The sequence below is a fragment of the Protomyctophum bolini genome, assembly GCF_963924005.1.
Source record: "Protomyctophum bolini genome assembly, chromosome: 6".
Taxonomy (NCBI): Eukaryota; Metazoa; Chordata; class Actinopteri; order Myctophiformes; family Myctophidae; genus Protomyctophum; species Protomyctophum bolini.
Genome location: NC_137867.1, coordinates 38676263 through 38748351, shown reverse-complemented (window position 1 = coordinate 38748351; position 72089 = coordinate 38676263). Strand labels below are relative to the sequence as shown.

Genomic DNA, 72089 nt, shown 5'->3' with positions numbered 1-72089 from the left:
AATTTTTTTTAAATCCTCAAAAATGATGAAAAACGGCGCGCTATAGTATGCCGTACGATATGGGCTATAGCCCAAGGTCCAAAATGATGAGAAACGAGGCTAACTTTTTTTTTCAAAATTTCTAAAAACATGGGCTATAACCCATCGTTTTTGTCATTTCGTCATTTTTTTCAAATCCTCAAAAATGATGAAAGATGGCGCGCTATAGTATGCCGTACGATATGGGCTATAGCCCATGGTCCAAAATGATGAGAAACGAGGCTAACTTTTTTTTTCAAAATTTCAAAAAACATGGGCTATAACCCATCGTTTTTGTCATTTCGTCATTTTTTTCAAATCCTCAAAAATGATGAAAAATGGCGCGCTATAGTATGCCGTACGATATGGGCTATAGCCCATTGTCCAAAATGATGAGAAACGAGGCTAACTTTTTTTTTCAAAATTTCAAAAAACATGGGCTATAACCCATCGTTTTTGTCATTTCGTCATTTTTTTCAAATCCTCAAAAATGATGAAAAATGGCGCGCTATAGTATGCCGTACGATATGGGCTATAGCCCATGGTCCAAAATGATGAGAAACGAGGCTAACTTTTTTTTTCAAAATTTCTAAAAACATGGGCTATAACCCATCGTTTTTGTCATTTCGTCATTTTTTTCAAATCCTCAAAAATGATGAAAAATGGCGCGCTATAGTATGCCGTACGATATGGGCTATAGCCCATGGTCCAAAATGATGAGAAACGAGGCTAACTTTTTTTTTCAAAATTTCAAAAAACATGGGCTATAACCCATCGTTTTTGTCATTTCGTCATTTTTTTCAAATCCTCAAAAATGATGAAAAACGGCGCGCTATAGTATGCCATACGATAATGGGCTATAGCCCATGGTCCAAAATGATGAGAAACGAGGCTAACTTTTTTTTTCAAAATTTCAAAAAACATGGGCTATAACCCATCGTTTTTGTCATTTCGTCATTTTTTTTAAATCCTCAAAAATGATGAAAAACGGCGCGCTATAGTATGCCGTACGATATGGGCTATAGCCCATGGTCCAAAATGATGAGAAACGAGGCTAACTTTTTTTTTCAAAATTTCTAAAAACATGGGCTATAACCCATCGTTTTTGTCATTTCGTCATTTTTTTCAAATCCTCAAAAATGATGAAAGATGGCGCGCTATAGTATGCCGTACGATATGGGCTATAGCCCATGGTCCAAAATGATGAGAAACGAGGCTAACTTTTTTTTTCAAAATTTCAAAAAACATGGGCTATAACCCATCGTTTTTGTCATTTCGTCATTTTTTTCAAATCCTCAAAAATGATGAAAAACGGCGCGCTATAGTATGCCGTACGATATGGGCTATAGCCCATGGTCCAAAATGATGAGAAACGAGGCTAACTTTTTTTTTCAAAATTTCAAAAAACATGGGCTATAACCCATCGTTTTTGTCATTTTGTCATTTTTTTCAAATCCTCAAAAATGATGAAAAACGGCGCGCTATAGTATGCCGTACGATATGGGCTATAGCCCATGGTCCAAAATGATGAGAAACGAGGCTAACTTTTTTTTTCAAAATTTCAAAAAACATGGGCTATAACCCATCGTTTTTGTCATTTCGTCATTTTTTTCAAATCCTCAAAAATGATGAAAAACGGCTCGCTGTAGTATGCCGTACGATATGGGCTATAGTCCATGGTCCAAAATGATGAGAAACGAGGCTAACTTCTTTTTTCAAAATTTCTAAAAACATGGGCTATAACCCATCGTTTTTGTCATTTCGTCATTTTTTTCAAATCCTCAAAAATGATGAAAAATGGCGCGCTATAGTATGCCGTACGATATGGGCTATAGCCCATGGTCCAAAATGATGAGAAACGAGGCTAACTTTTTTTTTCAAAATTTCAAAAAACATGGGCTATAACCCATCGTTTTTGTCATTTCGTCATTTTTTTCAAATCCTCAAAAATGATGAAAAACGGCGCGCTATAGTATGCCATACGATAATGGGCTATAGCCCATGGTCCAAAATGATGAGAAACGAGGCTAACTTTTTTTTTCAAAATTTCAAAAAACATGGGCTATAACCCATCGTTTTTGTCATTTCGTCATTTTTTTTTAATCCTCAAAAATGATGAAAAACGGCGCGCTATAGTATGCCGTACGATATGGGCTATAGCCCATGGTCCAAAATGATGAGAAACGAGGCTAACTTTTTTTTTCAAAATTTCTAAAAACATGGGCTATAACCCATCGTTTTTGTCATTTCGTCATTTTTTTCAAATCCTCAAAAATGATGAAAAATGGCGCGCTATAGTATGCCGTACGATATGGGCTATAGCCCATGGTCCAAAATGATGAGAAACGAGGCTAACTTTTTTTTTCAAAATTTCAAAAAACATGGGCTATAACCCATCGTTTTTGTCATTTCGTCATTTTTTTCAAATCCTCAAAAATGATGAAAAATGGCGCGCTATAGTATGCCGTACGATATGGGCTATAGCCCATGGTCCAAAATTATGAGAAACGAGGCTAACTTTTTTTTTCAAAATTTCAAAAAACATGGGCTATAACCCATCGTTTTTGTCATTTCGTCATTTTTTTCAAATCCTCAAAAATGATGAAAAACGGCTTGCTATAGTATGCCGTACGATATGGGCTATAGTCCATGGTCCAAAATGATGAGAAACGAGGCTAACTTCTTTTTTCAAATTTCAAAAAACATGGGCTATAACCCATCGTTTTTGTCATTTCGTCATTTTTTTCAAATCCTCAAAAATGATGAAAAACGGCGCGCTATAGTATGCCGTACGATAATGGGCTATAGCCCATGGTCCAAAATTATGAGAAACGAGGCTAACTTTTTTTTTTTTAATTTCAAAAAACATGGGCTATAACCCATCGTTTTTGTCATTTTGTCATTTTTTTCAAATCCTCAAAAATGATGAAAAACGGCGCGCTATAGTATGCCGTACGATATGGGCTATAGCCCATGGTCCAAAATGATGAGAAACGAGGCTAACTTTTTTTTTCAAAATTTCAAAAAACATGGGCTATAACCCATCGTTTTTGTCAATTCGTCATTTTTTTCAAATCCTCAAAAATGATGAAAAATGGCGCGCTATAGTATGCCGTACGATATGGGCTATAGCCCATGGTCCAAAATGATGAGAAACGAGGCTAACTTTTTTTTTCAAAATTTCTAAAAACATGGGCTATAACCCATCGTTTTTGTCATTTCGTCATTTTTTTCAAATCCTCAAAAATGATGAAAAATGGCGCGCTATAGTATGCCGTACGATATGGGCTATAGCCCATGGTCCAAAATGATGAGAAACGAGGCTAACTTTTTTTTTCAAAATTTCAAAAAACATGGGCTATAACCCATCGTTTTTGTCATTTCGTCATTTTTTTCAAATCCTCAAAAATGATGAAAAACGGCGCGCTATAGTATGCCATACGATAATGGGCTATAGCCCATGGTCCAAAATGATGAGAAACGAGGCTAACTTTTTTTTTCAAAATTTCAAAAAACATGGGCTATAACCCATCGTTTTTGTCATTTCGTCATTTTTTTTTAATCCTCAAAAATGATGAAAAACGGCGCGCTATAGTATGCCGTACGATATGGGCTATAGCCCATGGTCCAAAATGATGAGAAACGAGGCTAACTTTTTTTTTCAAAATTTCTAAAAACATGGGCTATAACCCATCGTTTTTGTCATTTCGTCATTTTTTTCAAATCCTCAAAAATGATGAAAAATGGCGCGCTATAGTATGCCGTACGATATGGGCTATAGCCCATGGTCCAAAATGATGAGAAACGAGGCTAACTTTTTTTTTCAAAATTTCAAAAAACATGGGCTATAACCCACCGTTTTTGTCATTTCGTAATTTTTTTCAAATCCTCAAAAATGATGAAAAACGGCGCGCTATAGTATGCCATACGATAATGGGCTATAGCCCATGGTCCAAAATGATGAGAAACGAGGCTAACTTCTTTTTTCAAATTACAAAAAACATGGGCTATAACCCATCGTTTTTGTCATTTCGTCATTTTTTTCAAATCCTCAAAAATGATGAAAAACGGCGCGCTATAGTATGCCGTACGATATGGGCTATAGCCCATGGTCCAAAATGATGAGAAACGAGGCTAACTTCTTTTTTCAAATTAAAAAAAACATGGGCTATAACCCATCGTTTTTGTCATTTCGTCATTTTTTTCAAATCCTCAAAAATGATGAAAAACGGCGCGCTATAGTATGCCGTACGATATGGGCTATAGCCCATGGTCCAAAATGATGAGAAACGAGGCTAACTTTTTTTTTCAAAATTTCAAAAAACATGGGCTATAACCCATCGTTTTTGTCATTTTGTCATTTTTTTCAAATCCTCAAAAATGATGAGAAATTGCGCGCTATAGTATGCCGTACGATATGGGCTATAGCCCATGGTCCAAAATGATGAGAAACGAGGCTAACTTTTTTTTTCAAAATTTCAAAAAACATGGGCTATAACCCATCGTTTTTGTCATTTTGTCATTTTTTTCAAATCCTCAAAAATGATGAAAAACGGCGCGCTATAGTATGCCGTACGATATGGGCTATAGCCCATGGTCCAAAATGATGAGAAACGAGGCTAACTTTTTTTTCCAAAATTTCAAAAAACATGGGCTATAACCCATCGTTTTTGTCATTTCGTCATTTTTTCAAATCCTCAAAAATGATGAAAAACGGCGCGCTATAGTATGCCATACGATATGGGGTATAGCCCATGGTCCAAAATGATGAGAAACGAGGCTAACTTTTTTTTTCAACATTTCAAAAAACATGGGCTATAAACCATCGTTTTTGTCATTTTGTCATTTTTTTCAAATCCTCAAAAATGATGAAAAACGGCGCGCTATAGTATGCCGTACGATATGGGCTATAGCCCATGGTCCAAAATGATGAGAAACGAGGCTAACTTCTTTTTTCAAATTTCAAAAAACATGGGCTATAACCCATCGTTTTTGTCATTTCGTCATTTTTTTCAAATCCTCAAAAATGATGAAAAACGGCGCGCTATAGTATGCCGTACGATATGGGCTATAGCCCATGGTCCAAAATGATGAGAAACGAGGCTAACTTTTTTTTTCAAAATTTCAAAAAACATGGGCTATAACCCATCGTTTTTGTCATTTCGTCATTTTTTTCAAATCCTCAAAAATGATGAAAAATGGCGCGCTATAGTATGCCGTACGATATGGGCTATAGTCCATGGTCCAAAATTATGAGAAACGAGGCTAACTTTTTTTTTCAAAATTTCAAAAAACATGGGCTATAACCCATCGTTTTTGTCATTTCGTCATTTTTTTTAAATCCTCAAAAATGATGAAAAACGGCTCGCTATAGTATGCCGTACGATATGGGCTATAGTCCATGGTCCAAAATGATGAGAAACGAGGCTAACTTCTTTTTTCAAATTTCAAAAAACATGGGCTATAACCCATCGTTTTTGTCATTTCGTCATTTTTTTCAAATCCTCAAAAATGATGAAAAACGGCGCGCTATATATGCCGTACGATATGGGCTATAGTCCATGGTCCAAAATGATGAGAAACGAGGCTAACTTTTTTTTTCAAAATTTCAAAAAACATGGGCTATAACCCATCGTTTTTGTCATTTCGTCATTTTTTTCAAATCCTCAAAAATGATGAAAAACGGCGCGCTATAGTATGCCGTACGATATGGGCTATAGCCCATGGTCCAAAATGATGAGAAACGAGGCTAACTTTTTTTTTCAAAATTTCAAAAAACATGGGCTATAACCCATCGTTTTTGTCATTTCGTAATTTTTTTCAAATCCTCAAAAATGATGAAAAATGGCGCGCTATAGTATGCCGTACGATATGGGCTATAGCCCATGGTCCAAAATGATGAGAAACGAGGCTAACTTTTTTTTTCAAAATTTCAAAAAACATGGGCTATAACCCATCGTTTTTGTTATTTCGTCATTTTTTTCAAATCCTCAAAAATGATGAAAAACGGCGCGCTATAGTATGCCGTACGATATGGGCTATAGCCCATGGTCCAAAATGATGAGAAACGAGGCTAACCTTTTTTTTCAAAATTTCAAAAAACATGGGCTATAACCCATCGTTTTTGTCATTTCGTCATTTTTTTCAAATCCTCAAAAATGATGAAAAATGGCGCGCTATAGTATGCCGTACGATATGGGCTATAGCCCATGGTCCAAAATGATGAGAAACGAGGCTAACTTTTTTTTTCAAAATTTCAAAAAACATGGGCTATAACCCATCGTTTTTGTCATTTCGTCATTTTTTTCAAATCCTCAAAAATGATGAAAAACGGTGCGCTATAGTATGCCGTACGATATGGGCTATAGCCCATGGTCCAAAATGATGAGAAACGAGGCTAACTTCTTTTTTCAAATTTCAAAAAACATGGGCTATAACCCATCGTTTTTGTCATTTCGTCATTTTTTTCAAATCCTCAAAAATGATGAAAAACGGCGCGCTATAGTATGCCGTACGATATGGGCTATAGCCCATGGTCCAAAATGATGAGAAACGAGGCTAACTTTTTTTTCCAAAATTTCAAAAAACATGGGCTATAACCCATCGTTTTTGTCATTTTGTCATTTTTTTCAAATCCTCAAAAATGATGAAAAACGGCGCGCTATAGTATGCCGTACGATATGGGCTATAGCCCATGGTCCAAAATGATGAGAAACGAGGCTAACTTCTTTTTTCAAAATTTCAAAAAACATGGGCTATAACCCATCGTTTTTGTCATTTCGTCATTTTTTTCAAATCCTCAAAAATGATGAAAAATGGCGCGCTATAGTATGCTGTACGATATGGGCTATAGCCCATGGTCCAAAATGATGAGAAACGAGGCTAACTTTTTTTCAAAATTTCAAAAAACATGGGCTATAACCCATCGTTTTTGTCATTTCTTCATTTTTTTCAAATCCTCAAAAATGATGGAAAACGGCTCGCTATAGTATGCCGTACGATATGGGCTATAGTCCATGGTCCAAAATGATGAGAAACGAGGCTAACTTCTTTTTTCAAATTTCAAAAAACATGGGCTATAACCCATCGTTTTTGTCATTTCGTCATTTTTTTCAAATCCTCAAAAATGATGAAAAAAGGCGCGCTATAGTATGCCGTACGATATGGGCTATAGCCCATGGTCCAAAATGATGAGAAACGAGGCTAACTTTTTTTTTCAAAATTTCAAAAAACATGGGCTATAACCCATCGTTTTTGTCATTTCGTCATTTTTTTCAAATCCTCAAAAATGATGAAAAACGGCTCGTTATAGTATGCCGTACGATATGGGCTATAGTCCATGGTCCAAAATGATGAGAAACGAGGCTAACTTCTTTTTTCAAATTTCAAAAAACATGGGCTATAACCCATCGTTTTTGTCATTTCGTCATTTTTTTCAAATCCTCAAAAATGATGAAAAACGGCGCGCTATATTATGCCGTACGATAATGGGCTATAGCCCATGGTCCAAAATGATGAGAAACGAGGCTAACTTTTTTTTTCAAAATTTCAAAAAACATGGGTTATAACCCATCGTTTTTGTCATTTTGTCATTTTTTTCAAATCCTCAAAAATGATGGAAAACGGCTCGCTATAGTATGCCTTACGATATGGGCTATAGTCCATGGTCCAAAATGATGAGAAACGAGGCTAACTTCTTTTTTCAAATTTCAAAAAACATGGGCTATAACCCATCGTTTTTGTCATTTCGTCATTTTTTTCAAATCCTCAAAAATGATGAAAAAAGGCGCGCTATAGTATGCCGTACGATATGGGCTATAGCCCATGGTCCAAAATGATGAGAAACGAGGCTAACTTTTTTTTTCAAAATTTCAAAAAACATGGGCTATAACCCATCGTTTTTGTCATTTCGTCATTTTTTTCAAATCCTCAAAAATGATGAAAAACGGCGCGCTATAGTATGCCGTACGATATGGGCTATAGCCCATGGTCCAAAATGATGAGAAACGAGGCTAACTTTTTTTTTCAAAATTTAAAAAAACATGGGCTATAACCCATCGTTTTTGTCATTTCGTCATTTTTTAAAATCCTCAAAAATGATGAAAAACGGCTCGCTATAGTATGCCGTACGATATGGGGTATAGCCCATGGTCCAAAATGATGAGAAACGAGGATAACTTTTTCTTTCAAAATTTCAAAAACATGGGCTATAACCCATCGTTTTTGTCATTTCGTCATTTTTTTCAAATCCTCAAAAATGATGAAAAACGGCGCGCTATAGTATGCCGTACGATATGGCCTATAGCCCATGGTCCAAAATGATGAGAAACGAGGCTAACTTTTTTTTTCAAAATTTCAAAAAACATGGGCTATAACCCATCGTTTTTGTCATTTCGTCATTTTTTTCAAATCCTCAAAAATGATGAAAAACGGCGCGCTATAGTATGCCGTACGATATGGGCTATAGCCCATGGTCCAAAATGATGAGAAACGAGGCTAACTTTTTTTTTCAAAATTTCAAAAAACATGGGCTATAACCCATCGTTTTTGTCATTTCGTCATTTTTTTAAATCCTCAAAAATGATGAAAAACGGCTCGCTATAGTATGCCGTACGATATGGGGTATAGCCCATGGTCCAAAATGATGAGAAACGAGGCTAACTTTTTTTTTCAACATTTCAAAAAACATGGGCTATAACCCATCGTTTTTGTCATTTCGTCATTTTTTTCAAATCCTCAAAAATGATGAAAAACGGTGCGCTATAGTATGCCGTACGATATGGGCTATAGCCCATGGTCCAAAATGATGAGAAACGAGGCTAACTTCTTTTTTCAAATTTCAAAAAACATGGGCTATAACCCATCGTTTTTGTCATTTCGTCATTTTTTTCAAATCCTCAAAAATGATGAAAAACGGCGCGCTATAGTATGCCGTACGATAATGGGCTATAGCCCATGGTCCAAAAGTATGAGAAACGAGGCTAACTTTTTTTTCCAAAATTTCAAAAAACATGGGCTATAACCCATCGTTTTTGTCATTTCGTCATTTTTTTCAAATCCTCAAAAATGATGAAAAATGGCGTGCTATAGTATGCCGTACGATATGGGCTATAGCCCATGGTCCAAAATGATGAGAAACGAGGCTAACTTTTTTTTTCAAAATTTCAAAAAACATGGGCTATAACCCATCGTTTTTGTCATTTCGTCATTTTTTTCAAATCCTCAAAAATGATGAAAAACGGTGCGCTATAGTATGCCGTACGATATGGGCTATAGCCCATGGTCCAAAATGATGAGAAACGAGGCTAACTTCTTTTTTCAAATTTCAAAAAACATGGGCTATAACCCATCGTTTTTGTCATTTCGTCATTTTTTTCAAATCCTCAAAAATGATGAAAAACGGCGCGCTATAGTATGCCGTACGATAATGGGCTATAGCCCATGGTCCAAAATTATGAGAAACGAGGCTAACTTTTTTTTCCAAAATTTCAAAAAACATGGGCTATAACCCATCGTTTTTGTCATTTCGTCATTTTTTTCAAATCCTCAAAAATGATGAAAAACGGCGCGCTATAGTATGCCGTACGATATGGGCTATAGCCCATGGTCCAAAATGATGAGAAACGAGGCTAACTTTTTTTTTCAAAATTTCAAAAAACATGGGCTATAACCCATCGTTTTTGTCATTTCGTCATTTTTTAAAATCCTCAAAAATGATGAAAAACGGCTCGCTATAGTATGCCGTACGATATGGGGTATAGCCCATGGTCCAAAATGATGAGAAACGAGGCTAACTTTTTTTTTCAAAATTTCAAAAACATGGGCTATAACCCATCGTTTTTGTCATTTCGTCATTTTTTTCAAATCCTCAAAAATGATGAAAAACGGCGCGCTATAGTATGCCGTACGATATGGCCTATAGCCCATGGTCCAAAATGATGAGAAACGAGGCTAACTTTTTTTTTCAAAATTTCAAAAAACATGGGCTATAACCCATCGTTTTTGTCATTTCGTCATTTTTTTCAAATCCTCAAAAATGATGAGAAACGGCGCGCTATAGTATGCCGTACGATATGGGCTATAGCCCATGGTCCAAAATGATGAGAAACGAGGCTAACTTTTTTTTTCAAAATTTCAAAAAACATGGGCTATAACCCATCGTTTTTGTCATTTCGTCATTTTTTAAAATCCTCAAAAATGATGAAAAACGGCTCGCTATAGTATGCCGTACGATATGGGGTATAGCCCATGGTCCAAAATGATGAGAAACGAGGCTAACCTTTTTTTTCAAAATTTCAAAAAACATGGGCTATAACCCATCGTTTTTGTCATTTCGTCATTTTTTTCAAATCCTCAAAAATGATGAAAAATGGCGCGCTATAGTATGCCGTACGATATGGGCTATAGCCCATGGTCCAAAATGATGAGAAACGAGGCTAACTTTTTTTTTCAAAATTTCAAAAAACATGGGCTATAACCCATCGTTTTTGTCATTTCGTCATTTTTTTCAAATCCTCAAAAATGATGAAAAACGGTGCGCTATAGTATGCCGTACGATATGGGCTATAGCCCATGGTCCAAAATGATGAGAAACGAGGCTAACTTCTTTTTTCAAATTTCAAAAAACATGGGCTATAACCCATCGTTTTTGTCATTTCGTCATTTTTTTCAAATCCTCAAAAATGATGAAAAACGGCGCGCTATAGTATGCCGTACGATAATGGGCTATAGCCCATGGTCCAAAATTATGAGAAACGAGGCTAACTTTTTTTTCCAAAATTTCAAAAAACATGGGCTATAACCCATCGTTTTTGTCATTTCGTCATTTTTTTCAAATCCTCAAAAATGATGAAAAACGGCGCGCTATAGTATGCCGTACGATATGGGCTATAGCCCATGGTCCAAAATGATGAGAAACGAGGCTAACTTTTTTTTTCAAAATTTCAAAAAACATGGGCTATAACCCATCGTTTTTGTCATTTCGTCATTTTTTTCAAATCCTCAAAAATGATGAAAAATGGCGCGCTATAGTATGCTGTACGATATGGGCTATAGCCCATGGTCCAAAATGATGAGAAACAAGGCTAACCTTTTTTTTCAAAATTTCAAAAAACATGGGCTATAACCCATCAATTTTGTCATTTCGTCATTTTTTTCAAATCCTCAAAAATGATGAAAAACGGCGCGCTATAGTATGCCGTACGATATGGGCTATAGCCCATGGTCCAAAATGATGAGAAACGAGGCTAACTTTTTTTTTCAAAATTTCAAAAAACATGGGCTATAACCCATCGTTTTTGTCATTTTGTCATTTTTTTCAAATCCTCAAAAATGATGAAAAACGGCTCGCTATAGTATGCCGTACGATATGGGCTATAGTCCATGGTCCAAAATGATGAGAAACGAGGCTAACTTCTTTTTTCAAATTTCAAAAAACATGGGCTATAACCCATCGTTTTTGTCATTTCGTCATTTTTTTCAAATCCTCAAAAATGATGAAAAATGGCGCGCTATAGTATGCCGTACGATATGGGCTATAGCCCATGGTCCAAAATGATGAGAAACGAGGCTAACTTTTTTTTTCAAAATTTCAAAAAACATGGGCTATAACCCATCGTTTTTGTCATTTCGTCATTTTTTTCAAATCCTCAAAAATGATGAAAAACGGTGCGCTATAGTATGCCGTACGATATGGGCTATAGCCCATGGTCCAAAATGATGAGAAACGAGGCTAACTTATTTTTTCAAATTTCAAAAAACATGGGCTATAACCCATCGTTTTTGTCATTTCGTCATTTTTTTCAAATCCTCAAAAATGATGAAAAACGGCGCGCTATAGTATGCCGTACGATAATGGACTATAGCCCATGGTCCAAAATTATGAGAAACGAGGCTAACTTTTTTTTCCAAAATTTCAAAAAACATGGGCTATAACCCATCGTTTTTGTCATTTCGTCATTTTTTTCAAATCCTCAAAAATGATGAAAAATGGCGCGCTATAGTATGCCGTACGATATGGGCTATAGCCCATGGTCCAAAATGATGAGAAACGAGGCTAACTTTTTTTTTCAAAATTTCAAAAAACATGGGCTATAACCCATCGTTTTTGTCATTTCGTCATTTTTTTCAAATCCTCAAAAATGATGAAAAATGGCGCGCTATAGTATGCTGTACGATATGGGCTATAGCCCATGGTCCAAAATGATGAGAAACAAGGCTAACCTTTTTTTTCAAAATTTCAAAAAACATGGGCTATAACCCATCAATTTTGTCATTTCGTAATTTTTTTCAAATCCTCAAAAATGATGAAAAACGGCGCGCTATAGTATGCCGTACGATATGGGCTATAGCCCATGGTCCAAAATGATGAGAAACGAGGCTAACTTTTTTTTTCAAAATTTCAAAAAACATGGGCTATAACCCATCGTTTTTGTCATTTTGTCATTTTTTTCAAATCCTCAAAAATGATGAAAAACGGCTCGCTATAGTATGCCGTACGATATGGGCTATAGTCCATGGTCCAAAATGATGAGAAACGAGGCTAACTTCTTTTTTCAAATTTCAAAAAACATGGGCTATAACCCATCGTTTTTGTCATTTCGTCATTTTTTTCAAATCCTCAAAAATGATGAAAAATGGCGCGCTATAGTATGCCGTACGATATGGGCTATAGCCCATGGTCCAAAATTATGAGAAACGAGGCTAACTTTTTTTTCCAAAATTTCAAAAAACATGGGCTATAACCCATCGTTTTTGTCATTTCGTCATTTTTTTCAAATCCTCAAAAATGATGAAAAATGGCGCGCTATAGTATGCCGTACGATATGGGCTATAGCCCATGGTCCAAAATGATGAGAAACAAGGCTAACCTTTTTTTTCAAAATTTCAAAAAACATGGGCTATAACCCATCAATTTTGTCATTTCGTCATTTTTTTCAAATCCTCAAAAATGATGAACAACGGCGCGCTATAGTATGCCGTACGATATGGGCTATAGCCCATGGTCCAAAATGATGAGAAACGAGGCTAACTTTTTTTTTCAAAATTTCAAAAAACATGGGCTATAACCCATCGTTTTTGTCATTTTGTCATTTTTTTCAAATCCTCAAAAATGATGAAAAACGGCGCGCTATAGTATGCCGTACGATATGGGCTATAGTCCATGGTCCAAAATGATGAGAAACGAGGCTAACTTCTTTTTTCAAATTTCAAAAAACATGGGCTATAACCCATCGTTTTTGTCATTTCGTCATTTTTTTCAAATCCTCAAAAATGATGAAAAACGGCGCGCTATAGTATGCCGTACGATATGGGCTATAGCCCATGGTCCAAAATGATGAGAAACGAGGCTAACTTTTTTTTTCAATATTTCAAAAAACATGGGCTATAACCCATCGTTTTTGTAATTTCGTCATTTTTTTCAAATCCTCAAAAATGATGAAAAACGGCTCGCTATAGTATGCCGTACGATATGGGCTATAGTCCATGGTCCAAAATGATGAGAAACGAGGCTAACTTCTTTTTTCAAAATTTCAAAAAACATGGGCTATAACCCATCGTTTTTGTCATTTCGTCATTTTTTAAAATCCTCAAAAATGATGAAAAACGGCTCGCTATAGTATGCCGTACGATATGGCCTATAGCCCATGGTCCAAAATGATGAGAAACGAGGCTAACTTTTTTTTTCAAAATTTCAAAAAACATGGGCTATAACCCATCGTTTTTGTCATTTCGTCATTTTTTTTCAAATCCTCAAAAATGATGAAAAACGGCGCGCTATAGTATGCCGTACGATATGGGCTATAGCCCATGGTCCAAAATGATGAGAAACGAGGCTAACTTTTTTTTTCAAAATTTCAAAAAACATGGGCTATAACCCATCGTTTTTGTCATTTCGTCATTTTTTAAAATCCTCAACAATGATGAAAAACGGCTCGCTATAGTATGCCGTACGATATGGGGTATAGCCCATGGTCCAAAATGATAAGAAACGAGGCTAACTTTTTTTTTCAAAATTTCAAAAAACATGGGCTATAACCCATCGTTTTTGTCATTTCGTCATTTTTTTCAAATCCTCAAAAATGATGAAAAACGGTGCGCTATAGTATGCCGTACGATATGGGCTATAGCCCATGGTCCAAAATGATGAGAAACGAGGCTAACTTCTTTTTTCAAATTTCAAAAAACATGGGCTATAACCCATCGTTTTTGTCATTTCGTCATTTTTTTCAAATCCTCAAAAATGATGAAAAACGGCGCGCTATAGTATGCCGTACGATAATGGGCTATAGCCCATGGTCCAAAATTATGAGAAACGAGGCTAACTTTTTTTTTCAAAATTTCAAAAAACATGGGCTATAACCCATCGTTTTTGTCATTTCGTCATTTTTTTCAAATCCTCAAAAATGATGAAAAACGGCGCGCTATAGTATGCCGTACGATATGGGCTATAGCCCATGGTCCAAAATGATGAGAAACGAGGCTAACTTTTTTTTTCAAAATTTCAAAAAACATGGGCTATAACCCATCGTTTTTGTCATTTCGTCATTTTTTTCAAATCCTCAAAAATGATGAAAAATGGCGCGCTATAGTATGCTGTACGATATGGGCTATATAGCCCATGGTCCAAAATGATGAGAAACAAGGCTAACTTTTTTTTTCAAAATTTCAAAAAACATGGGCTATAACCCATCAATTTTGTCATTTCGTCATTTTTTTCAAATCCTCAAAAATGATGAAAAACGGCGCGCTATAGTATGCCGTACGATATGGGCTATAGCCCATGGTCCAAAATGATGAGAAACGAGGCTAACTTTTTTTTTCAAAATTTCAAAAAACATGGGCTATAACCCATCGTTTTTGTCATTTTGTCATTTTTTTCAAATCCTCAAAAATGATGAAAAATGGCGCGCTATAGTATGCTGTACGATATGGGCTATAGCCCATGGTCCAAAATGATGAGAAACAAGGCTAACTTTTTTTTTCAAAATTTCAAAAAACATGGGCTATAACCCATCAATTTTGTCATTTCGTCATTTTTTTCAAATCCTCAAAAATGATGAAAAACGGCGCGCTATAGTATGCCGTACGATATGGGCTATAGCCCATGGTCCAAAATGATGAGAAACGAGGCTAACTTTTTTTTTCAAAATTTCAAAAAACATGGGCTATAACCCATCGTTTTTGTCATTTTGTCATTTTTTTCAAATCCTCAAAAATGATGAAAAACGGCTCGCTATAGTATGCCGTACGATATGGGCTATAGTCCATGGTCCAAAATGATGAGAAACGAGGCTAACTTCTTTTTTCAAATTTCAAAAAACATGGGCTATAACCCATCGTTTTTGTCATTTCGTCATTTTTTTCAAATCCTCAAAAATGATGAAAAACGGCGCGCTATAGTCTGCCGTACGATATGGGCTATAGCCCATGGTCCAAAATGATGAGAAACGAGGCTAACTTTTTTTTTCAAAATTTCAAAAAACATGGGCTATAACCCATCGTTTTTGTCATTTCGTCATTTTTTTCAAATCCTCAAAAATGATGAAAAACGGCGCGCTATAGTATGCCGTACGATATGGGCTATAGCCCATGGTCCAAAATGATGAGAAACGAGGCTAACTTTTTTTTCCAAAATTTCAAAAAACATGGGCTATAACCCATCGTTTTTGTCATTTCGTCATTTTTTTAAATCCTCAAAAATGATGAAAAACGGCTCGCTATAGTATGCCGTACGATATGGGGTATAGCCCATGGTCCAAAATGATAAGAAACGAGGCTAACTTTTTTTTTCAAAATTTCAAAAAACATGGGCTATAACCCATCGTTTTTGTCATTTCGTCATTTTTTTCAAATCCTCAAAAATGATGAAAAATGGCGCGCTATAGTATGCCGTACGATATGGGCTATAGCCCATGGTCCAAAATGATGAGAAACGAGGCTAACTTTTTTTTTCAAAATTTCAAAAAACATGGGCTATAACCCATCGTTTTTGTCATTTCGTCATTTTTTTCAAATCCTCAAAAATGATGAAAAACGGCGCGCTATAGTATGCCGTACGATATGGGCTATAGCCCATGGTCCAAAATGATGAGAAACGAGGCTAACTTTTTTTTTCAAAATTTCAAAAAACATGGGCTATAACCCATCGTTTTTGTCATTTCGTCATTTTTTTCAAATCCTCAAAAATGATGAAAAACGGCTCGCTATAGTATGCCGTACGATATGGGCTATAGTCCATGGTCCAAAATGATGAGAAACGAGGCTAACTTCTTTTTTCAAATTTCAAAAAACATGGGCTATAACCCATCGTTTTTGTCATTTCGTCATTTTTTTCAAATCCTCAAAAATGATGAAAAATGGCGCGCTATAGTATGCCGTACGATATGGGCTATAGTCCATGGTCCAAAATGATGAGAAACGAGGCTAACTTCTTTTTTCAAATTTCAAAAAACATGGGCTATAACCCATCGTTTTTGTCATTTCGTCATTTTTTTCAAATCCTCAAAAATGATGAAAAACGGCGCGCTATAGTATGCCGTACGATAATGGGCTATAGCCCATGGTCCAAAATTATGAGAAACGAGGCTAACTTTTTTTTTCAAAATTTCAAAAAACATGGGCTATAACCCATCGTTTTTGTCATTTCGTCATTTTTTTCAAATCCTCAAAAATGATGAAAAACGGCGCGCTATAGTATGCCGTACGATATGGGCTATAGCCCATGGTCCAAAATGATGAGAAACGAGGCTAACTTTTTTTTTTCAAAATTTAAAAAAACATGGGCTATAACCCATCGTTTTTGTCATTTCGTCATTTTTTTCAAATCTTCAAAAATGATGAAAAATGGCGCGCTATAGTATGCCGTACGATATGGGCTATAGCCCATGGTCCAAAATGATGAGAAACGAGGCTAACTTTTTTTTTCAAAATTTCAAAAAACATGGGCTATAACCCATTGTTTTTGTCATTTCGTCATTTTTTCAAATCCTCAAAAATGATGAAAAACGGCGCGCTATAGTATGCCGTACGATATGGGGTATAGCCCATGGTCCAAAATGATGAGAAACGAGGCTAACTTTTTTTTTCAAAATTTCAAAAAACATGGGCTATAACCCATCGTTTTTGTCATTTTGTCATTTTTTTCAAATCCTCAAAAATGATGAAAAACGGCTCGCTATAGTATGCCGTACGATATGGGCTATAGCCCATGGTCCAAAATGATGAGAAATGAGGCTAACTTCTTTTTTCAAATTTCAAAAAACATGGGCTATAACCCATCGTTTTTGTCATTTTGTCATTTTTTTCAAATCCTCAAAAATGATGAAAAACGGCGCGCTATAGTATGCCGTACGATATGGGCTATAGCCCATGGTCCAAAATGATGAGAAACGAGGCTAACTTTTTTTTTCAAAATTTCAAAAAACATGGGCTATATTCCATCGTTTTTGTCATTTTGTCATTTTTTTCAAATCCTCAAAAATGCTACTCATGTTATGTGCAATAATTTGTGCAGTTATGGAAACAGCTCTTTGTGTTTATGCAAGAAAATGTAACACATTTATTTATTTACATATTGTGTGCATGCACATTGTACTTTGATACATTTTGCGAAAATAAAGCAATTGAAAGAGAGAAGTTATCAAGTATCATTAATGTCGTAATTTTATCTACTGGCCCCTGGCCCCTTGCCATTTTTGTAATGTGGCCCACAGGTAAATCTATTTGAGTATCCCTGTTGTATAGCTCTATTGCGGGGAAAGCTTTTGCTGAAAATTCCCAATCGGCAAGAGCGGTGATGCAACTTTGTTCCATCAGTATTGGATGTGTCCAAAATTACAACCATTTTGGGGGAATGTGTTCAAGACTCACATTTTGCATCAAAATCTAGACCCAGATCCCTTAATGGCTCTCCTTGGCACTGCTGGAAGGGATGACCTTCCTCTAACACGCATAGAGTGTCGTATGGTCGACTTTGCCTTATTGCTCGCTAGGCGTGCCATTCTGCTCAAATGGAAGGATGCTGCCCCGCCTGTGCTCCGTCAGTGGCTTCGTGATATAATGTCCTGTCTCGAGCTGGAGATGTTAAGGTTTTCAATTGCCGGCTCTGGAAAAAAGTTTTACAAAACCTGGGGTCCGTTTATGACATTCTACCACGACACACAAACGGTATAGTGTGCCGTGCCTTTTACAAAACCTGGGGTCCGTTTATGACATGTACGACACACAAACGGTATAGTGTGCCGGGCCTATGCCTCGGCCACGCCAGCCACAACTGAAACAAATTCTGCTCTGCTATTAAAATCTGCTCTATTATTATCTACTTTTTATTTATTTTATTCTTTTTTGTAACTATATGCATGTATTCTGTGTATGTGTATATAGATTTATGTATTTTCCGACTATCCTTGGGATTGTGGGTGGGGGGTGGGTGGGCTAGGGGATGGAGTTTTATTTATTTTTATTTTCATATTTGATATGTCTCTGTTTAATGCTTGCCCCTGGGTCTGTCACAAAAACTCAAATAAAAAGATTTTGAAAAGAAAATTCCCAATCGATAAGGTCATCGATCGTCTATATTTCAGTGGAAAGTTCCCCTAATAAAAGATAATAACCGACCACAGTGACATCATGGTATCTTCCTTGGTGGGACCCGACAGTGGGCTGTTCCATTGGAAACGGCACAAGGTCAGGGTTACAGAGTACCGGATTTATATAGGACTTGAGGCCCCTAGGCTAGAGTAATGGCTGCCCCCGGGCCCTTATGGCCTCACAGCTTTTCTTAGCAGGCTTTCATTTTTTTGGGGGGGGGGGGGGAGCGGCAGAATTACCCTAATAAAACAAAATATACAATAACTAAACACAAATCTCACTTGAATGAATTGGATTTTAATACTTAATTTCATCGTTACATAAAGTAAAGGCCCCTATACGATGGGCTGCATCCCACCTTATAGCGCAGTGGTAAATCCAGCCCTGCAGACACCTTCAAGGTCCAGAGATCGCCTCCGTTTCCATCTCTTGCACAGCAGGCACACTTTAGCGTCACCAAGATGCCAAAAGCCACTTCTTGGAAATGAAGCTCCAGTACGCGGCAGAATGTGCGCAGCTGAAGACGTGCGTGACCACACGCAAAGGTCTGCCTAGACCCTCTGTCTGCCTTCTGTGTGGGTCCAGGGTCCCTGACTCACCACTTTCCACATACAGTAACTCATCTTATTTGATAAACTCATGGTAATTTGGTCCTTCAAATTCTCTGTGTCATATGAAACAAACACATTAGTTAATCTTGACTTGAGGTGTATAAAAAGGTATACCGGTATATATATATATATATATATATATATATATATATATATATATATATATATTTTTTTTTAAAATATATATATAGGCCCTATATATATATTTATTTTAGCCACCAAAACAAGTTTATTTTATGCCTGCTCACAGTATATGGAGTGATATATAGACTATTCCATCGTCTAAACTAAAGCCTTTGACTTTTGACAAAATGAAATAAGGTCGCTTCTGTTTTTTTTTTTTCCTGAAATGTTATGCAAATTCCTATAATAATTGTCATATTTAAATGTAGATTTCAGAAAACTTGTAATACAATAAATCATTGTCTTCGTATAAGAAATCACCTGGGGAGGTTTCATGGTGATATTAAACTACCGGTATTTCTTAAAATATTTCATCATATTAAATAGGTGAAAATAAATTTACTGATGATAAATAAGCCTATGAAAAGGCTACTCCATGTGGAATGGTAATATCATATATAGCCTATTCATTTTGTCAAAAGGCTCATGGAGAGTCACTGACACTCAATCAAGCCTGAGTGAGTGGCAGCTTGTCCATTATTTGGCACCGATTGGCACAGGTGCAGTGTAGCGCTAGCTGCACTCATTCCTTAATTCATGCATGCTCAGAGTCAGATCATATATCACCACAACCCTCAAACTGTGCGAATCCAAGGACTAATGTGAGTCTGAAAAGCCTCACGCTCATGCTATTCATGATTTGTTTCAAATTTACTCATATTGACCCTAATAAACAATGTAGCCTAGGTATGAGCTTGGCACACTCATTTCGTAATTAAATCTTGTCTGTACGGGGGGGGGGGGGGGTGTCAGTCACACCATAGATTAATAAAAGGAGGGTTTACAGTACCGCGGACTTGTATCCATGACAACCACCCGGAAGTGACTGTTGAACAAACCACTTCCTATTAAATGGAACAGTCCAACTTACTCATGTAAACAGGGGTTCCATAATTATTTTCGGAGTTGATGAACACAAAACACGCTCAAATCATTCAACAATGTCTATCTATGCGTATATTCTTCTATTATTGAAACTTTATACTCGGTGTACTGTTGTCAGACCTTGATTAAAGGTTATTATTGAATGTATAATGTGAACAAACACCACCCGCCCCATGGCTGCGTCTGCCTTTACCACACGTGACACTGCACAGACAGCTGATGTTTTGGTGGCCTTGAATGAATTTCGCGCGGCGGCACCGCAACATATAGAAGGTATTTGGTAGCTTATTTATTTACATACGTGGACAACCAATACGAACGTAAAGAGTCAGACTTGCGCAAATACATCTATGATGATAGTCAAGCCAGGGCTATATATTATTATTCTACGCCCGCCGCCTCTGCTTTATTTATAGCCCCTTGTTTACCTGTTTCTGTATTTGGTACGTCGGTAACAACAATACGTCCCAAAGTACAGAAAAGGTAAACAAAGAATCCCAAAAATGAGCTTTCGGCTTTATTGTTTTTTAATCCACGGTGCAATCTGGATACCCATTGGCAAAACGCAAACACTGCCTCTTTTCAGTCAACAGCAGTCTGTCTAGAGACCTGTTTAGTTACAAAAAGGCACTCATGGTGCCTTTTTGTTGCACTCATGGTGCCTTTTTGTTGTCTTATATCTGTACTTATCCACGAGTTTGACGCTGTGGATAAGTATTTCCTCCATAGACAGCTGCGTTGTTTGTTTTGGGTGCATGGGTTCATAGGTTCAATTTAATGACGCCAGTGCCTGTGTTACAATTAGAAGGAGCTTATACTTTGCCAAAGCAATTGTCAAAAAACAATGTTACAATGTCCATGCAGACATGTGACTTCATGCACCTATTGATATATTTTCACAGCATATTGGCACTATTGTATTTTAAATGCAGTGAATCAGTGATGATTTGATTAATACATTCTGACAGAACATTTTATAATTATTTTGTATATGTGCCATTTTCATGTCAAGGACCACTGAGTTTTGTACAGAGATATAATTAAGTGTTCATCCCCCCTCAAGTGACCCAGGATTACCCTGGCCTGTACCTCACTTTGAGAACCAGTACAATAAATGTATGTAATACTATACATGCATTTGTGTTCATCAACAAATTATAATGAAGCCCAACACACTGCAAGATGCAATGTTGTGTGCTGAATCTTTTTCCTCCCCCACAGCATCAATCCTTGTCAGTTACAATTTAGTTACTTTTCGTGGTTGGATAATTACAATTGTCACTTGTTGGGAACAACAACATGAGGCCAGTCCACATCAATGCAACTAGTCGCTACAAAACTGTTTCAGAGACCGTTGCAGCGGTGACTGTTCACTGACTAGTTGCAGTCTGCAGACATGGTGCCATTTGGAGATAATGGTTGCAAGTAGTTGGTTTGGTGTAGACTGGCCTATGCATTTACATGTATTGTAGCAGCCTTAGTTTAAAAAAGTAGGACAAACCACTTCCTCTATAGATGGAGCAGTCCAACGTACTCATGTAAACAGGGGGACGGATTCCATAATTCTATTCGGAGTTGATGAACACAAAACACGCTCAAATCATTCAACAATGTCTATCTATGCGTATATTCTTTTATTATTGAAACTTTATACTCTGTGTACTGTTGTCAGACCTTGATTAAAGGTTATTATTGACGGCTGTGCTTGTGTCCCTACTAGGATGACAAAACGTTTCTTCCAGATCTCGGGGATCAGGATCTCCAAGGACATGAAGCCCCTGGTCAAAGGGATCAAGGAGCTTGATGCCACGTTCATCAAAGGCAAGGTGAGTGAAGCCACGGAAAGAATAAAATAAAACGAACGCTCCTTGAAAAGTCATGTGAAAAGGTTACTTCCAAGTTGGACTCCCAAGAGACTTGTTATTCCTGGAAATATTTTGGTGAAAGTCTGGCTCAAATTGCATCAACTCTAAACTGCAACTCTGTAACAAATGTTACATCGTAGGCCTGTGACGGCATCTACGATAGGTTGCAGGACAACATTTTAATCTTACTATTTTAAGATTAGAGCATAGTTGGCAGCAACATATTAATTCTATTCAGCACAATATTGTCTTAATTGTTTAGGAAACAGCACTAGTGTCTGGGGGGGGCAAACAGTTTCAAGAATTGTGCAAAGTTTTCCAGTTCTGACAGTTTATTTTTGCTTGAATCCATGCATTGTTTTCCATGTTGTCTTCCAGTTCTATGTGGAAAAATGCACACATCTCATAGTCCCAGAGGTCACGTACGGCGAGAAGTTTATTGCGGCCTGTGCGGCAGGTGAGTGATGACAATTATTCACTTGAATGTCCTTTTTCTTGGAATGTCATTGCGACCAAAGGTCGCAGTTGACTATGAAGTTGTCACTCAAAATACCCATACATGGATAAAGCCCCCATATATTGTTCCCAGGTCTCGTGACATCACTATGACATCATCAGGGATGATAGTAAATTGATCATATCATAGTACTGTAAATGCGACCTGCTGTGGCAATTAAGCCCATATATTGAAATCCCTGGTCATATATGGTTATGTCAGAACCTGTTCTGACATCCCATAATTATGTTGATCCTTCCCCATCCAACCTTTCTCTTCGATGTCTCCCTTTTGACTGATACCCGATTTGTGGGCCCAAAAATTAAAGCAATAGTATGTCAACATTTTAATGACCTTTTAGGTTCAAAGATTTTCCTAGAAGCTTTGTCATTGGTCGATTTGCCTGTCTGCTTCCTGATGGGTTAGTCATTGCGACCGGGTTTTCTTTCGACCAATGACAAAGCTTTTAGGAAATTCTTTGAATGCAGATTGTGGCCCCTAGATGTGTCACAGAGACTACATTCTTTTTGGGATCCTTCTACCCAATGCTGGCTGTCTGAATACCAACAAAAAGGTCATTACATGTTTGACATTATTGCTTATAGCAGCTTTAGGGCCCGGCCCCGACCCTACCTGGGCGCTCAGGAAACCCTGTACACTCAAGATACGCTCCATATATGGCCAGTGCACGGTCGCTTCTCGCCCTCAGGTGTCTTACTGGTATTACTGAGTACAGAAGTCCTGACGTCACTCCCTAATCCCCTGGGTCACAGATTTGTATTAAACAGATCCTGCTGCTGATGTGTGTATGTATGTATGTATATATGTATGTATGTATATATATATATATATATATATATATATATATATATATACACACACACACACACACACACACACACACACACACACACATACACATTTTTTTGGTAGCCATCTATTGTATGCTGCTGACTTGTGTGTGTATATATACGTTTTATATTGCTTCATATAGACCAAGGTTATAATAGTTTTGGTTTTTTCATTATAGTTTAGTTTTAGTTAGTTTTTGGGTTTGCTAGTTTTTATTTTGGTGAAATGCTTAGTTTTAGTTTAGTTTGAGTTTTTTTTTCGTGCTTTGGTTTATTTTTCAGGTAGCCTATAGGATTAAAAAAGATCAGAGTAAGTATTGTGTAATACAATCTAAAAAATATATATTATATACTCTGCAACAAAAGTTCAGAAATGTCACTTTGGTCCTTTATTTCTCTACTTTGATAATACCAATTGGTTTATGTTTTATATAATTTTAATCGTTGATCGTTGTCACCTGTACATACAACGATGTATAGTCTGTATAGATTGTAAGGATTGGGCATTCGTGGAATGAGCAACACAGCTAAGCGGGTGGGTAGCGCCCCCAAAAATGTGTATACCAACCCTTGCTTTGAGTTGCTTAGTGGATTGGATGATTGCACTCTACTACAGTAACAAGGAAAAAACAACACTTGGTTCTGTTGGTCGCACTTATTACAGCACGCCCAAGCTGATCCCACAAGTGTTCAATTGGGTTGAGGTCTGGACTCACGGCCATTCCATCCTCTCCACTCCTACATTTTGGAGGTACTCTGTGTTCCTGGCTCTATGGGGTGAGCCTTGTCATCCTGGAGGATGGCGTTAGGTCCCAGATATGGGATCGCCACTGGCTCCAGAATCTCACTGAGATTGCCTTTAATGATGACAAGTTCTGTCTTGCCCGTGAGAGAGATACTGTTCCATACCAAACCAAGCTGTTGTGGCAAGGGTGAATACCAACCACTTGCCATTTTGGCAAATGTTTTGGGGGCGCTACCCACACATTTATCTGTGTTGCTCATTCCACGAATGCCTGATCCTTATACAATAGGTCTATACTATATACCCTTCAGACGTGCTCCGCATATTTTATGATCATCCTTTTCCACAAGGCACTTCCTTGCGTCTCTCCAAGTAACATGCAGTCAGTTTCAGGCAGTGCAGAATGTAAACAAGCGACGTAAAGCTTTCTGCCGTACGGTGCTGAAAACTGTCGTAAAACGTGTTGGAGAAATGAGGAAATGAATCAAATTAATTTAAAAGGTTAATATTATAAATATCCAAAAGGCATATAAATATTGATAAAAACTAAAAGTAAGGGTATTTTGTCTATAATTTCAGTTAGTTTAAGTTAGTTTTGTGAACACACAATACAGTTATAGTTTAGTTATCGTTTTTTAATTTATTTTTTATTTTTAATTGGTTTCAGTTAACTACAATGTTTTTTTTAATTCTAGTTTTCGTTTTTTTTGTTAGTTTTAGTTAACTATTATAACCTTGATATTGACTAGACCTATACCCGTTGTGAATGAGTAGTAATATGCAAGCCACCAGTGGCCACACAGTGGCAGTTAAAATATTGTGAATACGTAAACCATTTTTAGATCATATCCTCTGTCTGGTGTTTGGTATATCCAAAACTGTTACTTTTCAGGACTCAAATTCAAAAATGGCATAAGCAGTAGATCTATACAAGCTCGAAACGCATCACTTTGTGCTGCGTTTTGCCTTTTGAACTTGTGGATCTACTACTTTTGTATCAATACCTTTGTGACGCTGCTGTAGCATGCTCAAGTTACGATCCCTGATACATTGCCTCCGTCCTGTCCTGACCAGGGAAGTGGGTCTTGACTCCTGAGTACGTGACAGACAGCGTAAAGAGGGGCGAGTGGCTTGCGGAGGAGCCGTATGAGCTGGCCGTTTTCCCAGGAAACCCGGCAGCCTTCTACCCTTCCAGGCTGTGGAGGGAGAGGGTGGCCGCGGGGTCACTGGACGGAGCCTTCAGGGGCTGGAGGGTGGTCCTCAGGATCCAGGACTCAGACCGCAGAGACATGTTCTACAGGTAACTCTCAACTCGGTACAGAAAGAAGGTAATCTGGCTTGTAATCTTATACATAAGTAGAGCTATCGCTGTATTTGTTTTCCCCTTGCCACACAAATTAGGGAAGCCATTATTAACCAACCAACCAAGTAATATTTATTTATTTGTTTATTTAGCACTTCAGCACCTTTCATACATAAATGAAGCTCAAAGTGCTTTACAGAGAAAAACATACATAAAATATGGCTGCAAGCAGTGATAAGGCGGGACCAAGAAAGAAGACGATGCGCAATAAGAACAATATGCACAAATACGACTGAAGAGCTGAGTTGTCGGCACCCATATTTGAACACAAAACCTTGTGGTCCAAAGGCAAGAGCTCTACTGACTGAGCTAAACGGAGACAATCAGTTGCTACATTTTAAACAGTAACATCATTCAAGTCCAATTCAGGCATGAACTTAGACTTGAGAATTATGCATCCTTTTAATAATCGGCAGAAAACATTTCAAACCGCTTTAATTTTTTTTTGTCATTTCTCCGTGTCTCCTAGGCTTCTGAGAGCTGGCAAGGCCATCGTGTACTTACAGCCTCCTTCCTCCTCCAAGAGCGTGACACACGTGTTTGTTAAGCCGGCGTCGGACATCCCAGAGAGTCCCGACGAACCCTGCTTCTCTGTATCACACATCATCGATCACCTCTTTGGGGTTAGACTCGTTAACCCTTTAAAACCGGGAAAGCAATCTTGTGTTGTTTAGTTACTTTTCAGGATTCAAGGATTTAATTCAGAAGTAGCAGATCTACAAGCTCAAAATGTGGCGTGAAGTGTTTCCAGCTTGTGGATCTTCCACTTTTGGTGCTTATGTGTGACGCTGTAGTATTAAGTAGGGTACTAATTTATCACACACACACACACACACACACACACACACACACACACACACACACACAAATTGCATATTACATGTAAATTACATAATGCATTATATTGTTTTGTCTACACATGTCTTTCATAATGACCTAATATGATGCACAGAAAGGGGCTTCTGTAAAAAGGCGAACGAGCCCAAGTGTGCGCTTTGTTTGGAGTCATGTACTGTCTCAAACCCCTGTCTCAGGTGAGGGTAGTATGTGACCCAACATTTACATCAAGGATGGCAAGGCAAGGTTTATTTCCCCCAAGTGATATACATAGTTAGGAGATAAAATTAGCGAATGTGTGGCAAATTTGCAAAAAGAAAAAAAGAAGCTTACCACTAGATTTCTTCACAAATGTGTTCATAAAGTTGTCTACTACTATCACCTCAATTTGTTCCAACCCAATTCCCTTGGGAAACCTCGTGACAGCTGCTGAAAGTTGGGGTACCATTAAATTATATTATTATCATTGTTTTAACCTCCAATGTATGATAGACTGCTAAAAATAGCGTTTCACTACTAGAAGAGTTTAGTGTGAAAATGTAAGGCTAGAACCGTGTCATCATTGCCAGCTGTTGTCCTTTTCTTGTCTTTTGATAGGAGGATTGTGATGAAAGTCGTGAGTCATTGGACCCAGATGACTGTGAAGAAAATGAGTCATCGGAGGGAGAAGAGCACGATTCCCTTGAACACGATTCAGGGATGGAGACGGTGCTCGGAGCATGCACTCTCGGCAAGAAGGTGTGTGTGTGTGTGTGTGTGTGACTGTTTGTGTGTGCGCCCTTCATTACTTTGAGAGTGTACTTTGCTCCATTTGTTAACACTCAAGAGTTTAACAGACCTGTAAGGGTCCATTTGGAAACCCGCTCAAGGAACCCTGAGGGTCCTTGGACCCCACTTTATCCAAGTCTATTTTGGTTCCAATTACTTTTGCGTAATCGAATCGTCAATCGTTTTCATGTTGAAAAATGTTTTTCCAGAGATTTTTCTAAAATGGCAGAAATAGTAGTACCTAATACAAATGCAAGCTTACGTACATGTCACTTTGAGATGTGTTCTAAGCTTGTAGATACTACTTCCAGTATTTTGTACATTTCTTGGGAAAGAAAACATTTAAAAATTAAATGTGTCTGTGATTTCTTTGTATATTTAAGTTATTTGTTTTATCTGCCCTGTGCAATTTGTGATTACGAAGCCTAAAAGGCAAACGGAAATACAAATTGTAACGTTGCAATCTTAAATGCAAAAAACAATGTGTGGAAATTAATCTTCAACTTAAAATTGTAATCGATAGCCCTAATTGTAAGAGGAGAATGTTTGGTCGTGTTGATAAAAGGTTGTCTTGTCCCCGACAGGACCGTTGTGAAGATGCTTCAGAGCCGTCGGGCGCAGAGTCTGCGCATGAGGAGGACTTCTCTAAGCTAGAGGCAGAGCTGCTAATGCATGCTCGCACAATTGAGGTGTGTGTGTATGTGTGTGTGCGTGCACACTGTGTTCCATATATTCTGTATTTTCTAAACATGACAGTTCAAGACATTTGAGCCCTTTTTTTTTGTTGATTGAATACTTTTAGTCAGAAATGCACATCGGACGAGAATCGGTATAGTGATTAAAAAATATGCGGGGGCATTCGAGCATGGGGCTAAATATGTATTTCTTTACAAAAAGTTATAGCGATTACTTTTTTAATTCTTTACTGTAGTCCTACTAGACCCCAAGAAATTACATCTGGCCACAAAAGATCAGGATCTATACTGAATGTGAAGGTAGCCTACTGGGGGAAGCACTGTGTGTCATAGGGTCAATTTGCCAGTTTGACACATTCAATACTGTATATCCTGTGATCTTTTGTGGCCAAATGTAATTTCTTGGGGTCTAGTAGGACTACAGTAAAGAATTAAAAAAGTAATCGCTATAACATTTTGTAAAGAAATACATTTAAAAATTAAATGTGTCAGTGATTTCTTTGTATATTTAAGTTACCGGGTATTTGTTTTATCTGCCCTGTGCAATTTGTGATTATTTTTTTAATCTTTACTATAGTCCTACTAGAGTAGGACTATAGTAAAGATTAAAAAAAAAAATCGCTATACAATTTTGTAAAGAAATACATATTTAGCCCCGTGCTGGAATGCCCCCACCCCCCTGTAAAAAATATCTAAAATCCCTAAAATGAAAAAGCAGCAAATGAAAAAAAGATTACACTCACCTTTTACTTTCTCTCATAACAACCTAAAACATGAACCTTGGTTGAAAAAACTAAAGGTGTCCTTTAAGGCTAACAGGATAGCCCAAAACATCCTGCTGACTTTCCATTGTGGTCCTACTGTATGTATTCACTTCATCAACATGGCATAAAAGTTTAACAACCGTGGCTGCATCATGCTCATAACCACTTAATGACATTGTTTCTTTATACTGTACGTAGGAGCGACCCACGAAAATAGACATGATCAACTATGTGTCCAACCCCCACTCATTGGTATGTACACACGCACGCACGCACGCACACACACACGTGCGCACACAGTATCATGATGTATTTTGGCCACAGACCCCCATCTGAAAATATACTTTTCAGATACCCCCAGAGGTGATTTTCCAAACACACTTTTTCAAAAATAGCAGTTGTATCCGGGTCTCAAACTGCCTCCCCCTGGCCAGCCGGGACACCTGATGGAGGGGAAAGGAACTGGTCGGAATAACGTGTTCCTTCCACGCGCTACGTCCGGCCGGACGGGCTTCTTTCCCCCCCGTCAGGTGAAAAGAAATAGCTCGGACTCCTGGAAGCATGAGGTCAGCCCGCTGCCCCCTTCTAGGTTGACGGAGGAAGTGTACCACCCAGGATTACAATAGATAATTGACACTGGGTGAAAAAATGGGTTGCAAAAAATCGTCGGATAAAAAAATTAAATAGCAGTTGTACAAGCCAACGTATAAAAAATAACGTGCTTAAAAGACTGATGCTGCTTACGGTAATTCCCCCTGAAACCCTGTGAATCCCCGGAACTCACTTTGAGAACCACTGCCATATACATCTTTAAAATAGCTACATTATATCTAGGAGAGATCGGGTCATTCAATTTCCTCTCGTGTCACACGTTTCAATGTAAAGTGACTTCCAAAGTGAGGCCACGTCAATTCAATGCCAGGTCACCAGTTTAACCAGCGCTGTCGACTTGATCTGAGAGCTGCGATTGACAGGCCCATTAACAATAAGTCCTCCGCTGTCCTGTCCGTGCCATACTCCTAGTGGATCTCTCAAGCTCGTCTGTATTATTATTATCATCATGTACTGTACTCCCATTCTGGGATCTCTCAGATTCTACATTCGGCTGAACAGCAAGCGACTGTCTTCTCCTTATTCTAATTACCATCATGCCATCCCTTTCACTGCCTCTTCCTGTATCTACCCAAGCCAATTCATCCTTTACTGTGGTTGGTTGATTGAATACTTGAATAACAAGTTTGATAAGGGTACAGTCAAAGCATAACGATTCCATTGTACATTATATACTTCACAAAAAACACCAATGCCTTTAGACAGCCATGCTTTAGTGTTAATTAAGTGTTGATTAGGGAATGGAGACTGTTTGTCTGTTGACAAAGTCATTCCTTGTTCACTCTCTACACAGGTGATGCCCTCTCTCCATCCCACGACCCAGGACAAGTGGTCAAAAGGAGAGTTCAACAATGCCAGACTGATGGTGGAGGGTGGACAGTTCGACATGGCGATGCAAGACATCGTTACGAACTTGATGCGTACCCCGGGACTCTTGCCGCCGGCAGAGTGCATGGCATCCATCCTGCACCACGCACTGCAGGTAGGCCCGCAATTGCAATTGTGACCGACCTCTGGTGACAACAAAGTATTTAATATTGAATCTAACAATCCATAGTTTGTTTCTCAACCCTGTTGTATTAATAAATGCTGTGTCCACTACAGGGTGAAGCTTCGCCTGTGTTTTATCGAGACATCCAGGGGGCCTTGAACACTCTGTTGCACTACAACGCTCCCTGGATGTTTCCTAGGCGTATGAGGAAGTATTTCACAGATGTGCTGCAGTGTCCCGTCTGCCAACGGGGCCTCTGGTCTTTCCTGGAGACCGTCATCAGGTACGTAGGTTGTTTCTCTCTCCCCACTTACAGTATAGAGTACATTTATTTAATCTTAACAACTAAGATCTTCTCTTATGGTGGCCCCTGGCTTCAAATGCTTTCAAATGGAGGGGTCCATGGCCTAATGCCTATACATTTGGGTGTCCACCTAAACATGGAAATATCAAAAGAACCACAGATTTAACCAACGCATGTATCAACTGTATTTTCAGCCCCTTAGAAACCTTTATTTTTTCCACTTTATTTCCAGTTCCTGCATGTCCAGAGAGGACACATGCCACCCTCTGACAGGCCTGGCCTCACCAGCGCTGTTGGACTTCCACAGATACCTCCTGATGTTTGTCATCAGGCTCTTCCAGGGAGAATGCTCTGCCTTCACCAGGTATTATACCACTAGGTATTATATACCATTGGGGTGGCAGTGGCTCAGGAGGTAGAGCGGCCGTCCTTGGTTCGATTCCCAGCTCCTTCTGGCTAAGTGTGGAAGTGTCCTGAACCGCCTAACTGCTCCCGATGAGCAGGTTGGTGCCTCGCATGGTTTCCTCTGCCATCGGTGTGTCAAGTTCTTTTCCTGTTCTATTCCAAAGGACGAGAGACCACTCAATTCAACTTATTTACCAACTTTCTGTTTTCTGATCTGTTGGCTTCATCTTGTTGTTTGGTTGTTTGATCAATTCTCAAAGACAGAGAAAATAATGCCAAAATTATATTATTTTAAACAACTTATTTCCCAATTTATGTCTTTCCTTTCAACAATTCCTGTTTATTTAACAATTCTTTTTTTAAACAATCAAATTTATTTTAAACTTTAAACTTTAAACTAAATCATTAAAGTCAACATTGAATTAAACATTTCAAATTAACCATTTCATCTCTTTAAATGGAATAAAGAAACATTTTAAGAAAAATAGCTGATCTTCAATGTGGCACAAATATATATTCTTTCAGAGCGAACATATTTAACTCGACTATTAGCATCTGTGGGCATCCCTGGAACAACATATTTTGAATTGGCGGTCGGCAGGCAATTACATATATTGTTGGGTGTTTTGAGAACGACTGACATAGAAACATGCCTTTTTCAGAAAACTGTCAGGATTTAGAGGGCATTTGTAGAATCGTCCCCAGTTTTAAATTCTTAATTCATCAATATACATCAATATGTCTGACATTGTCTTATTCTTTTGTAGATTTTTTACTTTTAAAACACAAAATTAAATCAATTTCCAAAACATTGCCCATTGTGTTTGAACACTGAAATGTGCCCATGTTATAGGCTATTTATTTTAACTTCCGTCTGGCCAATCTACAGTATATTAGCTCATTTTCAATCAAGGTATTAGAATTTTAACAAACAACACAAACACGCACACACTGTGACTTCAGGTAAACCTGACAGTCTGGTTGTGAACCTTTTGTTAGGAAAATGCAATAAAAAGTCTCTGTGATTCATGTGAGCCTATACTTCAGTCACAGAGTCCTTTTTCCACCCCCCTCCTTTGCAGTCTTGACAGGGACAGTGATCCCCGGGCCCCGGTGGTGCTGTCCAACCCATCCCTGTACGGGATGTGGACCGTGTGGGAGCGCTCTACTGTGCTGTCTGCGGCTGTGAAGCGCCTCTGTGAGCTTCTGATCCACGCTGCGGTCTGGGAACAGGTGACCACTCTAGAATTCATAACGTTTTATGAAATGTATGACACATCATATTTGTAAAGTAAATGTAACAGACAATCGTGATAATTTTTATGATCAAGATTGTTTGTTCTGTTTAATTATAATTGGAATTTGCAAAAGATTACGGTATGCAAATGTCTTTGCTTTGTGACTCGGTAGTATTGTGTTTTGGCTAAAGACCTTTTAAAGCCAGTTTCAGTTTATCACATATTTTATAACATAACATTATTGTATATTTTGTATGCTACTGTGTGTGGCTAAAATAGCCAATTCACAACATTTGTAAAAAAAAGTATTGTATATAATAATGCAGACTAATGTTGTGACTTTTTAACTGAAGGATTATCCAGAGAGAGATGTGACCAAGAAGCAGCTGGTGGACATCTTGTTGGAGATGTTGTCTGTGCTGGTGGACTTCTGGTGTCGGCAGCACATGAAACTGAACCGCGCCCTGATGGAGAAGAGCATGAACGACCTGGCAGAACATATCGCTGTCCTCGGCCAAGGTGAGGAGGAGGAATGTATTGTGTAGGTACAGAATGTGCCGTTTGAGAACTCTGCCATTGGCAATTCAGTAGATTTGTCAGTGCATTGTCAGAAACAGAACATTGTCAGTGAGAAAGGCAGGCATTTGCCACGGTGTTATATGTTAATGCTATTCAGATGTCCTGAAAAGATGGAGTTCCTCTGCTGGACACTTCTTTTCGGTATAGCAAAGCAGTAGAATTAGCAGCAAGGCTAATCGGTGAATAAAAGCTGCAAGGAAAACATGCATCTTCAGGAAACCTTCAGAAAAAGACCAGTAAATTGGAGTTGGAATGGCACATCTGTATGCTGTTGGTCCTTGTTGTCGCGCCGCATTTCAAGCTTGTGGATTTGCTACTTTTGTGACACTGTAGTATAATCTGGTAAGGTGTTGTTAAAGGAGAATTCCGTTCGCCTTTTACGGAAGCCCATTTTGGAGAAAAGCTCTGTGGAGACACATGTAAGACGGATGTAATACAATATTGTCAAAATAGGCGATTTAAAGATAAACCCAACGTGCACGGTTGGAGCTGAGGTGCGCTCGGGATGGAGTATTTCATTTTTTTTGCCTCTATCACTGGTTCATGGATATCACATCAGATTACGGTAAGAAAAGCGCTAGTCCGGAATTGTCCTTTTTTAATTTACAAAAAGTTAGAATATGGACATAAGTGTTTTCTGCCCAACAGCAGCTGTATAGTATTTGTTGTTCCTCTCCTCTCCTATCCTCCAGACCTTTCTCCAGAGGCTCTGGTGGACCTGGTGCACAGAATGACCTCCAGACTGGGTCTGGTGACTGCAGACGCCGTCTTCAGACACCTGTGCCACAGGAGTGGCATCTCCATGGGAGACGAACCTCTGTCGGTCAAGAAGATGGTGAGTCCTGTCTTGTTTCCGTTTTGTTGTTGTTACCGGTGGCGTAACCCCCAGCCCCCCCACCCTCCCTCCTCTCGGGAAACTCCTAACGTGATCTGTGTGTTTAAGGTCCTGTCATCAGACCTTCATGTCTAGAGCCGTTTGGATAATCACAGCTTGCCACCGTCAGTCAGAAAGCTTGTTATTTCATGCGTTTATTTGTATTTTAAAATGCTTTTCATAAATGATTGCCTAATTTATAATTTATCATATCATATGACACTCTGGCATGCTCGAGTGATTTTTTTAAAACATCTATGTGAGAGTGCTTATATTGACAACATTATCAAGGTGTGTGTGTGTGTGTGTGGTAGAACATCTGGCCTCCTCTTTTCTCACAGTTGGCAACATCTTTTGTGTCTTCATTTCCCATGCAGATGCAAACGCCACACGCAGCAGTAGAGGCATTGTCTAACCTTGTGTGTGTGTGTGTGTGTGTGTGTGTGTGTGCGTGTGCATGCCTCTCCTGACAGGTGTCATCCTACCTCCCTGCCTTGGGGAGGTTAGGCGGGGGTTGTAGTCGAGCAGACAGCAGCAGCAGGAGGTCTTGGCCAGGGAGTGAACCCGACGCACACAGCTGGACCGTCCCCGGGACAGCATCTGGGTCAGTACCGCCACACACAGCTGTCTGTCAGGCCCGCCGTCACTGCTCGGCTCTCGGTATAAGGTGAAAGTTTCATAAAGAGCTCCGAGCGCAACAACAACAACGCGGGCAGGCGGTCGGTCGGGAGGACAGATGCGTCCCCTCGGGGTGCACGGACTCGCACGACCCCGCGTGAACTCTGCTGTCTTGCTGTGCACTTCCCTCGGCTCGGCGTCAACATCCAAGCAAGAGCAGGACAGGGTTAGAAGGAGCTTACTGAATTATTAACTAATATGGTTTGCTATGCTCACTTTGTCAGATGGAAGAAGACATTATACAGTGTTTGTTTAATTCCTCTCTTCAAGGTTTTTTTGCGGGGCTGATATGGTGACAGCATGATGGACAGATCAACCCCATCCCTAAGGGATAAGCCTCACCTTTACGCAGACACCTCTCACAAACACCACATACACACACACACGTTTCAGACATTCTGTGCAGCAGCAGGTAGTTGGCCTGTAGTAGCAGGGCAGGTGGTCACCAGGGAGCAGGTTCACCGAAAGCAGTGCTTCTCTTTTTTCCCCTTTTTTGCAAAAGCTAAGAAACGTGTGTACGCATGCCCACCACCGCAGTGTTTATTTGAGTGGTGCAACCACTCCTATAGACAGCTGTGTGTGTGTCTGTCCGTGTCCGAGCACGGAAATATATATATAGTTTGTTCACCACCAGGTGTCACTGTTGCACAGCCTAACAGACACAGACACACACAGGCCAGGGAGGACGGCCAGTACAGTACAGTACAGTACAGTACAGTACAGTACAGTACAGTACACGGGTCTTATTATTATTTATTTTTTCTGTAGGACTCCCAAATTCATATGTTTAGCCGCGGACCCCCATCTAACCCTTTTTGGGTTGTTGCTATGTACAGCAGGGATATACTCAAATAGCTGAATCTGTGGGCCACATTACAAAAACTGCAAGGGACCAGGGGCCAGCTGATAAGATGACGACATTAATGATACGTGATAACTTTTATTTCTTTATTTCTGCCTGCTATGAAGTGGGTTAACATTAAAGATAGCTGAGCACATCTCAAATAGATGGCAAACAAATAACAATATTATTACAGAATGCAACACAATGGAAAGTCTCCAAGACTTTTATTATTTGGTTTGCTATCCAATAATTAGTCTAAAAGCCTAATTATTTTACCGTATCGTATCGTACCGTATCGTACCGTACCGCACCGTATCTGACTACTAAATCATTCAATCAATCTTGTTTTTATGCCTTGCCTGCTAATCTGCCTGCCTGCTTCGTTATGTTTTGTGTAGGGACTGCATTTGAAATTTAGCATCTTTGCTAATTCCAGTGTATACTGTATATATTTGCTCAATCCCGTAAAAAAATAAAACGCACATCTACAACCAACACCAATAGAGGGGCTGCTGTGATGCAGCCAGACGGTACAAGAAAAGCATTCTCTGCCTTTGTGTTTTTCCAGTTGCTCTACTGACAATGGCCGCGAACAGAACCCACACACACGGTTCACAGAGGCTTAACGGAGCAACGCGATCCCTAGTATACATTCCCTTCTCATCTGCTAGAATGCATTAGGTCATGTTTAACATGGCGTTGGACCGCGGCAGGGAGGATATGAGACGGTGCGCCACATTCCTGCGGGAAGCGACAGCCTGCCGATGGGGCACGGATCCAAGCCCCAAGCCTCGTCGGCTCCGATGCGCATCCACGGACGGACGGACTGACTCGATGGCCGTTTGACTTAACGTCTGACTGATTGGCTGGCTGGCTGGCTGGCTGGCTCGCTGTCTGCATGTCTGGCACTGGCCGTGGCTAGCAGGAGGTACGCCGTAATTGAACCGACGGTCCCTCCCGCCGGCTTAATCAAGCGCAGCTTATTGCTTTTTTCCCTCCTCGGACCATTTGACTGTGTCATTACCCTGACGCCGCCCGTCCTCTCCCCTGACCAGATCGTATGGCGCTCATCTCATGTCGGCTACACATGAAGAGAAAAAAAGCCTGGAAGTAGACCAACTATGCGGCTACGCTGTACAATGATGGTATATGGAGTCTAGATTGAAACTGTTGAATGGTCAAGATGAGAGGTCGCACTGTTGAATGGGCCATGGCGGATTTAACTGTTGATGGCACAGGTTTTGAACTGTTGTTTGGTCCGTGGTTCTCAAAGGGCACCCATTTCCAATTTTCCTCCGGGGTTGAACTGGTTTGGTTCGTTGTTCCCGCCTGATTTTAAACCCGTTCCGAGTGTTTTAGACCGAAAATTGGATGGATCCGAACCGTAAAACTGTTTGGAACGGCAAGCACAAAATTGGTGGTTAGTCGTGTGAACTGTGACGACATACGTGGGCCTGTCAATAGTACGCTCAGCCCCATAAACTAGGTGGGGTTGGTGCAAGGGCCTTTCTGTGTGGAGTTTACATGTTCTCCCTGTCCCCCCTCACCAAAAAGATCACCTAAAACCCCGGCCTAAGCGCTCATCATGACCTCAGTATCTGAATAGTCGTCAGCTGGGTGAATGGCAGATCTACAAGCTCATAGAGGGCTGCGCTATGAGCTTGCAGATCTGCTATTTCTTTACTCAATTATTTGCTTCTGGGGGGTCCCTGGAACAACATATTTTCAGATACGGCCAATTACATATATTTTGGGGTCCTTGACGTGAAAATGGTTGAACGACTGACATAGAAACATGGGTTTTTCAGAAAACTGTTTAGATTTAGACTGATTTAGAAGACTTTATTTTTTTAATCAGCCTCAGGTCTAAATGGGTTGGTTAATAAGTCTACATGAAAATGCAATTGTGGGCTAAGTGGTAAAAGTTGGGGTCTCTGGGTGCAGTAGTGCAACAAGACTTGTTCATATCACTTTTTTCTAGTTTTCACAATTTTCTAGGGTAGTCGTCGCTTGAGTGCATGCTCACTTGCCCCGGGCCGTGAATTGATAGCTGGAACCGACGTGACAGAATGCTGGCCTCCGATAGCAGACCATGTGGGAGAGAGGGAGGGAGGGGAGTATAGGGGGCACACGCCAGCCAAGTACTGTCAACTCTTCTAGTGCCAGCCTATATGGACAGGGGACACTTGGGTTAAGTGGTTTGAGATGAGATGTGGCACCCTCCATCCTATCCTAGACGCAGTTTTCACACCGTCTCTCTCTCTTGCGCTCTCACTAACACACACTCAGGAGTGCACACACACCGCCCTCGTCTCACATCTCTTCTCAGCCTTGTCCCGGCTAATAACAAGCAACGTGACAGGACGCGTGTTTCTTCCTCTCTCACTGCTGGGAGCGGCTTCTCCTTTCCTGGCTTCTGAACAAGCCAATTACCAGCGAACAAGCCTTCTATCCCTGTAGTACGGATGGTGCTGCTCCCCTTCACTGTCACACACACACACACACACACACACACACACACACACACACACACTTGATGCAGGCAGATCTCCCATACCCACACTCAACAGGACTGGTGACAGCCCCACAGCTATTAGCACGCCCATGCTTTGAAGAGGCTTCACTTTTTTATCTTTCTCTCTCCCTGTACTATTTATTCCTCCTAATGTGCTCGCTCACAGCGAATTCTACGTCTACAGCGTCTGAGGCTGTTAAGTGGGAGGAGGAAAAGTGCTTTGGAGGGGGAATTGGCAGATTGGGCGATGTCTTAGGTGTGTGTGTGTGTGTGTGTGTGTGTGTGTGGGGTAAACGCCACAGGAGTTTGATGGATGTTGTCAAATTGCATATAGGATGATAACCATGCCGTGAGATGATGTCTGTTTGGCGCCGTGCCTTGACTGACCACACAGATCAGAAGTTATCAGTCAACGACTGATGTTAGTTCATTTTGGAAACGCGTTGCGCACCAGAAATGGACGCTCTACAAGCCCACAACACATTGCATGGCGACGTGCGACTGTTTTCGGTTGGTGGGGGTCCTCAGCCAAACGAGGGGGGGGGGGGGGGGTGTTGTCCTTGACATGAAATGTTAAAGAACCACTGAAGTATAATAATAGTCCTGGTCCTCTGTGTGTGTGTGTGTGTGTGTGTGTGTCTGTGTGTCTATACTCAGAACGAGGAGTCCTGATGACACCAGCCCCGGGAAGGAGAACTGCCCCGATAAGCAGCAGAACCTTCCCAGAGGGGTGAACAGAGTCAACAGAGCAGGTATGACATGCCTTTATGCATTACTATACTTCTGAGATCATCAACATTTTCAGATACTGTTTAAAAAAAACAATTAATAAAGATTGTTAGCACTTTTGGTGGGTTTATACTAATATATTAAGACTAAAGTCTGCACACTGGGTCATGCTACAGATCTTAAACTTTAATTTTGGTTCCTTTTTACACCATTGGACGTGACGTTTCGAGCCTTATATACCGCTATTATTTTAGTGAGTGCTTTATTGTTCTTTACTATACTGTTCTCTTCTATATACTATGTATACTTTAACCCCCTTAAACCTAACCTGAATCTCGTCATTGTAAGCTTAACTCTAAAAACCATAATAAACCCTAAGCTATTCTCTTGTGAGGACCTGGAAAATGGTTATCCTCACAATGTTCCATTTTTCAAATTCTACGATATACTTGTGGTGCATGCCAGGGTACATTTCGCCCTCAAAAGTATTATAGTACAGTACCACAGGTGTACTACACGCGTCCGCTCGCAGGCTCGCCATGCCTGTGGCTTGCACATTTGCAAGGAGCGCTGACTTTTAATGGACTGATGCACAGCACTAGGTCATCAAGTAAAGAGAGGGGACATGATCGCCTTGTCATCACTTTCACTTTAATGAAGAGCACATAATGTATGGAGCACAGTGATTGATTTATGCCCGTGCTTTTGTTCCTTGGCAGCATAATATCTTCTCGTCTGTCGGGTGGAAACCTCGTATGTCCAAAACTGCTACTTTTCAGGTAGTGCTTCACAATTAAAGATGGAGATCTAGATTCAGACACCTCAGATCTCATTTCTCTAGAGAGGCAAGTCAAGCACTTTGATGTCTGTTTCAAGCCACAGTAGTTGGTTCCAGGTTCCCCATTTTGAATGTAATGTTCAGCAACTACAGACCAAATATTTTCATGGGAAATTCGCGTGAGGAAAATCGAGATTAACATTTGAGCAAGAATCGTGCAGCACTATTTTCAGGATTCAAATTCTAAAGTAGAAGAGGGACCCACATTAAAAAAGTCGACGTTTTCCGGATGGTTAGACAAAAATGGGGCGTAAGTGAATTAATAATGCGTATGTGTGTATTAGTATATATTGTCTGTTAGTGGGGTGAAAAACTCATATGTCCAAAACTGTTTATTGAAAAGGAGGTTGCTTTGTGCCGCGCTTCAAGCTTGCAGATCTGCCCTCTTTGATGCCATTTTGTGACGCCGTCGTATTCAAATAATTTACGGGAAAAAATAAACACAAAGTTAGAATGTGGATATGAGAGGTTTCTGCCCGACACACAGTGACGCGATACAGTAGGTGTTGCGCAGCAGTAGTGCCAGGTGTCAGATCCCCAGTTTAGGAATATTAAATGCAGCAATTAGGGTACAGTGCATGGCACACACGGCGAGCGAGAGAGAGAGAGCCCTGGCGTGCCGCAACTCGACTCCGCGGCGAACGTGTGCCCCCGCAAATTAAGGAGGCATGACACTCTGTGTGAACTCGCCGAGGTGTCAGCACTCGTATCGCCTCCCTCCACCTGATCAGTAAAGGCCCTGTAACCACAGGAGCGAGGGGGGGGGGGGGGATGGGGAAGAAGATGAGGTAGGAGAGGAGACTCAAGGATGTTGGCATGTGTTGTTTTTCCCCCACTACGTGAGTCCTATACCGATGCGGTCGGCATTAATTTTTGATGAACCATCGACACGGCATCCTCCCCTCCCTCGCCCTCTCATCCCTCCTTTGTCTCTATCTTACACACACACACACACACACACACACACACACACACACAGTGTGTATCTCTGCCTCGTACTTTTGTTTCCTACCTGATGTATGTGAGTTTTCTTATTTGCTGCTTGCTGTTCCCTTCGTTCTTTGCTCTGTGGAGCATCAGTCTGAATTCACAGGGTTCCCGCATGGTGTCTTTGTCAGAAGGAGAGCAGAGGAAAGAGGAGCTGGGGGGATTTGGGAGGACAAATAAACTTTTCCTTCTTTCTTTTTTGTTGTTGTTAAATCCCATGTTTGCCTGTTGGAGGTTCAGCAGAGTTCATCATGTGAGATTTCAATCAGCTGTGTCAAAATGGACGGAAATGAAATTTAACTTTGGTACAATTTTTTCCACTGTTAAGATTCTTGTTCTTGTTTTAATATACTAGAGCGGTGCCCTGGCCTACTTGGAAATTAATGTCCCACCACAGTTATGTCTGTGTCCCTTTTATGCCCATATATGGAGGTCTTTATCAGGCATGCCCAAATTTGTAGTCTGCAGATGTCGAACAGAACAGCTCCATATGGAGATAAGGTCCAGAGCCGGGCAGACGCCGTTTGTGGCGGTTCTGGACAACCGTGGGTCCGACCGACTCGACACCGGGCACTGCACTCCATGTGTGTGGGTGGGTGGGGCAGATCATCAAGCTCTCAATGCACCACGTCGGTGACGCGTTGAGAACCCGCAGACCCGCCCCTCTCTGCAGCGTCGGTCACAACGCGTTGCGAGCTTGTAGATCTGTCTGTTTCTGCAGCTCTGGTGTCAGGGTTCGTTCACGTTGTCAATAAAATAACCTAGATTAGTGAGTCTAGGTTCAGTGTGTTGAATCAGAAGCAACAAGCTAAACTAACACCAACACTAGCCTGTTAGCTTAGCTTGTTGCTAACGATTTCCCTCGACTTCATGGGTCGCTCAATGGGTTGGGATGAGACACGAGACAGCGGTGTGCATTCTGGTGACTGTATATATTTAGCCACTCTCGGTCCCAGCCTTACTCGGCCTGACTTCCCCGATGCTGCTGGGACAATGGAGCATACCATTGTAACGGGAGGAGGGGGTTTCCACCCGGCCGCTGTTACAACTTTGCTGGCCCAAATTGATTCGCATTTTGCTTTGCTCACACTTGCATTATTTCGCTAATTGGGCTACATATTATTTTTGCAAAATGAAAAGAGAAAACATTGCTAATAAAAATATTTGGTGATGGACTCCACGATTGCCGATATATTCGTATCGTCACCCAACCATAAACAAACCCGTTGGGTGAGACGCGGAGAGGACGAGAATGAAGAGTTTGTCTGTTTCCTGTTTCCAGCCGTGTTAGGAAGCAGCAGAAATGGGATTACCTTTTTATTAATGTACTATTCTATAGCCCAACATGTGTGTGCATGCATGTCGGTTAGGGCATAAGGTGCAAACCCCTGTACCGCAGCATCAAAAGGAATGTCATTCTGACAGATGGTTTATGTTCTTAAGTCTGCTATATGCACGGTGTTGTGAGTCCCTGTGTGATACTAATCCAGATTTGAGGAATCGTAATGCTACCGCTGTTAATAAAGCCAGCAGAGCCACAAGCTCCGTTCAGATCCATTTCTAAAGGCATTCACAACATAATATACCCAACTCTTGGCACACTGTAGCTTTCTATCACATTCCTAACAAATGGCATTGTTAAAAAAAATTAAATAAAAAGCTCCCAGACAGCTTTTTGGTTTGTCGGGCTGAACTGGGACTTGTAGCAGCAGGGCAGACAGAGGAATATATAAAAGAGCAACCCCATACATTTAACTTTTCTATTAAAGTAGCGAAACATGGGGGATTGTTAGAGGATTTAATAGAAAAGGACAGGGGGATTTATCCGTTCCGTGGCTTGTAAATGCTGAGCATGCAATTACCCCTATAATAGAGGCGTTGTGTCCAAATTGGTGCCATTAAAGTGATTTAACAGTGTGGCGGATTGGTCCTGGCATTTGCAGGGATGTGTGTGTACACATGGGGTGTATTGGAATGGGTGTTTAATCAGGGCTTTTTAAAACCCAGTAATGGCAGAGCGGGCCATGTTAGAATGCTGACCTGACACCCGCTACAGAGACTCATTAGACACCACAATCTGGACGTGCTGTATACTCTGGTTTTGGGGCGCAGAGCTGTTGTGTTTTGTTAGATCATAAAAGTCCAAGTCAATTGTTCCAATTGATTAAATTGCAAGAACATTATATTATTGTCTTGTTGTATTTGAGGACCGGTCCTTTTCTTCTTCTCCCCTCCCTCCATTGACCTACCTGTGTGAATTTGATTGAATACTTTATTAGTGAGATATGTAAACGGCAGCACGCGTTTTATTTATTTAAATTTTTTAGCCCAATTTTGAAAGAAACCAGTGTTGGTGGCAGGGCATTCCACATTGAATTGATGGCGTCATCATGGCGATCCTCATGGCGTCAGGGCATTATTTTTGGTAACCTTCTCCTGAAGAAGCTAAAGTTTGAACATAAAAGCTCCCTCCCGGTCTCCCAGTCCCTGCTTAGACTTTAGAAACTCCATTCCAGTCCTTGCTTGGACTTTTTAGTTCATTCTATTTCCACTCTTCCACCTTCTCCATCACCTGTCCACCCGTATTTGGGGAATGCTGATGTAATTATTAGCCCCCGCCGTTTGAGGGGTGCTAGCCCCTCCTATGCCCAGCTATGATGTACGACAAGAGCCATTAAACTGATCCACCACATAGTGTTGGTCAGCATGGCCGATATCCAGTTTTTGGCCAGCCTGGCATCTATCCACTTTGTTTTCATTTCATTTATTTTGCTGAAAAAGAGGAACTAACCTACCAGGTGCTCAACGGAGATAGCAAAACGTGATAATGATAAAAAGGTGCTCACACGGATCAAAAACGGGATCAAGACATAGATAAAAAGAGAGGATCATCAGGAAATGCCCTGATGAAGACCTTGTTGGTCGAAACATGTTGACAGTTGCCTTTTTTAATTTAATAAAGGAGTTCCTCATTTTTTTTTAAACTTTGAGTGCCCGGATCATCTCTTTTTATCTATATAATTTATTTTGCTGTTGGTAGTCGTGGCTACGTGATCTATGGCAATGCCGTAGATTTAATATTGCCGTAGATCAACGGCAATGGAGTTAAGTGTGTTAATACCCGTTGTATCAGAGTAATACCCGTTTTATTAATGTGGATTTTGTGTTCTTTTTAGATTACTGTTTCATGTTTTAATTCAAAAGATATGGTACTCGTACCGAACACCATGCCAAAAATCTAAAACTTCACCAAGTGCATAATTATATTAAATCCCTCCCGTAAAATGCCTATAAACTAAAAGGTCAATATTTAAAATATGAAAATGATGCACTTGCTAAGTTAGATTTTTGGCATGGTGTTAGATATGGGCATACAGTTCAAAAACCATTGCAAACGAGTTGGGCTTGCCCCCTAGTGGCCTGTTTGCATAGCTTTTGTCTTTTTTTGTTCTTAATTATCATCATATGCTGGTTCTACAGAGTAGGTTATGGTTTTAGGGCTTCTTCTGGTTCTACAGAGTATTTGCAGACAATAACGTCCGTTTCCGCTTTCCCTTCCGGTCACGTTTCTGGACCGGACGTTCCAAGATGGTGGATTTGAATTTGGCAGAAAAGGTGGCTTCAAAACGGGCCTTTAGCAACCGATGGATCACGTCCATATTTTAACAGTGCCACCCCCTTCTGTCAGGAGGCGTGGGTGGCATTTAATGCATCTCCCGCATCCTCAAAGACAACCTTGCCAAAGAAAGGGGCTCTTGAACATGAATAGGATCCACCATTTTTCAATCTTTAGCCTTTTCTTGTGCTTTGAAATGCAGAGGCTCCTTTCAGAGAGAGTACCCCCTCCACCCTGCCCTTCCCCCTCTCTGCCCCCACACCTCTCCTTGTGGCCCCCGGTCTGTCTGTGCTGTGTGTGTTGGAGTGAGGGCCCCCCTGTACCGGCTTTGGCGTCCCGGGGAGAGCTAGTAAAGCGTTTATTTGAGGAGGGGGGCTTTGCAGTCCTGTATTATACTGGCAAAGCACAGATCCACTCATGCTTGGCCTTTAACTTCCCTCTGAAGTTCAGCCATACATGAAAAGAGGGGGCTGTGGTTCCTCTTAATGTATTCCTGATTTTATAATATTGTATCACAAAGAGCCAGCTAGAGAGTCGTGAAGTGGGGGAAGAAAAACGGATCGACGGAAATGTAAATAGAATCCTTTTTTCTTTTGGAGTTATTTTTTCCCTTCCTTTTTTCTCCTGCTTAATGGCTGGGCGTTGGTTGTTTGCTGATTAGGCGTCACGTGGCGACACTAGGCGATGCCCAGCGGTGCTTTTGAACCCATGCTCTGCCTGCCTTCCAGTGACGAATACTGTTTGAGCCCGGCTTTGTGCCTGGGCTCTCTAGCATTTCACTATCAATATCTGGACAGGAAGGATCTTTGTTTTGTTTTTTTAATACACCCGCTTGCCAATCATTTACTCACTCAATGTGTTGCCCTCATATTAACTTTTGTGTCAGGTTTTTTATGGGGGGGTATCTCTCTCTCTCTCTCTCTCTCTCTCTCTGAAAAGAGTTTTTTTTCTTCATCACATCATCGTATAGTCATTTTTGTGTTCTATTTTTTGCAGTACGAGGCACACCCTAATTAGTTCTTTCTTCTCTTTTCCTCTTCTCTCCTCTTTGTGTGTGTGTCCGTCCGTCCGTTCGTCCTGGTGAAGGAGAGCACATCACCCACAGACTGTGCAAGACGAACAAAGTGGAGAGGTTGCTGCAGATCCTGTCACTTCCTGACACGGACGTCAACGTAAAAGGTAAGACTTTTCGGTGTCACTCGCACCCTTTATGTGTGTCTCACCCCCTATAACCTGTCTGTCTCACCCCCTATAACCTCTCTCTCTCTCTCTCTCTCTCTCTCTCTCTCTCTCTCTCTCTCTCTCTCTCTCTCTCCGCTGTCTCCCTTCGCTCCTGCTGCATCCATCCGTCAAGCAACGATTTAACTTTACGGGGTAAAAGAAATCGCCAGACATTGAAGTGTGTGCCTTTTGGTTGGGTTTAACCTTTAGCTAAAATGTAAAAAGTGTGGCATTAGATTTATAGATCCACAGTCACTTTGCCGAGCGAGCGAAACGGAACGCCCTCTTGATATTTCAGCGCAGCTTCTTTTTTCCCATTTCGGGTCAAATATAATGACTTGAATGTCTGCCATTTATGCATATGCGGTGCCATTTCAATAAAGGTTTTCCATATTTTGTGTGTTAATCGCCGTTTAATGGCAGCCCTAAATGGAACGGCGACGTGGGAGGGGAGCCGTACGGCTGGCTGGCTGGAGTGCAAATCAGACGGAACTTTATGGACAGAAAATGTGAAATATCACCGTCTAAACACCGTTCTGCCACTTCAAAATTAGGCCTGCCTTCTTCTTTATTCTTTTGGTGAAAAGATTGTGATAAAGTTGTTTGTACATTATGTACCGCTTTCTGACGTGTCTTTTTTTTCTGCCTTCCACAATTATCTTCCACTTCAGAAATCAAAGCTGTAGAAATGAAAGGTTGAGCTAAATGTACGTCATGTTGGTGACCAATAGTCACTTTGCTAATGCTGACATCCTTCACAAGAAATATATTATATATATATATATATATATATATATATATATATATATATATATATATATATATATATAATATATGTAAATGCCACACATGGAGTCTCATAACAGCCACGTACTGTACTAGTGCTGCACATCAGTGGCGTGCACAGACATTTAGAGGGGCAGGTGCTCAAGTGAAAAAAAGGGCACCTTGTGCAGCGCGTGGAACCGGCTGGTTGCCTTAACCCATTTTGAGGCGGGAACCCATTTTGGTTTTAGCATTATGGTATGCTTTAGCTATTGAAAAATAGCAGATCTACAAGCTCATAACGCTACGAGCTTGTAGGTCTGCTATTTTTCTTTAATCGAAGAACCACTGACATAGAAACATAGCTTTAGATTGTGGGGGCCTAAATAATATAGTAGAAGCGTTTTTATCAAGAATTGATCAATGTCACCATGGTCCGACTCCACACACTACTGTGTAGACCATTTTTTAAAGATCACATTGCCAAAAGGGCAGGGGGTGCTCTAGCACCGGTTTGTTGTTAGCACAGCACTGGATCGTCCATTTTAGATCGTCGCCATAACAATCCATTCTATCTGTTTCTTTCAATCGCCTGTATCTCCTATTCCTTGTCCCAGATGGCATTTTGGTCAAAACAGCGTTTCTTTGACGGCACAGAGCCGGCGATGTGGAGCTCTCCAGTGCCCCGGTTTGGATTCACATTGTAAACAAGGCCTGTCTCGGCTCTGTTGAGCGTCCTAGGATAATCTACTTCTGGTAGACTGGAACTGTGGCTTTTCAAAATAAGAGCTTGACTGGAAAAAATGCTGCCGTGAATTAGATCCTAATTTTTCAATAAATGCTAGAGCTGAAAGGAAAGATCGCAATCTAGATTCAGACACCTATGAGATCTTATTTCTAAATTTGAGCAAGAATCGTGCAGCACTATTTGGCTGTCCGATTCATTTTAGTTAGTCTTATGTTGAGAGAGACCTTAAAGGAGAATTCCATGCTAGAAGGCTTTCTTACCTTTCTTTGTAGTTGTTACGTCCCCATCAAAGAGGTCTACAGTAGGTGTTTTTTTGTGCAAAAATTCCTTATTGGCCATTTCCCCTACCATAAGCCGTCAATGAATTGCATTGCATTGAATGGGGCTATGGGGTGTTGTGCTAATTGGCTTATTATATAATACGTAGTAAAGTGTGCCGCTTGGGATATTATTTACATTATGAAGAGAGGATATATACAAAAAATAAAATAATTGAGCGATGGAAATAAGTGAATTAGCACAACGCCCCATTCAATTCCCATTCAATTCATTGAGGGCTTATGGTAGGGGAAATACATACATAAGGAGCTATTGCACAAAATAACACCTGGACCTCTTTGGTGGAGACGTAACAACTACAAATAAAGGTAAGAAAGCCTTCTAGCATGGAATTCAAGCACTTTGTCCAGCTGCCACATTTTGAATATAATAGTGTTCAGCAACTACAGACTAAAAACTAAATATTTTCATGGAAAAAAAGAGAATCGTGATCACGAAAATCGATATATTTTTGATATATCCAATTTGAGCAAGAATCGTGCAGCACTACAGCTCGTTCTTAAAAAATGGAGCATTATGTAAAAGTATTTACATAATGCTATTCGATTTTTCTGCTAAAAACGACATTGGGCGACCTTTATTAAAAGTCCCAGGTCGCCTAGGATGACATTGAACGAGTTATATAGTTTATAATGCGTCCAGCATCGCTAGTATTATATTTACTGGTTCTTGGCATCTCCATCACCTGCACCGCTTTGCTTCCGCGTTGTGATGTCATTGAATGTTTTCCCTCACTATGTTTAGCGACGGTCTTTAGCAGCGTTTTTCTTGGAATTGAAGCTCAGAGGTGATCATACAGAACCATCAATGTTTTAGGAGCTCAATAAAAAAATCCCCACCACCTCCCCATACTATATTAACGCTACTCATGAAAGAGAAGGTATCTCCCGGCTTCCCCCGAAAATTATTGATCGTCACTTCCGGTTCACCAAATCAGTTAGTGGCTCTTCAAAATCAGGTCTAAAGGTCCCCACACACCGAGCGCGTTTTTCGCATTTTTAGAGGCGTTTCTCCATCGGTTTTCTGAAAAACGTGTCCAGTGTGTAACCACCTCTACGGTTGAAGACCTCTGTGGTGGCATTTCGCAACTAAACTTGACTTGACTTTTTGTTTTCCAGATTATGCTGGCTGGACGCCGCTGCACGAGGCGTGTAACCACGGCAGCACTGCGTGCGTGGAGGCCCTGCTCCGCCACTGGCCCCCTCCTCGCCTGGACACCCAGGTGAACGGAGTCAGCCCCCTGCACGACGCCGTTATCAACGGACACATGGACATCGCCAGAATGCTCCTGGAGCACGCAGGTGGGCACGCACACACGCGAGCACACACACACACACACACACACACACACACACACACACACACACACACACACACACACACACACACACACGTGCAAGTTGAAAGCCATACGTACTGTACATGTTAGCCCAGCTACCCTGGTTACCATACCCGCATGTATGGCAATTCCATCGAATAATCAGTAATCAAATCAGTCTTTTTTTAGGCCTATAGCACATTTAAAACAATCAAAATTGTGCTGTAGGCACTAACTGATTTGGTGAACCGGAAGTGACAATCAATAATTTTCGGGGGAAGCCGGGAGATACCTTCTCTTTCATGAGTAGCGTTAATATAGTACGGGGAGGTGGCGGGGATATTTTTATTGAGCTCCTAAAACATCGATGGTTCTGTATGATCACCTCAATCTGAGCTTTTGTAAACGCAACAGCACTTCTCTGTTCAAATTGCCACCGTTTTAGCCTCGGTACACAGGCTTTTATTTCCGTTCTCATTCGGCTCAAAACTGAAAGCCTGGGGAAACGCATTGGGAAATCTGGCATAGGAAGCCCACTTCCTTGCATTTCGCTGACCAATAACAGTGCAGAGGCGCGTCACTCCAAATTTGGTGACGTCAGTGCTCTGCGCTGTTTTCTACCGGGGAGCGGAGGGAAGGAGAGGAGGGGGCCGGGGCCAGTGAACCCTCTATACCAGAAATCATACAGGCTGGGCCAGGCTACCACCGTGTAAATGCTGCCTTAGAGAGCACTCCCATTCTCTGTCTCCGTCACAGAACCCTGGACTAGACAGTAGACTAGACAGTAGTCTGCGTGTGTACACACACACACACACACACACCCCTCTATCTCCCTTCTAATTTTACAAACGTCTTCTCCTGACCTCTTTTAATTTGCTTCTCTCTCTCATCTGCGTGCAAGGAAAAAAAAAGAAAAAGACCGCCGTCTCCTTTCCTCTGTGGGCCCAAAACAATCCCAGTTCTAATTTATTTTTTGAGGACAGAATATGTACGAGTGTTAATAGGAACGTCGAATCAAATTAACTATAATTAGTCAAACTGAGGCAGAAGAACTGTGGGAGACTCGTTCAACGACGTCTGTCTGCAACACTCATCCACACACACACACACACACACGCACACATAAGGTTTTTTTGGGACCGATCACCGATTTGTTTTTCACGGTCGGCCAATACCGATTTGATTACTGATTATTATAGTGAGCAAGTTGGGTTTTAATTAACGGAAAAAAAACACAAAGTTAGAATATGGTAGCTAGGAGGTTTCTACAAGCGATTTAACTAATGCACCCTGTGCAACAGATGTTTCATCCATCCAGTGTGGTCGCTGCGCTGTGTCGTGTCCTGTCCCCATTCGTACCACTTCTCTATGCAGCCAGTGTCGTGTCCAACAGTCAGAGAGAGAGAGGCTGGCTGGCTTCATTCAGCTGCCAGTACCAGGGTCCTTGTTGAGGGAGAGAGGAGCTGGCACACCAACACACACTTTCTCACCCCTTTCCTAAGTCTCCCCCGGCTCAGAGCTGTGTGTGCACTTTCTATTGCTCCACGTCTGTCGGTTTCCACCCGACAGACACAAGTAGAACCTTGTAAATTGGTCCTCACAAGAGAAATGGTGTGCATGTTGTTTGTGGTTGAATATATATTATTTGAGTTGTGCTTTACAATTAGGAATTCAACTTTCACGTAGCAATAGGATTAGACATTTAGCGGTTCGGTTTAAGGTGGTTGGAGTCATACAACCGGACTTGTCCTTGGTTGCACGTTGCGCACCGAAAACGGACAATCCACACTCCACAGCATCGCGTTGTGAGCTTGTAGATCGGCAATTTTGTGGGTGCACGCCTGCACGGCGGTACCGGCACACAACTTAGCACAGCTCATGGTTGAGTAACTAAGCTGAATGGTGGACAGAATGAAGGCTCTGCCCAGCCCGCGGCCTCCGGCCTGGCAGGGAGCTGGCATAGGGACAGCATGCCATGGCTGCCTGGGGGCAAGGCTGACTCTACTCTACTCTCTCCTTATACCGCCCGAGGCTGCCCACATCATGACACTGTGTGTCGGTGGGTGTGTGTGTGTGTGTGCGTGCGCCTTGGATTTATGCAAACTATCTATAAAGCCCAAGCGATAGAATACATTCAAGGTGGTGTTTATTTTCGGTGTCGTTCCTAGTGTGTCTGTACGTGCAAGGCATGCATGCACAAATTGTCTGATTCCATAATGTATGTGTGTGTAGGGGGGTGTGTAAGTGTTTAATTTTGCAGGGTGTTCAGGGCAGCCTGTAACCCTGATTGGAATGGAAAATGACCCAGAGCCTTAAGCTGTGCAGTTCATGCCCTGGCGCACACACACTCACATGCACGCACGCACACCGCACACACACTCATAGGCACACGTGCACACGCAGAGAAAGAGAGGAGGCGTGTCAGTAGGCATGGAGAACAAAAGCAAAAGGACCTTAAGCTGTCACCACTCGCCCCTCTGGGCCTAATCTCTGGTGGCATTCTCTCAATACAGCCCACCATGTTGTTGGTAAGCACCACCAGTCCAACACGCACACACAGTCTTGTTTAAGCACAAGCGAGCATTCCAGTGCTGAAACTCTGAGACATTTTGTCACCCTCTGAATACAGAGATGCAGACATTTGACGCGAGTCCATTTAAAGATAACAAACTATAAACACAGCTCTGGTACAGTAGCTTGCCTAGTAGAGAGCATACCATAATCTACTAAGAATAAATGTCCTTTTTCAGATATATTTTTTATCATGCCATGATGGCAAGGACCCCCAGGATATATTTGGCCATTACCACGAACACAACATTTTGGTTTTACACAACTTTTCTCTTTAATGTAATTTGCAACATAGCTCTTTGATACAGTAGCGTTGTGCTCCCAACTGTATGTGGTCTTACACAGGATTAACTTGCCAGTTAACAGATTCATAATAAGTAAGCCTTTCCGAGCCACTGAGCTTGTATAGTTAACGGATTAATTGTGTTTAAATGTTGTGTATATATTTGTTTTTACTTTGTACTTTTGAAAAATGTAATCGTTGCTTCTCTCTCGAATCTGATTCGACTAGATAAATCCTGAGCTGAGGAACAGCCCTACGTTACCCAATTGAATTTACACTTTGACTCCTGAACTCGAGTTACATACACGAGTTAATTTACTGTAGAATAGCTTCCCTCACGTTCATGAGTTACACAAGTTGTGTTTTCATTGTAATCTGCGTTTTTAATAAGTTTTAAGTCGGAATCAGAAGACTTTATTGCCATGACATGTAAACATGTTAGGAATTTTGTTTGGTGGGACAGCAGAGAGCAGTTACAACAACATTAGGACAAGTGCAAAACAGGACAAGACAGTGCAAAGAATAGTGAATAAAAAGTGCAGAGAGTTCAAGTGATCAGTTCAGAGCACAAGTCAGTTTAAGCAAAGGATCGACAGAGCAAGCAATTTTGCGTCAGTTACTGTAACTGAAGTACTTTTTGTGGTAACTAGTAACGTAAGTAGTTGCTCATTCCCATACAGTAATGCTGTTGATGTGGGGCTGAGTTCGCTCTCCCTCCACCTTTCTCTCTCTCTCTCTCTCTCTCTCTCTCTCTCTCTCTCTCTCTCATATTGTCAGCTACGTAAATACCTGGTGGTTTTACTGGTCTGCGTTTGACTTTGTATTCCTCCACATTCTTTACTTCCCTCATAAAATACCTCACAAAGTACGAGGTTTGGCAGAATATAATTGTGCCTATTGAAAAAATAAAAAAGGTGCCCTCAATCCATCTTTCCTCGCACTGCTCACAAATGCACTTCATTGCCATTCCATTTTTACGGGGCTGACATTGTTCCCAGGGGTAGGTGTTGCATGCTCTTGACTTCTCTTCGGTTGTGGAAAAAAAATCCTTTTCTGTAGGTTTTCTATAGACTTTTTTTTTGAGACTCTACTAAAAGGGGAAGGAAGGATGTGACACTGGATCTCTCGGGGTGTTGAATGTTTGGAGTTCAGGGCTGGAGCGAGGAGAGAGTGATCCTCGAGTCCCCCGACCCGAGGCACTCTCACTCACAATCAAACACATGAACTGTTGTTTTTTTTTGTTTTTTTTAAGGCTTCTTTTCAATCTCAAAACATGGACCATACATTATGGAACTTTTTTTTTAGTCTATACAATTTTATTTATATGGTACAGTTGTGTTCATCCATCCAGTCGGGTGGCAGGAGGCGGGCGTGGCTCAGGGGTAGAGTGGCCGGTAGAGTAGCCGGATGAGAGCCGCAAGGTTCCCAGTTCGATCCCGGGCTCCCCCAGAGTTGGTGTCCAAGTGTCCTTGAGCAAGATGCTGAACCCCTAAATTGCTCCCTGTGGAACCGTTGCCTCCATATAACCGTTGCCTCCATCCATATATATATATATGGTCAGGTGTGTGAATGTGGGAAGTGAGGACGCTGGCGTTGCAACTGTTCGCTGCTTCACCTCCCAATGTAGGAATGAATGGCCCATTCTAAAGCGCTTTCAGTAAGCACTCGCTCACTGTGCATAGCAAAGCGCTATAAAAATGCAATCCATTATTATTATTATTATTATAATTATTATTAGACTTCCCACAATGTGGGGGGGGATCCCTAGCAAGTTCCAAGGCCAGCGTGGAGATACAATCCCTATGTAGTCCCCACAGAAATCCGTTTTAACTCGTGGAATTTCCCCCACTATCCCCAGTAAGAAATCCCGGGAATAAAAACGGGGGCGTCCGACTATATTCCCCGGACATTCTACTATTCCGCGGATGGTCGCGGAATCGTGGATTCCTGTGGCGACTACCTATGACTAACACTACTATGGTGGATGTATTTGGTCTTCCCTGCTCTTCTATTGTCAAATGTATGTCCTTTGGAAAAGTCTGTCAACTGTTTGACAATTGGTACTGCATTAAAGCGGCAAGAAACCATTTGAACTTGTAAATGATTAAAATGTTTTTTCTTTTTTTGTAATGTCGTGATTATCTCAAATAATTGCGATTAGAAGATTATGTGATAATTGGGAAGCGCCTAATTGAGGCCTGTGCTGTCTTGGTGTCTTGGTTCACTGCTATGTTGTTGTTGTTGTTGGTGGTGATTCTTTGGACCGAGAACAACAGCACGCCGCACAAAACAACATTGCTCAAATATTGAGTTGTTATATTTGTGTCCTGGGGGAGGGAGGTCTGGTTTCCTTGTTTGGAGGAACAACCACATGCCAACGGCCGTGGCCTCGGCAGAACTCCTGTCTGCTGTGTGCTCCGACAGCGGCAGAGGAGAGGAGAGGCCTTTGCATTCAAAGTTTGATAGTTCGATCTACAAGCAAACTGGCCATTAGAATACATGTTAAGAAGCATCTTCCATAATATGTGAAAGCAAACGAGGTTAAATGCTCATAGCGCGACGAGTGCAGCGCTATGAACTTGTAAGTCTGCTATTTTTGAAAAATCGTCCCTGGAACAACATATTTTCAGATGGGGGTCGGCGGCCAATTATAGATAATTCTGGGGGTCCTTGACACTAAATAGTTTGAGCACCATTGACATAGAAACATGAGTTTTTCAGCAAACTGTCAGGATTTAGAAGACATTTATAGAATCGTCCTCAGATCGAAATGGGTTATTCGATGTAGAGAGAGAGAGAGAGAGAGAGAGAGAGACAGACAGAGACAGAGAGAGAGACACACACACAGACACACACAGTGTGAGAGAGAGAGACACACAGACACACACAGTGTGTGAGAGAGAGAGACACACACACACACACACACACAGACACAGACACAGACACACACACACACACACACACACACACACACACACACACACACACACACACACACACACACACACACACACACACACACACACACACACACACACACACAGAGAGAGAGAGACACACACAGTGTGAGAGAGAGACTCCCAGCTTGTCTGTCTGCCTCGGACCAGATAAAACAGCTAGAGATGGAGACATCCCCCTCTTTCTTTCTCTCTGTGCTGCTCCCCTCCTCCACTCTGCATTTCATCATTTCTTGTCTTCGCCTGCCCTCTAAAGGCCAGAGGGCTGGGCGCTCTGGCTGTGTGTCTCTGTCATAAAGCATCTGGCCTGTGTATGAAGCAAGGAACATCTCCAGGCATATAAATATCTAGCCCTGTTCTGTCCCCTCAGAGCAGAGACGTCTTTAAGGACACACACACACACACACACACACACACACACACACACACACACACACACACACACACACACACACACACACACACACACACACACACACCACACACACAGTGGATAGTGTAATTACCCTGTGCACTCATGTAATCCCCCAGGTGTTGCATTTATCTGACATAGAGCACAGATACCTGGCCTGGATACAATCACCTCATCTTCCTCCACACGCCAATATACCTACCGCACACACACACACACACACACACTGACTGGACAGCCAGGGTTTACACTGCCATCTGTCTCTCTGTTCGACAGCGTGTATGTTAAAAGATGACCTCATCGCTGTTGGATGGAAACCTCATATGTCCAAAACTGTTACTTTTCAGCATTCAAATGTAAAAGTATCAGATCCACAACCTGGAAGCATGTGGAGTTTGATGCTTTTGTGTGACCCTGTAGTAATAGTATGGTCGAGTTAATTTACGGACAAAACACAAAGTTCAATTTGGTCTAAAGTGTGGGAGGGGGGGTGATTTAATTTAATCCTGAAAAGCAACAGTTTTGGACAACGGAGACGATATGTGACCAAATTTGACTGAGAGACTGCCATTGGATTTTTTTTTTAATTCGTTTTTTCATGTCATATGAAAGCAGGGAATCATAGCTTCAAATTGACATATTGGTTGTTCAGTTTGACCCACCAGTTTTGGAGATATAGCTTATAGAGTAATGTCTTGCAGAAAACAGCGAGTTGAGAAAACAGGCTTGAAAGGTTCACTTCTGTGGTCTCTAACATTACACCTAGCTACATGTTTGGGCATTTATTTCATATTTACATGTCGATTTCAGCTCTGACACTTATTTCAGACATGCTCTAGTATGTGAAGAGTCTGCCTGTGCTATTAACTCATTTTGGGGAAAGAATGTAAAGTTTTTCTCCTCTGGTGAAACGCTGTAATTTGCGCGATGGCAGTCCCTTAGTCAAATCTGGTCACACATGTAAAATACATACATTGTCGCACCAATATCGAAAGGATAATAAGCCAGCGGCTTATTTCTATTGCGGCCCTTTCGTGTGTATGGGCAACATTTTGTTGCGTCGTGTGTAATTGCACTTAGTGCATCAGCCTCTCATTCTCTCAGTCTCTCTCTCTCTCTGGTCTGTCTGCTCCAATCTGTGCTCTCGCGTCGTGTCCTTGACTTTGCCGCCCCCCTGCCTGACCCCTGCGTTGTAAATCTCCCCCGCTTATGTAAAAGTTTATGTAGATTAACGCCGGAAATTTATGCAGATGGAGAGTTTTTGCCACTCAAGCTTGAAGAGCTAAAAAGGTAGACAGCCAGTGACCTTCTCCTTCCACTGCTATACCTGCCACGTGATGGAGAGAACGACAGAAGGAAAGAGATGGATGGATAGAGAGAGATATCCAAGGTTTTCTTTTTTTCAGCTTTGCCATTGGCAGCACTGTCCATAGTTCTGTCTGGGAAAGGTATTTCAATGTGCGTACAGTTAACACAGAAAACAGCCCTGCTGTTGACGTGGGTGAATTGTACAACATTAATGTGCTTGCTAAAAAGGTCAAAATGTCAACTCTTACTCCGCTACTGCGTGGCGCGCTTATACAAGAAATATTATTTATGTTTACTTAAACATAAATTCTGTTTCTTTGCGGTCTGTATGTACAGTATGTCTCTGCCAACTAGAAAACATCTCCTCATGGCCGGCTGTATAGAACAGCTCACGAGTGGCAGTAGCTTCTCTCTGGGTGTTGGGTGAACAATTGAGTGCCCTCAAGTGCAGTTCGCTATAGAAATGGTTTCCATTTGAAAGCAAACAATGGGTGGGCGACTGGGCGAGCACTTGATCACCCTCGATCCACACCACATAAACTACACGGTAAAATCCTGAGGGTTCGTTTAATGGTGCTGTAAAGTATTTTAGTTTTTGTTAAAATAATTCTCTTTGCGTGCCGGGTCTTTGCCTTTTTTTCTTTTTTTTTAAGAGCCACTGCAGGTGCAAGGTGTAAACAAGATGTAAACAAAGCTACATGTGGGAGGCAGATTAACATCTCTCTTTTCACACAGAGAGAAATATAATCAACCATGACCATTGGTTCACGAGTTGATTAAAACAAATGGCACGACAACTCAAGACAAAAAGTAGATTAAACATATAGATTGTGGGTCTCAGGTGGTCTCGGAGGCCATTCCACAAGCATCTGGACATGTCTACATCTGAAACAAGTGACTAAATAATATAAGTACAATGATCCATTGGAACACTGATTTCCTGAAATGGATAAAGGCCATACAAGGTTTCGGCCTGACAACTACTATACAGTAGTAATACTCACCAATCCAAAATACTTTTTTATTTTATTTTTGCTGATTTGTCAGTAATGGGCACCAATCCAAAATACCTTTTTTGTGTGTTTTTTGGCGGGCAGATTTGTCTTGAGATAAGAAGGTTAATGAGTGCAAGGCATACAGCTGACTAAAACATGACTGAACACACACACACACACACACACTGCGCCAAGCTAGGCAGCAATATTATCCAATAAGGCGGAAGGGACACAGTACGGGTCACTGCCAGGACACGCAAACACACACAAATACTTGCTTGTGTACACACACACACACACACACACACACACACACACAGTCACACATATTACCGTTCTATACTTGTGAGCCCATCGATATTTTTAGGATGACATTTTTATAAATGGTCATTTTTGTGTGTTTAACATTATTATGGTCATTTTTAACCCTGAGTTATGCTTAGCTACACGGCAGTGCAGCTACCAAAGGTACTACCAATAATGGCATAACTCTATTTTTAAGCATAAAAGCTACAACATATCTTAAGAGGAATAACCGCACAATTATTGTCCTGACAAATATCTGTTTCTCAGTGTGTACTTCACTAGTATCGCTATACTTGTGAGGGCCAAGTGTCCCTACCACACACACACACACACACACACACACACACACACACACACACACACACACACACACACACTCTACACAGTGTAACTAAAGTGAACAGCTGTTTCCCTGCTAGCTTCCAGTGCCAGGCTAGGGCTTTTAGCCTCGCTTCAGCGCTAACTTCACTTGACACCTTGTTTTAACTGTGCGACTTGAGGGTCACATCGTGTTTGCGTAAAAGGGACAGAGTTAGTGACCTGATAGAGCCTCTCTGTGTGTGTGAGGGAGCTCATTACTGTCTCTCTCGTGTGTGCGTGTGTGTGTGTGTGCGCACACACACACACACACACACACACACACACACAGACACACACACACACACACAGACACACACACACACACACATACAGGCCTGCCGGGCAGAAGGAAAGGCGCAGGTCATAAAATCGCAACAATGGAGGAGAAGTTGACCTCAGATAAACGCTTGCATTACAACTACGCCGCTCGGAGCCAAGGCATGTATGTAAATTAAGTGCTGTTTTATGAAAGAAAGGCTTAGAAAAATTAGCTTCCAGTCCAGCCAAGTGTAGTCTTTGTGAAATTGCCATGACCTCGACGTGCAACTCGCGTTATCTTTATCCAGAGATGCTTCGCTGATTATGGACTGAAACGGGGTGGGTGGGTGAGGGGTTGATCTTTTGAGACAGAAACGTATCGTTGCTGTCGGTCAGAAACCTCTTAACTCCTACCCCTAGGGTAGGTACCCTCACAAAAAACATGCAGTAATCCTGGTCTCTAAACTGCCTCCTCCTGGCCAGCCGGGGCGCCTGATGGAGGGGAAAGGAACTGGTTGGAATAACGTGTTCCTTCCACGCGCTACGTCCAACCAGGGAAACTCCCCCCTGTCAAGTGTAAAGGAGCAACTCGGGCATGAAGGAAGCATGAGTTGAAGTCCGTTGCTCTCCCCATGTTCCCCATATATGGGGACTAGGTTGGCGGAGGGTGTGTTTTTATCCCACAAAATCGTGGGATAAAAAATCTATATATAAAAAAAAAAAAAAAAAACTCTATTAATTACCTACTTGATCATCCTACAGCATCACACAAAAGCACGAAAAGTAGCACATCTATAAGCTCAAAATTGCTGATGCATTTTGAGCTCATAGATCTGCTGCTTTTGCCATTTTAGAATTTGAATCCTGAAAAGCAACAATTTTGAACCTGAGATTTCCACCTGACAGACGATACAAGATGGGAACATTCAGGTTGGCCGCTTAACCTCTGACTCGCTCAGCTTCACAACTGCAGTCGGCACTGTTGCTATTTTTAATGTGCTGTGTAAAGATTTTTATTCAAATCAGAGTTACAGTAACTGGCTCTATATTCTGATAGTAATCATCACTATATAATGCTTCAAGGGCGCTCGGTTGGAGCAGTGGTAAAGTACCTGCCCACCACTACCGCAGAGTCGGGGGTTCGAATCCACCATGGTGCATCCATCCGGCTTTGTCTCGAGCTCCTATACTAACACAACCTGTCTGTGTTCGGGGGAGGGAAGCCGCCGGGCCGCAGGCGGGAAGGCCAATCTGTCATTGCACGTTACTCCTATGGGCTGGGGCGAGAGGAGTGGGACAGAGGTGCTGTGTCCTCCCGGTGGGGGCTCCTCACTGGCAGGTGAGCCAGTAAGATACAAAAGCAGTGATAACAGTGTGTAGGAAGGAAAAGGTTGGTTCACACAGGATTTTGTCCAAGGTGCTGGACGTCAAGGCAAACATCAAAGAGAAAGATGGAACAAACAAACACTTGTTTTTAGAGCTCCATAGTATATACTTTTATTTAATTGGCATATATATATATATATATATATATATATATATTCTTTCAGAGTGAAAATATTTTGCTTCTGGGGGGGTCCCTGGAACAACATATTTTCAGATGGGGGTCTGCAGCCAAATACAGAATTCTGCCTTGACATGAAAAAGGTTGACAACCACTGACATAGAAACATGGGGTTTTCAGAAAACTGTTGGGATTCATGTCTAAATGGGTTAATGAAGAGTATTGCCTCTTGTGTCTCTCCGTCTCCTCCTTTTTCCCCATGCAGGATCAGACCTACTCCAGCAGCCCACGGGTAGCGGCTGCTCGATGCTGGACCTGGTCGCCACAGCGGCCCAGCGGGAAGAGCTCCTCCTCGCTGCACGTCGGGGCGACCTGGCCCTGACGTTGCAGGCCTCCGTGATCAGCGACCTGCCCCTGCTGGAGGCCTGCTCCGGCCTGCTGGGGAACCTCCTGGTCTCCTACCTGCGGGCCACGGGCATGGAGCTGCTCCTCTGCAACGTGCAGCCCGACCACGACCCCCCCCCTCCCCCCGCCACCGCTGCCGCCTTCGTCCTGGCCCGCAAGCTGGCCGGCGCCCTGGCCGCCGGCCGCCCTCTGGAGACGGTGACCGCAGCCTGGACGGAGCGGCGGGCGCTCAGGCTGGCCGAGGACATGGAGGAGCTGGTGGAGCTGGGCAGAGGGGGCTGGCGATGGCACGTGTCCCCCGCCGTGGCGCAGTGCCAGGGGGAGAACACACGCTTCCTCATGGACTTACTGGAGAAGGTCAAAGGTCGGGCGGAGGCCATTTTGGAGGAATGCTAATTTTTCTTTTGTCTCGTTTGTTTTAGTTTGTAAGCACATTGTTTTAAAAAAAAAGCCGTTAAAGCTTACTGTGCAGGTGAAGGAAGAAGCCAGCTGGCTTAAAGTGTACTAATTTCGATATTTTTGAACACTAGATTTTCTTTTTATATTTTTTCAGTTATTTAAGTCATTTGTATTATTTAAAATAGTAAATGTCCTGCACCTTTTCAATATTTTATTGACCACGTTGTAGAATATGAGGTGGAAACCCATTGTTATGTTGTTGACCCATTAAAGTTGCCAGTTTTCGAGCTTGTGGATCTATTTTTGTAATGCTTTTGTGTGACACTGTAGTGTGATCAAGTAGGAGTGTTAATTTACGACAGAAATCATATCGTATCACGAAATGATACGATATGGAAATGGTTTCTGGCCGATGGCAACAATATGGAAATATGTCTTTACATTACATCATCCAAGCTCCTGCGTATTGCTACGGTCACGGTCAGATAATGTCTTGGGTTAGTTGGGTTCAAGTGTGCCCCATACACATCAGTGTCAAGAGGTAGAGATTGGCTGTCTTGGAATCCAAAGGTTCCAGGTTTGATTCCTGACTGTGTCAAAGTGTCCTTGAGCAAGATGCTGAACCCCCATTTGCTCCCGATGAGCAGCTTGTTGAGTAGGTTTCCTCTGCCATCGGTGTGTGAATTGAACAGCCGTTTCGACCGAAAATCAACCTCTTGAATGGGGTTGCCATAGGTGTAAGTATGTAGTACTATAGTAGCATGCCAAAGTTTGTGCTATTGCCATAGAGAATGCATTGGGCGTTTAAGTTAAATAACTCAGAAACTACAAAACATCTCAAAGTAAAAAGTTCCAGCATGTGTCTCCACAGTAAGCTGAATAATAAAAAGTGTGAATGGAGTTTCTAGGTGAAAGTGATTTTTGACGTGCCAATGTCTGCCATTGAGCCCCATTGTAAATTTGAAAGCACTATATTTCTAAAACTATGAAACATTTCAAAGATTCCTTTTCAGGCAAACATGTCCACCGTAAGATGAACCTAAGTAGGCTAGAATGGGGTTGCTAGGTGTAAGTATGTAGGACTAGTAGCATGCCAAAGTTTGTGCTATTGCCATAGAGCAGCGTTCCCCAATTCATTTTCCTCAAGGGCCATATTTTGACTCGGTACCAGGCGGTGGCCCGAGTCGGCACGTGCGAGGTCGAGGTCTTGCCCTGAAATTAATGTTCAAGGCAAAACCCCATTTGAGAAGGACCCCCAGTTTGACATGCAGAGGCTACTGACCCCAATTTAATGCCATTAACTTTAACTTTAACATTAAATTTAACTCTTGGTTACTCAGAGTGAGAAGGAGCCGAATTCCGGTGGCTATTTGTTTAACAAAAGAGTTTGTTGACATGAAAAGACAGACACTGATGAAGACATATATTAGCATAACAATGAAGAATTTTCACTGCGGCGAGTTGGTAAACTGGCGAGTTCTCCGGTATGCGTTTCATTTGGTGACATAGATTCAGCTGGTAGAGCCCTGGGCTCAGTACTGAATAAGGTGAAAGCCTGTAAGGATTTAGGATATTATACATATACACAATTATATCAGTCTTGTGTATGCCCTGTTTCGGATTATGCCTCCGGTGTATGGGGTTTTCCGAACAATGAAAGTTGTAACACAATTCAAAATAGAGCCATACGGTCATTTCTTGGAGTTCATAAGCTCACGCCTATCTTGGCTATTAGCGGCGATATGGGATGGATGCCCGCAAATATCAGACACAAAGGTGAGATGTTGAGACTTTGGAATAGACTTGTTAATATGTCCGATGACAGACTGACCAAAAAGATTTTTAACTGGGACATTTCTAATGGTTACCCCTGGGCAAATGAAGTAAAGTCTTTATTCTTTAAGAATAATTCATAATTTATTTATTTAAATAGACTACGCTGTAATATTCATGAAATACAGAACTGTATGTTCATTGGGTATAAGGAGAGTTGGGCCGTTGAATTATGGTACAAACCAAAACTAAGAACATATCGTCTTATTAAAAATAATTATGGCCCTGATCCTTATGTTACACAAAATATACCCAAAAGTCAGAGATCTTTTTGTGCACAGCTGCATTCTGGGACCTTACCATTAGCTTTAGAAACGGGTAGATTCGTTGGTACTCCTGAGGAGGACAGAGTCTGTCTAGTGTGTGATTTAAAAGAAATTGAAAATGAAATTCATCTTTTGTTTTACTGCCCATTATATGAAGAATTAAGACATTTTGTAAAATGACAACCATCTGTGCTGACTTTTTCTGGTTGGAGGACTATGAAAAACTGGAATTTTGTTTTAGGAAAGGTACTTTTGCTTTGGCAGACTTTTTATGCAGGGTGCTTGGGAAATAAGGCAGAATGTTTTGTTTGTGTAAAAAAATAAAAAATAAAAAAAAGACAACAAAACATATCTGTTTATTGTACACAATGCAATATTGAATGTAATGATATGGTGTGTCCTGTAAGCCCATGTGGGCTGGGCGCCTTTGGTGCATGACACAAAAATAAAGAAATCTATCTATCTATCTAGAAGCACTAATACTGATCAGTGACACTGACAGTCACTGTAACCATCAGCTCTGTAGTGTGCAGTGTCACGTGGTCAAAGGAAGAGGCAGTCGTCTTTAAACGTCATCACGGGGGGGTGGGTGCTGTTCACATTACATTAAAAAATAACCTTTTAATCAAGGTCTGACAAGTACATGAGTACAAAGTATCACTAAAAAAGAATATGCGAATATCGACATTGTTGAATGATTTGATTTTTTTTCTTTTCATCTACTCGGAATGGAATTATGGAACTCCCGCTCCCCCTGTTTACATGAGTACGGTTGGACTGTTCCATGAGCTAAAGAGGAAGTGTTTTGGTCGGGTTAGTATCTTCCGGGTGGTTGTCATAGATACAAGTCGCCGTGGTGTGTACAAATCACACTGCTGTTATGTAGACGAAACGTGTCGCGTTGCGGTGGAAACATATACATTATCTATGACGTCTGGCGTCTATAGCGTCACGATGTAGCCTATGATGTCATAGCGTTGTGTGGCTGTGAGGAAGTTGTTTTTTTCTGTCTGTGGGTGACAACGTGCATCACCCAAGGGTCCACGCAGCTGTCATTGATTGATAATCCCTTCCTCTACGTCCCTCTTCCAAGCGAGTTTAATATAGTAATAACAAACACGCCACTGCACTATAGGGTTGTTTGTTTTACTATAAACGTTGCCTCGTGTAAATCTTAATGCCTCCTCCAGATATTCCCAATAATTAGTCTGGAAATAAACCTTTATACCATGGATGTCTGGGTGCTAAATCTTCCCAGCTGGAGATGAATGGACTCAGCATAATATTGGATTTAAGACGAGACAGGATCTTATTGGGATCAAATCAAGGTAAGGATATTATTAAAACAAATATTTGAAGAATTGAAAAGTTTGTGAAGGCATGAAAGTTTGAACTGATATTTCTGTCTGTTTATGAGAGCATTACAAAAGCATTGTCATGATATTGACACTGGGTTTCTTATTTTGATTTGACAGTGTTTCAACACTTATATTTGGTAAAGACTATATTCTACTGTTGTTTAAATGCAAATATTTGCATTGGTATTATACACGCCCAACTTTTGGTGTGTGTGTGTGTGTGTGTGTGTGTGTGTGTGTGTGTGTGTGTGTGTTTGGGGTTTAATAGATGCCAATGTAATACCGTAAAAGCATTTTAAAGCCAATTCTACAAATGTCTTCTATCCTAACAGTTCCAGGGACCCCCAGAAGCAAAGATTTTTATGTTAAAAAAGGGTTCCCTTATTCTTATGCCCTATTGTATTTAAATTCATACATGATCACCCGACAGAGGGTCCACTGTAGGTTAGACCAGTGGTTCTCAACCTGTGGGTCGGGACCAAGCCCCCAGTAAGGCTATCCAACGTTGAAGAGGCCACTACCTACTGGCGAAATGTGGATACTTGCAGCACTTTAATGGAGGTGGACGGACGTTCATGACGTCACGTGCGTATAAGCTTTGAGGTCCGGGGCTATAGGCTAAACTTCCGCTCGCTCGAGCCATTGAGTTATAATTATACTTAGTTCTGGCAGTCTTTTGGGTGCTTCAAAACACCACTGAGCAACTTCCACTGAGATTAATAGCTTGGGGGCGGGTCTAGCGCTCCGGTTCGGTCCCTAGTCTTTATAGCTCTATGGTCGGGACCCCCAGTCTCCCAGATAACAGTATATAAAGTGACAATTAAAGGATTTTTTATCCCACTATTTTGCAACCCATTTTTTACACCCAGTGTCAATTTTCTAATGTAATCCTGGGCGCTACACGTCCTCTGCCAACCTGGGGAGGGCAGTGGACTGACCTCATGCTTCCGTCCACCTAACGGGGGAATTTCGCCGGCCGGATGTAGAGCACGCCCCCAGCACCCTGGCCCGCAGCGTCCCCAGTGGGAATCAAACCCAGGACCTTCTAGCTGTGAGGCGACAGCACTACTATAAAAATCACACTCGTGTAAAGTGAGGGGCGCAGGGAGGGCAGTATTTATTATCAGTATTATTAGCCAGATGCTCTCTCTTATATTGTCATTTACTGCCCTACATCCACTTGGCTGCCAAATAATTACACCATAACTGCCCTAAACAAACATTAAAGGACCTATAACATAAGATTAAACCTCTTCCAAACTTTGGCGTTTTTTGGGCTCCACAAATACGCAATTTTGAACATTCACTGGCTTTCTCATTATATAGGGGCTTTAACAGATATAGACAATATATTAAATATTATTAAAAACAGTTTAAACAAACTATATAGCTGCCAGCAACGATAAGATGGGACCACTTTACGTAGGTCCCCCAGCTGTATTGCAGCTGTCCGTGCCCCAAACATACAGACAAGGCATGAGATATGCTTGTTCAAAGTACCTGTGATTGCCACTTGCAGCTATAGATTTTGTAAAAGAAAATCACTTACAAACTTCTCCCCAGTTGGGATTTCAGATAGATTGTGTGTAGAACATTTCACGCAAATTGCAAAATTCCAGCAGAAAATAAGGCTTAAGCTTACTGGTCAAAGTGACAGATGTGTTCTGCATGAGCCAAGGCACATGTGTAAACAAAATGGCTTTTGGCCAAACGATGCATGAGTTATGCCTGTTCAAAGTTTTCATTTGTAAACGATTGCTATAGCGCCACCATTTGGCCAATTGGAGTAAGACTGGTTTCAGTGCTATTTGGCATCTATCATACTGTAACGTAAAGTTTCATAAACATCTCTGCATGCATGTATTAGGGGCAGCGTCGTTTTCTTCACTTCACTTTTTTTGGTCGATATAGGTCCCAAAGTTCACGTGTAGAAATGATCGTGCGTTTTGATCAAAGATCCCGGGAGAAGATAGATTTGAACAGTTTTTCATATAATTCATAATGGTGGGAGATCACACATGTGTCAGGTTCAGTTGAGTATACCACAGGGCTGGCAGCGTAGCACACTGCGTGCGCCCCCCCGCTCTGCTCTTTCTCTGACTCACGCACACCACGCACACGCAGTTTGAACAGCATCGTGTGATCTTCGAATATGAACCTACAGTTAATTAATTTTGTTTCCTTCACACAGATGGCTGTTAGGTGCCCCCCCCCCCCCCCCCCTTTAAAATAATGTTGACTTTAACTTGACATCCTCTTAAGTGGCTCTCTAAAGCTCGCAGCCTGTGGGGACGCCGCTGCTAAATATTTCAGGACAAACTCATTACGCTAAATGGGCCTTGGTGTTGGCTAGAGCTGCTGGGGTGCAGAAGACAGGAGGCAGCCAGAGAGATGGCACCGGGATATGTGTGTCCGCGTACATGTGTCCATGTGTTTTTACGCATGCACGCACGCACGCATGCACGCACGCACGCATGCATGCACGCACGCACGCACACACACACACAGGGGCCCCTTCAGCATCTGCTTTGAAAAAGAGCTAATGACAAGACAATAGAGACTGGAGGATGATACAAAGTACAGTGTATTAATGAGGCCCCATGCATGCTTCTGACTGGAGCATTCTGACACACACACACACACACAAAGGAGGAGAGCATATAGACATAGACCAGAGCCACAAGCAGCAACTGCAATTCATCAATTGCAATATTGTATTAAATGTTTTTCATGCACCCAAAACGGCAATATCGACTGGACAGTGGTCGCCCATTTTTTTTTTGCCCTTGCCATTACATATCGTCTTTGTCATCAAGCCATCAAGCTCAAAACGCTTGATGACTTGATGATGATTAGCTTAATGTGCAAAAAGTGTATACAGGCCAAGTGTACATCTACAATCTGAGTCCTGATCATCACTGCGTACACTACACTGGTGTATAGCCCTACCCCAAACCCACGGGAGAGTCTTAACCGGCCACATATGTCAGACTAACGCATGGCATGCCCCCCACACTACACACTCCCTCAGAGACCGACGGACATAAAGACATACAGTATACAGAAAGACATTGGCACAGATCGTCGAGGGAGCGCCATGGTGGAAGGGGAGAGAGAGAGAGAGAGAGAGAGAGAGAGAGAGAGAGGTGGGAAATAATAAAGAACGAGCTTAACTGTCTGTCGGTCGAGGGAAATAATATTTGTCCAGCTGGACAGGCCTCCGTTTTTGTGCGGAGCGAAATTAATGTTGAGTATTTTCCTGCGGAGGGGAGGGGTGCTGCTATGTGTGTGGACCTATACAGTTATGTATACATACAGCGCAGCCACGACGAGCAGGCGAGCTAGCTAGGATAGGAAGCGGGTCCATAGTGAGCTGTTTGGAGTTTGACAGGGATTATTAAAATCAGTGTGGGTGATGAAGGGAAGGGGGGGGAGCCAAATTGACAGTGACACTCTCCATTACCTTCCACTTGACTCTCTCTGATGACAGTGTTGATATGGGAGTGTGTGACTCTGCTGTCGCCACCGACGGCACGAGATTGGCTGCTAGGGGTGAGCGTTAAAGGGAACAGTTCATCACAATCCGAAAATGAAGAATACGCTTGCGGCAAGAGTCTTGAGAGCCTTTTGTTGACAAAAGAGCAAATTCTGCCCAATAATCTGGTCCTTTGTTGATCACCTTTGTTGCCTTGATTTCACCTGTCAGTTTGTTGTCAATACTGTATGTCATTTATTCTTTGCTGGAGATTATTATGTCATCAACTCTTGAAATAATATTACTGCGGGAATGTTTGCACCCAAAACGAATAGATTCTATTCTGGCTCGGCAAGGCTACTTATGGCAGGGAGGCAGACCGACAGGAACCACATGATGGAGTGCCAGGGGGACTGGCCTGAGGACCAGGCCTTGGTAGGGCTGCTGGTTCCGGGGCTGTGCTGACAGTGTATCCTCCTCTGTGCCCCCTATGGTAGACCGACAGGAACCACATGATGGAGTGCCAGGGGGACTGGCCTGAGGACCAGGCCTTGATAGGGCTGCTGGTTCCGGGGCTGTGCAGCGACCTGGACCTGCAGCAGCTTCTGACCGACACAGAGGAGAAGCTCCAGATCAACGCCAGCAGGTCAGTCCCAACAGGACCTGCTCGCTCTCTCTCTTTCTCTTTCTCTCTCTCTCTCGCTCTCTCCTGTTGTGTTTATTGCAGACTCCTCACTCAAATGTGCACTTGCAGTTTGGGCAACTCCAAAGCAAACTCCACATGCCCCAACATTTTATTTACCTGTCATAGTGTCAACCCCTTACCCCTGTGTCGGATCGGTGGTTAGACTGGCCTATTCACAGATACCGATATGACCCGATATGACAAATAATCATACTACAGCGACATATAAACAATAGCTCAAATTGTGAGCTTGTGGGGAGACAGGGGAGATATAATTGTCAGTCTTTATGTTGGTCCATTGGATGGATGTCCTTTTTCCTGTCGCAAGAGCTCACACATCTTGCTGCTGTATTTCACCCAGAAGGTGTGAGAGCTTTTTATTAACCAATGTTTTCAATCTCTGTCTCTCTCTCTCTCCCCCCTCTCTCTCTTATTGTGTCTCCTAGCCTAGGTTACAAACGTCTACGTATTGATTTGAATTCTTGGTTGTTCTTTTTTCACTGTTAACAATACGCTTTTCTTGCAGTGGAAATGTGAACACATTTAATCCACTGTACAAAATGCTGCCCGTCTCCATCAACAGCCTTTATATAGAGTTTGTTCCCAGCCATTGTCAATTATCTGTTAGGCAGTTACGTATGTCAGTTATTTATCCATTCAAGGACATTCACCCACGTTAGACCGGGATTCTGATACAACAACCATGCAATATCCTAATATAAAATGAACCAAGCACTGTGTACGTACGTCTGTAATCCACATAACTCGAGAACCGTTCGTCGTTATCTCAAATCCATTTAATTTTCGTAAATCAACGCCCCTATGTGATCATACTACAGCGCCTCACAGAAGCATCAAAAGTAGTGAAGCGGTTTGAGGTTTGAGCTTGTCTTGATCTGTTACTTTTGATATTTTTTAACCCATTCTGACCTGAGATCAGATTCATACGAGGTTTCCACTGGACACACACTGGTCTGATGAACCCATTCTGACCTGAGATCAGATTCTAAAAATGTCAGTCGTTCTTCGAATTTTTCAAAAATAGCAGACCTACAAGCTCGTATCGCGCCACTCGGTGGCGCGATATGAGCTTGTAGATCTGCTATTTTTCAATAGGTAAAGCATAACATGATGTGAACACCAAAATGGGTGCCCGGTCAGAATGGGTTAATTTCAATCCTGAAAAGGACAATTTACAATTTAGGCATTTTAGCAGACAAAGCGGAATGGAAAGGGATTAAATGATTGTAATGATATATTAACTCATTTCGCTGGGGAGAAGGTTCCTTATGTGTGCAGGAGGCAGGCAGTTGGTGTGTGACTGACTGACTGGCTGACGATGCTGCAGATACATTTACATTTCTGACGTCCATAAGGGACAAAAAGCTCAGTTGCACCAAATATGTCAGTTATCTGTCACTTGTCCAATTCTACAGTGCTGGCACTCCTACTGTATTATGTATACTGTATTATGCACACAGAAACTTTTTACACGTACTGTAGTTAAAATAAAAACACATATCCCAAATTCTCCGCTGTAATGCCTCACTTCACAAGCAGCATCCATCCATCTTCAACCGCTTATCCATAGTCGGGTCGCGGGGGCAACAGCTCCACCAGAGTGTTCCAGACTTCCCTCTCCAGAGCAACATTAGTGACTTCCTCCTGGGGGATCCCGAGGCGTTCCAAGCAAGCAGCAACAAGCAAACAAGTAGCAGCGTCATTTAAAAACAAAGTTAGAACACGACAATTGAAACGAAGGACAATTGCGCTCCTCTTAGAGCAGAACAGTTTGTTCAGTCATGGGGGGGAGGGGGCTATCACGAGGAGCGGGATGCTTGGATATTGTATTCATCATGATACGGTTCTGTTTTAGAAATAGGCCCCAAATATAGGACCATTATTGTCACATTTTGTATGCTATCTGAGTTAAATTAACACTCAGGACTTTATTGTGAGTATGATCAGAGAGAGAGAGAGAGAGAGAGAGAGAGAGATGAGGCAGAATGCGACCACAATGGGGTTATCTATATTTTAGGTTTTTTTCTTCTTTCTGTGCGTGTGTGCGCACATCCCAAATGTGGCGAGGGAGCACCATTATGCCTGGGTCCCATCCCCTTACACTCCCCTTGTCTCTATTTCTTATACTTCTCTCTCTCTCTTTCTCTCTCTCACTCTCTCTCTCTGTGTTCCTCTAAATGGGACCATAATAATTGAAGACTCTCCAACATGTTGAAATGAGAACCCTTTGGCCAACAGGTAATTCAAGGCTTATTATCAAAGGAAGGCTGGGACATTTTTTTCTGCTTTTGAAGTATTAAAGGGTTATTTTGTGCTCCAGCCAGATGGGAGAGAGAAGGATAACCACTGAGAACAAAGAGGCCAGATAATGGAGGATGGGAACTAAATATAATAAGGCCATAGTCCTGTCTATATAGCTGGCTGTCTGTCTGTATGCTAGCTAGCTGTCTGTCTGTCTGTCTGTATGCTAGCTAGTAGGGTTTAAAAAAAGGCCAGAGTTTGCTCTGGTGCACTGGCCTAAAAGTGGGTCCTTAAAAACTGCTAAAACTTCTGAAATGTATGCATGTAGATATGTATGTATGTATGTATGTATGTGTGTAGTATTTAAAAGGGGGGCTTTTTTGTAAAAAGCCCAGCCCCACCATACCTTCATTTATTTAAAACTACTCCAAAATAGGGTTACCAGTGAAGGGTCTAGTATGTATGTATGTATGTATGTATGTATGTATGCTGGCTGGCTGTATGTCTATACAGTATATGTCTGACTGACTGTATTTCTGTATGCTGGCTGGCTGTATGTCTATACAGTATAGTGTATGTCTGGCTGTCTGACTGTATTTCTGTCCGGCTTTATGTTTGTCTGGCTGCCGGCTGGCTGTACAGTATGTCTGTCTGTCTGTATGTCCGTCCGGCGTTCGCCGCATTCATCTCAGGACAGCCCTGATGTTGGAGCCTGGAAATGGGTTTGTCTCAACTATAGGGTGGGCTGCACACACAAACTCTCTCTCTCTCTCTCTCTCTCTCTCTCTCTCTCTCTCTCTCTCTCTCTCTCTCTCTCTCTCTCTCTCACACACACACACACAGTCACACACAGAACTCACTCACCTACCTTCTTCTAAAGCCTGATCGACTTATCATGTCTCAGACAAATTATGGAAGTGCCGAGGAGAAGAGGTAAGAGTAGGAGAGAGAGAGAGAGAGAGAGAGAGAGAGAGAGAGAGAGGAACGTTAACCTGTTTATGGGTCAGCGTGGCCGGCCTGCTCCCTGTTCTCCAATGTCAGTTTTTTTTTTTTCTTCCTTTTTGCTTCTGCTTAAGAGCGGCTTCCTAATTGAAGGAGATTAAGATAGGCTGACAACGGAGACGGTGGCTCCCCCCAAATTGAAACAGTGTAATCCATTAGTTTTCATCAGATGGGACGGTGGCGTGGAGCGGCACGGGGCAGCTGGGGGGACGGGACGCCAAAGGCCTCTAACCCATTTAGACCTGAGAACAGATTCTACAAAATGTCTGTCTTCTAAAGTTTTCTGAAAAACCTATCTTTCTACGTAAGTGGTTCTCAAACCTTCTCATGTCAAGGAGCCCCAAAACATATATTGTAATTGGCCGTCGACCCCCATCTGAAAATATGTTGCTCCAGGAACCCCCCCCCCCCCCCCCCCCCAGAAGCAAAGATTTGCACCACATTTTCACCATTTGTCAAAAAATGCAGATCTACAAGCTCGTACTGTAGCTTGATCTGCTATTTTTAACAGCTAACGTTTAAAATAATGGTTACAACTCCAAAAGGGGTTCCCGTCCTGAATGGGCTAATGAAGTGTCAGCCTGGTGCCACTGCAGTTCAAGACCAGCCTCCGGTTTCACACTGCGGCCGCTGGCTAAATGGCTCCCATACCAAGCTGCATGCCAATCTTGATCAGGGCGACATCAGTGCTTTTAAATTTGATTCTGTGCACGCGTGCGTGTGTGTGTGTGTGTGTGTGTGTGTGTTGTGAGCATCACAAGTATAATAGCATTTGAGAAACAGACTTTGTGAGGAGCATTTTCCTCGTCCTTGCAGGAGAAAAAAAAATATGGTTGAAAAGAGATGTTTGAGTGGTGCAGCCACTCCATTGCCCAGCATTGTGTTTCCCTGGCTGGTTGGGTCCGTCCGAGCACGGAAATAGCTGTTTTTTTAGAGAACAATTTTGAAAAAAGATTCAGGTTAGGTTTAGGGGTTGGATAAGTGTTAGATTTGGCCTATTTTATACTTTTGTATCGGCGGCGACTTAGTATATCCCACACCGGAAAATAGCCTTGTAGATCTGCTTCATTTGAATGTCCTACTATGCAGAGGTCCTCTCATGTACAGTAATGCAAACGAGCATATGAGCGCGTGAGTGAGTTCAGCTGTGCATGACACACACGTGTGTCAGGTTAGC

The 72089-nt window shown here is 41.7% G+C and overlaps 2 protein-coding genes across 3 annotated transcripts in view; both read left to right on the top strand.

The window, feature by feature from the left end:
- Positions 1-20519: 20519 nt before the first annotated feature.
- Positions 20520-60318, top strand: slf1 (SMC5-SMC6 complex localization factor 1). Of its 2 annotated transcripts, XM_080765137.1 has the most exons (19): positions 20520-20561; positions 22009-22114; positions 22532-22610; positions 25320-25545; positions 26078-26231; positions 27043-27183; positions 27798-27902; positions 28871-28924; positions 30078-30266; positions 30389-30558; positions 30812-30943; positions 32067-32217; positions 32576-32741; positions 33494-33636; positions 34149-34279; positions 38370-38464; positions 44969-45061; positions 48074-48256; positions 59493-60318. In XM_080765137.1, the coding sequence occupies exons 2-19, from the start codon at positions 22010-22012 to the stop codon at positions 60026-60028; spliced, it is 2853 nt and encodes a 950-aa protein (XP_080621263.1). In that variant the 5' UTR covers positions 20520-20561; position 22009; the 3' UTR covers positions 60029-60318. The 2 variants fall into 2 exon arrangements, with proteins under 2 accessions (XP_080621263.1, XP_080621264.1); XM_080765138.1 differs by lacking the exon at positions 22532-22610 and having other exon boundaries at positions 25325-25545.
- Positions 60319-67464: 7146 nt separating this feature from the next.
- Positions 67465-72089, top strand: part of kiaa0825 (KIAA0825 ortholog) — a 180568-nt gene continuing 175943 nt past the window's right edge. The window contains exon 1 of the mRNA XM_080765788.1: positions 67465-67609. Coding sequence (XP_080621914.1) covers positions 67476-67609 — 134 coding nt within the window. The 5' untranslated portion in view covers positions 67465-67475. The remainder of the gene's footprint in view (positions 67610-72089) is intronic.

Bases quoted from the DNA above. Each gene is read 5' to 3' on its own strand.
- slf1 (XM_080765137.1), top strand. From the start codon at position 22,010: ATGACAAAACGTTTCTTCCAGATCTCGGGGATCAGGATCTCCAAGGAC. The intron at 22,611-25,319 runs GTGAGTGATGAC...TGTCCTGACCAG, and splicing joins TATTGCGGCCTGTGCGGCAG to GGAAGTGGGTCTTGACTCCT. The intron at 28,925-30,077 runs GTATGTACACAC...CTCTCTACACAG, and splicing joins TGTCCAACCCCCACTCATTG to GTGATGCCCTCTCTCCATCC.